This window comes from Manis javanica, chromosome 5 (assembly GCF_040802235.1).
Source record: "Manis javanica isolate MJ-LG chromosome 5, MJ_LKY, whole genome shotgun sequence".
Classification (NCBI taxonomy): domain Eukaryota; kingdom Metazoa; phylum Chordata; class Mammalia; order Pholidota; family Manidae; genus Manis; species Manis javanica.
Genome location: NC_133160.1, coordinates 93,175,601 through 93,247,689, shown reverse-complemented (window position 1 = coordinate 93,247,689; position 72,089 = coordinate 93,175,601).

The following is a 72,089-nucleotide window of genomic DNA, read 5'->3' as shown; positions in this document are numbered from 1 at the left end:
AAAAGCAATATATGTAGAAAGAAATTCAGACCATTTATTTACAATCATCAAAATATGTATATGGGTTAGTTTTCCTTAAAGTATACATGGCTTTTCCTTAGACATCTTGAAGAAGCTATAGGTAGAATTAATAGTTACAGGTGCATTAACACAGTATTAAATTCAAAACCACAAGTGAATTGACACAGCATTGAACTTCATATCCATTTCAGTAATCTATATAATTCAAATTGGTAAATGTTTTCTGAGTGTCTACAATGTATCAATTCCCTACCTTTATATCAGTTAGGTTCAGCCAATAAGACAATTGAGTTGATAAATGAGAAGTATTTAGAACAGCACCTAGCACATAGTAAATGTTCTCTTACTGTTAGCTGAAAACATTTCAGTAGCTTTGGAATGTTTTGTTTCACTTGGGAATTAACTAGTTATTTCTTATCTTTTTTAATATTATGTGTGTGTATATAATATATATACATTTTTCTTTTTTATATTTTACATTTTTTAATATTTATGAATGGTATTCATAAACATTGTTTAAAGATTCAAAACACCATACTTTTGTGTTTTCTTATTTCACCTTAAAGACTACTAACTTTTAAATTTATTCTTTCAGTGTTTTTTCCACTCTTCTAAATACCTTTGTAATTCATTGTTATTTCTATATTGTAACAGTGTAAGAATTGTCACTGAACTTTCCCAATGGAAAGTTAAGATTCAGTTCTCAGTCATACAGCTACCTCTATATCACATATTCATGATTCTGATTTCCCTCTTACCCCAATATAGACATAGCAGTTTTGGCCAATTCTATATTCAACTGTGTATGATTCAATGCTAATCACAGCTAAACCATATAGTAATCTATGGACAACTTCTTTACTGTGGAACTTCTGTTTTCCATGGGTTTAATAATTACCTCTCTTTCTGCTTGGTTTTCTGTACACTTTTCATTTCTATCTTTTCCTATTCTTAGAAGAATATACCCTATTCTTTTCCAGTTGTGTAATTCTCTTACTAATGTACGAAATACATTCAGTATTTTATGAATGTTTATATTCTTGAAAATTTCTTCCAAAGCCTCCTTTTTTCAGGGGTGGGAAAGGAACATGCTTCCTCATCCTAAGGTTTTCTTTTGCTTATTCTTTGTATTGAAACCCTGACTTCCATGTCCAGGTAAATTCCCTTGGTTTGATGACATACACTCTCCCGTGTCTTCCTAAAACAAGTGCAAAAGAGGTAAATATTTGGGGCATTGCTTGTATAAAAATATCTATATTTTGCTTTCACATTTGAATAATAGTTTAGCTTGTTTAGATTCCAATTTGAAAGTTATTTTATGTCTATCATCTTCTATATTTTTTTGCTTGTAATACTGCTTTAAAAAGTTAAATAAAAATAAAAACTTCCTTTATCTTTGACCTTTTTAAGACTTTTTTCTCTTTCTCTCTGTAAACATCTTTTTTCCTTACCTCTAATGTTCTGAAATTTCACGCAAATGTATCTTTTTAAATCTATCTTCATCTGATGCAGTAGCATTGAATTATAATTCAATAAATAAAATAAATATCTATGAAACAATACCGATATAAAAGATAAAGGCATTCTTGGGTCTTTTAATTAGGACATTTTCTCAAATTATTTTGTCAATAATTTGATGATTTCTTACCCTCCCTTTTCTCTAGGATAGTAGATCTTTTGAAGTCCTTTTTTAATTTTCTCATCCTGTCTCTACTGTTTTCTCTTTGATTAACCTCTATCATCTGTGAGATTTCCTCAACTTTATCTATGAATAGTTTTATTGAGTCTTTCACTTATATCACTTTAATTTTCAAAGGGTATTTTTTGTTCCATAAGTGCTATTTTTATATTATCATACCCATGTTTCATGGATCAATACATTTTCCTTTCTCTCTGAGGGTATCATTAGCATTTGTTTAAAGTTTTTATTTTATAGATTTACAGAAAAGTTACAAAAGTAGTAAAGTGTTCTCCTATATCTACATTTATTTTCCCCTAGTGCTAACAGCTTCCATAATCACTGCACAATGATCAAACCTAAGAAATTAACCTTGATAAAATACTATAAATTAAACTGCAGACTTCCTTAAGATTTTACATTTTTTTCTCTGATGTGTTCTATTCTCTTCCAGGATCCCACATTGCCCTTGATCATCCTGTCTCCTTAGTTTCTTCCAGTCTGTGACAGCTCCTCAGTTTTGTCTTTCATGACCTTACTTTTAGAGTATTCACCAGTTGTTGTATAACATATCACTCAGTAGGGTTTGTATGATGCTTTTCCATAATTAGGTTGAGGTTGTTGATTTTGGAGAAAACTATCTAGGTAATGTGCTCTTCTCAATATATCATATCAGGGAGGGACACCTGATGTTGATACATTTTATTACTGATGATATTTTTATCACTTGGGTAATGTGATTGTCTGCCTGTTGTATCTACTGTAAGATGACTGTTTATTTTTTAACCCTTGTGGCTGATAACTAGTTAGGTGAGATTCTTGAGACTTCAGTATCCTCTTTGGACTAAGACATTTGCACCCTGATTTTAGCTTCTATTGTCATTGGTGGATACTGCTCACAATAGTTATTATTGTCATGTCTACCTATGATTTCTGTTTTTCTCATACTTTCTATAACTATTAATGGAATTATTAAAGAAGAGTTGTGTCTTCTTTTCCACTTCTTATTTATTTAATTATTTATTTGTATAAGTGTAGACTCATGGATATTTATTTTATTCTTTGAGCTTAATCCAGTACTATAATTATTTATTTTCTTGCTCAAATTATTCTAGCATTGGTTTCTGGCAATTGTTTCAGATTGATTTTGGTCAATTTCAAACAGTCATAGTCATCTACCTATTTTTGAGTACTTCCTTACTTCAAAAATCACACAAAGTACAGAAAAAACACAGTAAGATGGGCCACTCTCATCTTTGTTTACACTCACCCAGCTCTGAAATCAACCATTTTTTCAAGGAGTCCTTGCATTTATTTAATAATAGTATTTAGAAACTAAATCTTGGCCATAAGTTTACCATTGCTTCCAGGACCTCTCAGTGGACAGACCTTGATTATATATGTATGTATATATACTAAGCCATGCAAATACATGCATACACACATCTATATTCCTATATCTTTTTAGTTGTATATTTGTGTGTGTGTGTGTGTGTGTGTGTGTGTGTGTGTGTGTGTGTGTATGGATACAATACATATGTAAATATTTATTTAAGACATTTATTTATATTGTTAGATCTAATTCTAATCCAACACCACCAAGTTTATCTAACCTTTTCCCTTTCTGTACTTAGAAACATCTATGTCCAAAACAAAGAATTCTCTCTCACTGTACATTATCTACAATATATGTATTTATTTTTTCAACATTACTACAACACATAAAGTAGTCCTGAAATTCTGACCCATACTCCTGTGGGAAACAAGTGTGTTAAGTATAGTGCAGTATTTGTATACTGTTGTTTTGTTATTAGCCTTATAGAATCCAGTCAAAATGTTGTTTTCCAAAGTAATTTATTAGTTTCCTAAGGCTGCCATAATAAAGTACCCCAAACTGGATGCATTAAAACAAAGATTTATTGTACCACAGATCTGGAGGCTAAAAATCTGAAGTCAAGGTGACTGAGGGGCCATGCTCTCTCTGATGGCTCTAGAGGGAAAATCCTCCCTAACTTTTTCTAGCTTATGGTCTTTGCTAGCAATCTTTGGTATTCTGTGTCTGGAAAATGCCTCAGTCTGGCCTTACGGCCATCCTTTCCCTGTGTATCTTCAAATTGTCTTCCCTTTGTGTGTGTCTCTCTCTGGGTCCAAATTTCCCCTTTTTATGAGAATAGCAGTCATTGCATTAGACCCACTCTAATGACTTCATTTTAACTTGATTTTCTCTGTAAAAACTCCACTTCCAAATGAAGTCACATTCACAGGTACTAGAGGTTAGTACTTTAACGTACCCTTTTTTTAGGGGACACAATTCAACTCATTCAGTATGGTAAAATTATTCATATAGTTAGGCTCATTTGTTACTGTTTATGTTCAATTTTGGGTTCCATTTACATCCTGGTGATTTTTTAACTTAAATAAAATAAATTTTATTCTTTGTGATGCACAGTCATATTTTGACAAATGCATTAAACCATGTATCCACCGTCACAGTCATAATAGAGAACAATTCAATCATCCCCTAATTTCCTTCCCTTTGTAGCTACCCTCATCCTCTGTTTGTTTCATTTTCCCTATATTTACTCTTTCCTCCAAGATCTTAATTTTTGCCTAGTGTTTGTTTTACCTTCCATCTCTGATATTAAAGGATTTCCTTAATGTGACCTTTGGCTATCTGTTCACATTTAAGAGTCAGGCAACCAAATGCTGATTAGAATCACAGAAATGCCATCTATGTGATACTAGGTGAAGCTAGTGAACTGTGGCCTTGCAAGTGGGGCCATAATGTGGGCCACTCCTTTGAGAGAACCTCTGATGTGAGCATATTTTCTCTTGAGCTAGTCTCATTTTCTAGAGGAAGCAGTTCTAAATTCATACTGGAAGGCCTCATCCTATCTGTAACCACACAATTCCTAGAGTCTGATGGAGATGAATATATAAGTGGTCAGAGACACAGTATACAGCACGCACTGTAGTCCCTAATTTTCAGAATGATAATCTCGCTCTTGGTGTGTCCCCAGGCCAGAGACTATCAGTGTAATTCTCTCAGACAATGAACATTGTTACTGGTTGAACTGTGGCCCATCAAAATGCAGATGTTGAAGTTTTAACACCTTCAGGATGTGACCTTATTTGGTGATAGGGCTTTACACAGGTAATCAAGTTAAAATGAGGTCATTAAATTGGTCCCTAATCCAATGTGACTGATCTTATAAAAAAAGGGAAATTAAGCTATAGAGACATGCATGAAGAAAGACAGTGTGAAAACACAGGGAGAGCAGCTTGTGAAGGTGAAGGCGGAGGTTGGGGTGATATATCCTCAAACCAAAGAATGACAAAGATTGCCAGCAAGCCCCCAGAAGCTAGGACAGAGAGACCATTCCTTCATAGCCCCGGAAGGAACCAACCCTGAAACATCTTGATCTTGGATCTTAACTTCTAGCATCCATAATTACAAGATAATGTATTTTTATTCTTTCAGCCACCTGGTGTGTGACATTCTGTCATGGCAGCCCTAGCAAACAAACACAGTACCTAAAAGTGACTGGCACAGAGGGAGCATTCACCTATGTTAATGCCTCTGTGATGTTCTTATGTGAACACAAGAAATAAATAAGGTATGTAGGAGCATATTCTCAAGGGAACGAAGGAATGTGTTGTGCTAAAAGTTTCATAGCAGTTCCAAGGACTAGAATTCCAAATCTCTGTTCTAGTTTTCCAGAGGACAGAAGACAGCAAGACAGGAATCCGAGGACAAGGGATCTGGAATATTGATAGGGACCCTAGCACAGCACTCATAATACAGGAACCCAGCTCTTCATCCAACTGGCAAGAAAGACCCTTGGTTACAAACAGTTTCGGTATTGGTATCAGGATCAAATCAGTCACTCATCATTTATTGCATATCCATCACATGTTCAAGTACTTTGCAAAGAGCAGAGGGCACAAGAACAAATGACTCCTGGTTTTCCCCTGTAAGAGCTAACAGTCTACCTGGAAGGAAGTCGTAAAAATGTCATAAGAATTCTGCCATGAGGATATGAAGTAGAAATGATTGGTAATAAGTAAGACAATTCCAAATACACTGAGGACCAGATGTGGCTGGACACTGTGTATGTGTACTTTTTCCAGTTGTCAGCATAATGTATTGAGCTATTAATTAGAACGCTTTCTGGGGCCCCATTCATCTTCTTCGGATAACACAACTTTGTATTTTGGGCTAAACTGGGACACTGAAATTGAGTGGAGTTAGCAAATGTCTGAATAAGTTATTGAAACATCCCTTCTCTAAAGTTTTCTATGTGCCTGTGACCTAAGGTACAAGTGTTGTTGGTGGGTGATTCATTCGTCCCTGCTAGCTACCAGCAGCATCTTCATTAGAAGTACAAACATTATTTATGCAGTCATAGTTAAAATTTGAATATTTTTGCCTCTTAGTGACCTTTCTTAAAAATTCTACAAAGATACCCACCCTTCAAGGCTGACCTTAAGGACTGTCTTCCTATGGCCCCTCCCACAGAGATGAGTTGCATTTAGTTCATAGCAGAATAACAATTTGTCATATTGTGGCCAATTATTTCTAACTCTTTATTTTCAAACATTATGTATGATAAGTGAAAACCACCTACCCTTCCACTCGTAAATGTATTATTTCTTTAAGAGCCAAATATATTGTTTTGTGTAAAGGACACACACCGTGAAGTGCATCCTTCTATTGCTGCCAAACTAATACAAACATCTAGTGTTTCCTGAGGGACAGTTGCTGTGTAGAGGAAGAGGATCAGTGAAAAGATCATTTAATTGCTTCTTAAATAGGCTTCCCCCAAACTCCCTAGCTTATAGTTTCATCTTGACCCTTGATTCTGCAAGTACAAGGCACTGTTTATCCTTTCCCTTTGGGGGATTCTGTGTGTACTTTGCTTCTCAGAATCTTGCTGCCATGGGATTCAACATTCTCAGTTCTATTTAATCAGTTATCACTTTCTAACTTCCAAATGTGTATCAGAGATTCCATTTGGCCTTTTGAGCTTATGGCCGAAAGACAAAAACAAAACTTCCTATTATATCATTTTTGCATGGTTAGGAGAAGGAATCAAAGCTAATGCATGATTTTCCACCATCTTTAACTGGAAGTCTGTCAAAGGAAACAAAACTTACAGTGGATAGAGCACAGGCTTTGGAATCACAGATAATTATGGACCTGAAATATGAGTTCATATAACTCCAGCTTTAATGTGGATGACAGATATGGTAAGAGGATGCCAAATGAAGAGAGACAATTTCAAAGGTTGTTGTATTAATTTATGTAAGATAAACTGAATCCTTGGTAGGGGTTGTAAGTATGAGATCAAGAGAAATAAAAAGTTTTGAGAAATACATGGGAAGTAATATTTTTAAAATGAGTGGTTGTATGGGAATATAGAAGTCAGGCATGGCTTCAGTGTTTCTGTTTGGGGAAATTGTGAGAATGGTGATGTGAATCTCTGAGTGAGGAAACCAAAGGAGGGAAGCTTTAAGGAAGCTTTTGAGTAGGGGAAGTTGTTTGCATCTTGTATTGATTACTAAGTACATCCATATTCGCAGGTGTCTATATACCTGAATAGAGAAAACTGGAGAGCGTTCTATTCTAATGATAAGTATTTGAGTTTTTAGCATGTACATTGGTGTTTGAAGCCATGAGTATAGCCAAAAAGGTTGATAAGAAGGGTGGGGAAAGAATCTCAAAGTCCACCATCATTCAAAGTACAGTTTCCTCTCCTCTCTGTGCCCAACTTCCATACTGAGAAAATTGGACTAGGCTTGGCTGAGTTCCCACAAGAGTCACTGAGAAGAGCACAACTTTCCCTTTCAGCAAGGATCATGCATAGAGTGACGTTTCACTTTCTTTCTTTGGATGAAAGAAAGCAAAATAGCAACATTATTATTTAACATGTTAAAGTTGCCACTAACCTCTTATCACATTTATTAAACATTTAACTGTCTCAAGAAAAATCTTTTGAAGTGTGTTCATTGCAGAAAATTTAGAGAACACAGAAAAATTATAAGAAAATAAAACTGCAATTTGTAACCCTATCAGCCAAAGTAAAAGATTTCAAAATTTTGCTCTATTTACTTTAGGCTTTTATACCTTATATATTTAATAAAAATGTAATTATATTCAGTATTCAGTTTAATATCCTTACTTCATCATTAATACTACATATTGTGAATTTTCTCGGAATTATCCTTAAATAATATTTTTTTTCAAAAGAAATTATGCAAAGGATTCAATCCCGTTCTGAATTTAATTTGAGAAAACAGCACTTTTGGAGTGAAGGTTTAGTTTTCCATAATTTGTCTCATTCTTGAAATGCAAGCCTTTTGGATAACATTTACAATATTTTCTCTTGGCAAGTGTTTATAGCACCTCATGTTTTCACTTTTTTAAATGTAAGAAGATCCTCATTTGTCTGCATTGTTTATAAAGCACCCACTGAACACCAGTAAATATATTGAGTAGAGATTATAGTAATAAATAATAGCTGTGGACTAGCAGCTGCTTTTAACCAACATTCTCACAATTCTTTACAAGCTTTAGTACTGATCTTTGCATACATTTGGAAGTACATTGTTCACCTTGTGAGAGGTACTTTAACTCTTTCCAGTCCCAAGGGCACCATTTAGCAAATGACTTCTTTAGTGCTCTAAATGTACCTTAGTGCCCTGAAAGAGACACATTAATCTTCAGAACATCCCATGAGTACATAGGTCAGGAAATGGAATTTTCTTGGTTTTCTCAGCTCAAAACATTATGAAGCCTACATTATTACTCAAGCAATTCTCATTGGATTCTATTTCCTTCAGTTCCTAAAGTACTACCCAGATTCAAAGCCTGAAAAAGAAAGAATTAGTCACACTGAAGACTGTTTCAGCTGAATTCCTAGGGTAACTGGAAAGAGAAACCCTAAGTCATCAATCTAATTGCATCATCAGAGTCTTTCTAAGTGATTTAATATAAAAGCAGCATACCTTAGTCATTCAAGGAAAATGGAGATATAAAAATGGTTAAAACTTGAAGGCAACCATTAAGTTTATACTTACAACAGAGATTTGCTGATTACAACAGAAGAAATCTCTGTAACTAAAAACCCAAAAGGAAAAAAAAATTACTTCATTTCATCAATTCAGTTTATAAAACATAAGGCAATTTTGTGTAACTTTGTAAGTTAAAGTGAAATATAATCAGTATGAGAAATTTACAGACTGCTGTGTTTAAAACTATGGAGATTTTTTTCCTTTAGTTTTCTGTTTTATCTGTTACCAGACTTCTTACAATGCAAGTATATCTTTTAGATTCAGGTCACTACTTTTTATTCCTCTTCTGTTTTTGACCATCTATATAGAAGGGAGCAATATAAGAAATTCCTGTATTTTATCTGTTAATATTATCTATTTTTAAATTTAGCCAGGTTCTATAATGAAGAAGTCTAACCTTCCCAAATATTGCAATTCTAGGAGAAATGAGAACAGGGGTCTTCAGGGAATGCCTTCTTTGGATTGAGAAAATGCATATAAAAATGCTTAGCTTAATTGATATATAGTTAAAGCTCAATAAATGTTAGCCACATTTTTAAGTAAAAAAAATAAATAATCATAATTTATTCCCATCTGTGTAAGACTCCAAAGTTTTCTGAAAACATTTGTAATCATGAGTAAGCTTAAATTTTTTTCTCAATCTAAAAGACTCATGAAGTCCACCAAGCTCTCTCAACGAGATGCCTAAGGGAAAGAAGACGCAAAGATAGCAGTGCTGGGCCCTGAAAAATCTCACCTTGCTGTGAGCATAGCTCCTGCGAAAGAAATGGGGAAGTGGTCTTCAGACTGTATTGCAGTGGTCAAATTCAAGGTGAGCCTGGGCCAGTTGCATGGACTGCAGAAATCTCCAGAGAGCTTCAGGGGACTGGGGGCAGCATGGTGGTCGCGGGCTGTCTGTCCACTTTGTAGAAGCAGCACAGCTTTGGCTAAGAATTTAGAGCAACAGATCCAGCACCTGATAACTAGGGATAGTTAAGTGTTAGTCATTATATCAAACAAAAATTTAGACTGGAGAAATCTTCATTTCTTTTGCAGTAAACTGAAATAACAGTGAGGCTGCTGATACAGATGCCCATGCATAGAAACTAGTAAAATGCAATGTGGTGGGAGACAGAAAGAAGGCTTTCATTCAGTGGGCACAGAAATCCCAGAATATGAAGATTATAAAACTAATTCCAGGGCTGATGGGTATGCAACCAACATGTCACCTGCTTATCTGCACAGATTTGCTTCTTAAGTCTGTTGAAACATCAAAAAATCAACCTAAAGAGCATTTAATTGTGTCCAAAGCTGTCTTATTTGACGTTGTATTCCTAATGGTACCTTGTGACAATAAATTTACTGTGTGGTAGTTATTCTATATGTATTACTTTAATACCTATGATAACACTGAAGTAGTATGATTATCCCATTTACACAATAAAAATTTGAGGTTCAGAGATGTTTAGGTATCAGTTTCTCATTGAGCTGGGATTATTCATCAGTGTGTCTCTCACCAAAGGGTTCCTACCACAGTGCTTTTTATAACAGGTTCTTGTAATAATTAAGATGCACTATGCAAACTTTGTAGTGGGTTTTATTTGCTTAAATGCTTGAAATGACCGAGATAGGACAGGACCGGCTCATTGTGATGAAGGATTGCATGGACTCTTCTGTTCTGCAGGTCAGCTCTGCCTATCTTCCTCCCATGCTTGCACCTTCCACCCAGCTGCAGTAGGGCTATGTGTCACATCCAGGTACCATACCACTGGGGAAGGGGAGAAATCCCCCACCCAGAGAGTAAAATCCCACATTTCATTCTGGTTGGACCAACTTAGCTCAAGCTCCTGGGACAGTCACTCAGGTAGGGATGTATAAGTTACACTGAATGGCTGAAAACATGTAGAGTTCCTTTCTTGCTGTCAGAAATGCAGTCCACTCACTAGAACTAAATAACTGCTTCCTAGTGGCAAAGGAAGGGAATAAATGCATTTCAGGGAAGGAAAGGAAACTAATAATTTCCACTATAATTGTTAGTAAATCTGGAGTGAATAAATAGGGGAAAAATAATATTTTTAAACTGTCAGTTAACTATTTTTATTCTAGTAAGTACTTTTATTTTTAAGTTGCTAAATCTATTCCTGTTATTTATTATCATGTGCTATAAATAAATAAATGAATAAATAAATAAATCAGCATAATGACAAAGGTTACATGATTGGTGTTTAATTTCATAAAAGCTGAGGAAAGCAGACATTCTAAATTAATGGAGTGCAAAAACAATGAAGGTTGAAAACATTGCAGATACAGGAAATGTTCTGGTGATGTATGCCTGGAAAAGCGGGTTGAAGGTTTGTTGATAAGCTAAAAATAAATGAATATTGTTTTCATGAGTTAGTAGAATGAGCTTTGTGGTTAGTCCCTGGATACTGATCCTGCACAGGGATGGTCACCTTAATTCAATATAGTCATTACTGATGATGCTAAATTAGGACAAAGCTGCTCACAGCAGGCAGCACTAATAAATAAGAAGCTTAACACTATCTGAAAGCAAAAGGAGAACAAAATACTACCATTATGGAGTCTTTCTCCATTCACAACAGACAGATAACATGCCCAGGAATTTGCAAACAAAGCAAGAAGCATCCATATATGAACAGCAAATGGAATAATATGACAGTGAAATGCTGTTCAATACAAGAAAAGAATGGACTAAAATAAACTATTTTCCTCGGCCTAATACTACCTGACAGAAGTACAAGCTCCTTGAAGAGCCATCTCTTCCCCTTATGCTGTAAAACCTACTAGATCTTAATATAGTTCCAGGCACATAGGCCAAGCTCAATAAATATTTGTGAGACTCATAAAGAGTGTGGAGATAAGCACCAGTGAGAGCAATATTAAAAACAGCCACCATTCTGGGAGATTCCTTAGTGACTTGGGTATTTATCTTTCAGCAGGTGTGCTTACTGCATTCAGAGTGTCTGGTATTCCTCTTCTGGTTTTCTTTCTCCTCACATTGCCTGAAGGTTTCCTAATTCTCTCACACTCGGCATGTGTCTTATTACTTCATAAATAAAATAGAAGCCACCAATGGGGAAAGTGCCTACCCCCTCCTTCTCCAGGTCTTATCTATACTTAATGGCACCCATGCTTCCAACTTCTAAAGTTCACACTTCACGGGTACACTTCAACCCCTCTTGAGTCAGCCCATCAATGTTCTCTGATCCAGGTATTATAGCTCCACCTCTCGATTCCCCTTCACCATAGAAAAATACTCATTTTCTCTTCTTCCATATTTATTTTTTTTTAATGAACAAATGTATTTTTTCTGAACTCTCATATCCTTCAAGTTGAAACTCTGTCTCCCTCCTTCTCTTAGTCACCATAGTACTTAAAAGAAATTGCCCACACTTGCTTTCCCAACTTCCCCAATTCCCCATCACCTAAGTAAGTTACCATTTGAACTTCCTTCTCCACCATTCTAATAAAATTACACTAACAGACATCATAGGAAATCGTAATTTCCAAATCCAACTGGACTATTTCCAAACTCCTTCACATGTCTGAAACATTTGTTTCTTTGTCAACGACCAAAGTATTTTCTTTAATCCTCTTTTACTCTCTTGCTTTTGTTTCAAATAAGCTGTCTTTTCTCTTAGTTTTGTGGCATACAGAAGAAAACAAAGAGTTTCTATTTACCTATGACCTTTGGTAGCAAGGCCAGTTTGCTTTCAGTATTTGCGCTAGCTAAAGCTGTACTCACTCTCAACATCCTTAAACTCTTTAGCTCTTGATTAATTGTCCTTGATAAAACTTCTTCCTGATAGTTTTATTTTTGATTATTAATTCCTTAGATATAGGTTTTGCAATAATTCTTCTCATTTAATGCTGCATGCCTTTTCTTAATCCCATTTATTTGCTAATGTGTCTCATTCTTTCTCCTGATTGCCATTCTTTTCCTCATTTTCATAGAAAATGTTAACTCCCCATTGTTCTCCCTCTCTTTTTCTCTCTTCTTAGTTGAAGCCTCCTCCTTCAGGCCTCATGGGTTATTGCAATGACTTCCTAACCTGACTTCTTGACACTCAACCCTCCAATCTGTCCTCTGTGTCTTGTTTGGTTATTTACCAAAAGGTAATTCCAATATTAAAATATTTCTGTTTGTCCTCTACTGCATGGAGAAATGGTGTCTGCATGGATATGCACATATTCTAAAGTGTACAAAAAATGTGCATATGACTGTAAGAACAGAACATCAGATGTGTGGTCTTCTATGCACTCAGCATAAAGCTGTGCTGAGAAAATGTCTGTTAAATGAAAGCATGCAAGAATTCCCTTATCAAAGTGTGTAGTCAAAATGTGCAGTACTATTAATACATTCTTATTTTTACATATTCTCCAAGCTTTTACTTCAAATACATGTTGCAAAAAGTACAGCATTTAAGTTGCAATCTGTTGTGTACTTTCTGTTATACTGCTCGGAATAAATATCTGAACTGCCTTGAATGCTGAATGCCAAAGATGATTGAAATCCCTCTGAGCCATAAATTTAAAATGTGTTCTCTGTGATGGTGAAGATTTTGAATTATGCAAAAGATATAATTGGATATTCTATCCTGAAAGAAAGACAAGATAAATATTACAGAATCCTGTACACTTAATTCTACTCCTTTTTAAAGTAGAAATAAATTATATCAGTTTACATGAGAGTAGAAAAAAATATAAAATGATACAAATAAGCATCTATTTTGTTTTTTTTCTGATTCAAGTAACCCCTAATTTAAGCATGTAGACTGGCAGCTGAACTTTCATTGTTGTTATTGTTAATTCTGTCTAGTATCTCATTGAATGAATAAGAATTTCAATCTGTTGAGTGAGGAATTTGGTCTTGAAATTTCAGAGAGTTTGCCAAACCTCGGGGACACTGACCTTCTGCTACCACATCCAAATCATAGCAATCATTTGTTAGCAGAGTTTTCCAAACAGGGTTAGCCAGGTAGATGAGTAGACATTACATTGCTGCTTAAAGCCTGTAATTTCAGGGCAATGAATAGGCTGATAATTTCTCAAACATTTTCCAAGTGGACTAGAGAAAAATAAACATTTAAAAAGTTTATGCTAGCCACATAAAGACTTAGAAGGGAAAAAAAATCATATTTTACATAAGTCATTTTTAATGTAGGAATTATATTTACTGGGTAGTTAATGGTCAAGACTTGATTTACCTGATTTAATTACTACATATAATCACTTGTAAGCAGTGTCCTAAAAACCATATGTTGTCTAAAAGGTGATAAATCAGATGCAAGCATTCACTAGTCTTGGTCACCTTTTGGTACAGGAGCAGGCAGGAATTAGTAACAGGTGCTGGAATGACTGCTCAGGGTATAAAGTGGTAATGGGGGAGCAGGCAGTGAAAGAGCAATGGGGAGAAGCTGAAGACAATCTCTAACCTCATAATTTTGCCAAGAATCAGTTCAATTGCCAGATAAATAAATAAAATGTGTGTGTGTGTGTGTGTGTGTGTGTGTGTGTGTGTGTGTGTGTGTGTGTGTGTGTTGGGATCAGAAATAATGATGAAATCATCCATTTCTAGAAAAACTGCCAATCAAATGGAAAGATGACTGACATGTTTGTTCCATTGGCAGATGGTTTGGATGCGGATTTTGTTAGTGTATAAGCTGTTTGGCTTGGGTGTCTACATACTGCTTTTTGAAGGTGACTAAAAATCTCTGCACCTGCCAAATCTCATATTTAACATTCAACAATTGGTGGTGCTGGCAGGAATGTCATTCAGAGAAAAAAACCTCTATTGCTCATGCCATTTTAGGTGGTCTACTCTCAAAAAAGCAAGCAAATGACAACATGGATCAATTCAAACTTAAATTCAAAATTCCAATTTTGCCCTTTGAGCCTCTGCTGAGACACTTAGTCTAACACTCAGCACTTACTCAGCTTCACAAAAGCATCATGGTAACATGAGGAGAGAATCTAAGAGCATCAGAAACAGACATTTACTGTCTTTAATTACCACAATGACCTGCAAATGCAGAACTATTCTCCCCCAAATCTGGAGAGTGACTTTCGTTTAATCATAAACTTTCTAATATGTTACAATAAACTTGTCTGTATTTTTTTCAATTTATATGTTGGACCATAATTGGGCTATATGTATTTTTTCAGAACATATATTTAGAGGCATCTCATATCAAAGGAACAAGCAAAAATAGCTTGTAAAAATGTCATACTAGTTATATCATGACTCCACATACTATTCCAGACTGTTGATTAAAATGTGATGGCTTTTTTTTAAATTAAAGAATCAAAAGTCAGTGATTAAAAATAAATACTATTCTAACACACATATATCAGATATATATTTTGTGCTTTTAAATCCATAATATTTACAGTGTCTTGCCAATGGGTTTCAGCCCCGGGCAAGTTCACTATGGATTCAGTGTGACCAAACAAATCGACAGAAAACTTGGGGTGAAAGGGTTATACCCAACTTATTTCTGGGTCACTAAAATCCCATTCACTCAGAGCGAGTCTGCATGCAGCAAGCCAGTCTGGGCCTCTGCGCCCCTCTTTTTGCACAGCCATCCTCTGGGCCTCTCTGCACAGTCGTCCTGCACAGCTGTCCTCTGGGCCTCTGTTCTCTTTGCTGCCACCACTCCAGCCTCTGCTCTGCTCTTCTGCAGCCTTGCAGACCTGCAGCCCTGCCACCATGAGCACTGGGTGAAGCTCTTTATATAGAATCAACAGCCATGTAATGCCCACAGGTGTGCAGTGAGCTAGTCAACCAGGGCCAGGTGAGAATCCTGGCCATAGGAACTCTCATTTTATCCACACAGAGAAACTGTAACATCTTGATGATTTTTATATTTTGTTGTCATACCAGAGAAAACCATTCAACATAATGACAGCAACTATTTCAGCTATTAATATCTAATATGTGCCAGGCACTGTGCTGAGGCCCAGGGATGAAACAGTCAAAGAGTATTCTGTTTTAGTGAAGTTTACAATCTAACCCTTAATTTAAGAAAACCTGTACATAATATTGAAGAGCAACCATTCTTTACCACATCTGATTCTGCAATGTTAACTCTATTCCCATGCTAAAGAAATAAAATGACTCAACATACTGAATTCCATTTTTTAAGAATTTTATTTAAAAATAGCAAAATGAAATTGTTGGTTGAAAATGAATTTCACTTTTATGATTCTAAAATTCCAAGTTGGCCTACTACTTAATTACTGCCAAGCAAAGTGCTAATCAACCCCTCTAAAAGCCACCTCATTACTCTTTTTATACAAAGCAACATTTATTTGACTAACAACTTGATTTTAGATAAATTTTGACTCATTTATTTACATCTACATATGACTTGAAACCAATTTATTTTGCAGGACACACCTGGAAATTACAATGCTCAAGGTTAAATGGTCTATAGAGGCTGTGCTGGGTTTCATAATCGTTCTGTATATTTAAATACACACGGTATATACTTTTTTTTTTCCAAACTGAAGTTATTGTGGCCAGATTCAAGGGGTCTTTCTTTCTGTGAGTTAAAGCAGACTCCAAACTGCCTCATGAGGAAATGGAGGAAATGTGGACCAACTTTTTCCAAAGGACATTTTTTGAGTGGAAATGGGGTAGCTACTATCCCAGCTCTTCTGAAGATCCCTCCTCCTTCCTCAGAAAAGCTGGTCTATTCCCAGGCCACATAACAGTAAAGTGTGTAGCTCTGCTTTCTATCAACAACGCAAAGTAGTTTCACCCCAAGCACTTGTTAGGGGCTCCAATGGCAAACTACTGCCGCTCAGTACCCATCAAAAGTTTAGTTAAGAGAATAATATCTGTGGAAGATTTCCTCAAGTGTAATTCAATCCACAAAGACGAACCATTAAAGCCAACCCAAGGATTAAGCCTGATGAACAGTGAAACGCACACCCAGACAGCCCAGAGCAGCCCCCACAGACAGAGCTGCAATGAATCGCGCTTTCACCTGGGCACTGTGCCCTGGGCATGCCCTGAAGGGCTCTGTAACAAACACTCCCATAAAACTCGTTGACGTAGTTACTACAACAATTTCTTGAGGACACTGTTCACTATGTCACAGTGTCCATTTTATGAGGACTCATAGGAGAGATTTTTCTCTCGATTCAGTACCAGGAATATTTGTGCTGCTTCTAAGCAACAGGGGAACTTCCTTTTTATGGGCACGGATCGACATGCTCCTCTACCATTGTCCTCTTTCCTTTGACTGCTTCAAAACCCAGGAGTCAAGCGTGTGGCCGGCTACAGGCAAATTTAGATGCCTTTATGGTATTTTTTAATTCATCTCATGCTTCCTTCTTTTGCTTGCTTCTGTCCCTCTCCCCCATTATCCATTTATTTTTTACTTCAATTTATTTAAGTATATAATAGCTGCCATAAATCATTTTCTGGAATAAGATGTGATAAAGAAGATTAATAACATGAGATAATAAAATAGCATATATGTTCCATTTTCCCTTGTGAGTCTCCCTTTTTGACTGAGAGACAATGAGCCAACCTTTGTCCCAGAGGCAGTTACCATAAATAGACCAGGAAAAAAATGCAAAACCAAGCAAAAATATATATATATACCCTCATTCTTAGCTTCTAATTATAAGAGGGTCCACTGGATGTAAAGCAAAAGAAAAACCAACAAAAGTACAATAGCAAAGTGGTGAAATGCACATAGAGGTGATGTTTTCTTCCAGTTACAAGCCCACATAAAGAATTCTCAGAGCTAAGAGGGGCAGAAGAGAAAAAAACAGAACAAAACTCAGAAGCAGTAATAGGGGCTTAGTCTTCTTCACATCCTCAGCTCATGGACTAGCAGCTTTCCGGTCCGGGCTGGGGCTCAGGGGGTCATCAGCCTCATGGAAGTGGTGAAGAGGGCCTTCCAGAGAAATAGGAGTAGAACCAGTGACACCTGATACCCGTAGTACACAAAGGTAGAGCTGAAGAGCAGTTTTTTGGTAGCCAGTCCCGGGAAGATGCGGGACTCAGGAGCAACAGACACTGAGAGTCGAGGAACAACAGAACCAGAGGTGTCAACTCTGGGAACTGTGCTGGCCCGTCCGCGGGAGAACAAGACCAGCGCAGACGAACTGCTCCTCTCCAGCTCCACTTCTGGTTCTGGTTAGGTCCCCATCCCCAAGTGTAGAAATGGAAACAGGATGAGAAACAAGAAGGCCCCAGATGAGAAGAGGGAACTGATTGAGACTGGTTTAAACTGGACATGACTGATAAATGCTTGTACTGACAAAGGAAGACCCTTGCAGACCTAGGCTGATTTGTCATCCATCAGGTTGATACCTCAGGACAAGGAAATTTTTGTAAAGGATGGTATTTGAAAGCTACATTTTTGCAGTGTGTGACCAAAATTTGTCTATTAAGTAAATAAATATTACTCGTATATGAGTGTACACACAACGCTAATCTAGATTCTCTTCCTATCTTTTAGAAACAGTTCTTTCTGAAGTCAACAATCATGTAATGAAATATGGCACATGTAAATTTTCATTCCCGTGATCTAAGAACGACTTGTTGAGCACAGAGTTGCTTCTTTGGACTTAATATGATACAGTCCTCTCAGTTCTGCTCCTAATAGTTTGAGTATTCTTTTCGCATATTTTTAATGCTGTAAATTGAATGGAATCTGACTTTCTTCTTTACTACCCTCTAAACTGGATCACAGCTAGGTTGTCAGTGAGCTGCCTACTTTAAAAAAGGCCTCTCCACTGAATTTACATTTACTACTTATCCGTTCTTGATTCTCTTCCTTTGGCTTCCATGACCCTACTCTTGCCATTTCCAGAACTGTGCCCTTATATTCTTTCTTGTGATCTCAGTCTCCTCTGCTTGATGGAAACCTGTTGACCTGTAGTATTCTGGAGTGAAATTTCATGTATTTTCATATTTTGAACAACCATTTGTATGCAAGTGACTACCAACTATGTATTTATGTTTTCAGGCTTGAATTCTTCTCTGAGCTCCAGCCCTCCACAGACAATTCTTGGTTCAATCATTCAGCCGTACCTCATTAACTCTTCCACAGGCACATCAACTTCAACATATCCAAAAGAGAACTTAGCATCTTTCCTCAAAACCTATTCTTCTCTTTTACTCCAGATTTCAGTAACTGATATGGTCATTTCAAGTCCCAGTTGCCTTTGTCAGAAATTAGTCTCCTTTCTTACCCCTACATCAAATCAATGACTGAAGCCTAAAAAAATAAATTATTAAATGAGTCTCCATTTCATAATAGTGTCTTCCCCATTAATGATATGATTCAGGCTCTTAACATTTCTCAAGTGACCTAAGGAAATTCATTCTAAATGGTAAGCATATAAGAAAAGCTAGTATAGAATAATGGCAAAGAGGGAGCACTAGGAATTACACTACTTGTGCTCAAATACAAGCACTAACAACTCACTAGCTCTGCAGTCTTAGGCAATTGATACAGCCTCTCTGTGCTTCAATTTCTTGTGCATCAGGAAGAATGCAGCATCTTTACCTGGTCAACTATTACTTATTCTTCAAGAATAAGTGTGTTACCTGTTTATGGATCCGTTCTGAGAAACGGCGAGTTAAACCAAATATTCCTTCTGTATGATATGCTAATATCCTTTGCAGCCTTTATCTTAAAATGTATTATTTTTCTATTTTGCTACAATAGTATTTATTTAATGGAAACTAGCTCATTCATTATTGCTAATTAGGGGAATGATTTCGGTATAATGCAGGAGATTATTGGTTCATTCACAACTTTTCTAAGCCTGATGATATTTTGAACAGATCAAGGGCAAACTTTCTCACAATCACAGAGAACACATTAATAATAACATGAAAACCTGAAGGATAAAAGCTGAAAATTCAAGTTCCTTACTTTAACCATGGGGTGCTGGGAACCATGCTACTCAAGCTGTGTAGCAAAGCTCAGACTGGAGGAAGACCCCCACAAAGCAGGGGCCTTCACAGCTGGCTCCCCCTATTACCCACCTTGATTTTGTTTCTCTCCATTATACTATTGGCTTTGCTTTTACTTGCATTTTTGCTAAGGGTTAACTAATCTTTGCTGAGCAGTGTAGAAAAGATGAGAAAATAAGTTTCCCAGAAGCTTTTCAGGACAGTGCTCCTAAAGAATGGAACACGTAGAGGCCACATGGTGATCTTGGCATAAAGTACCGAAACCTACTGTTAGTTAGTCAAACATTGACTGCCTCATCTCCACTAAGTGGGAATGCCCCTTTTTATTACAATGCTAGTGAAACTAGTGATGGAGAGTCTTATAGAAATAGAGTTATGAGAGATTACTGAATAGAATAACCCTGTCTGACACATAATCCATCTTCTCATGTTTTCTTCTATTTGCTACTTCTACAACTTTTCTTCTTCCTTCCTAATTACAACCATTTACTAAAATTTGTGCCTTATATGTGAAATTACCAAATACTATAATTTTCCAAGAAATAAAGATACCTCAAGACAAGTGCTGGGCCTGGAAGCCACAGGGCATATAAATCTGCAAAGAAGTAAAAAGCTAACATTTTCAAAGAACATTACTTCTCTCTCACTTACCAGCTTTACATCTCCCTGTATGGCACCAGAAGATGGCTGGTTAGCCAGAGATGGGTAAGATTCCTCAAGGGAGGAACAACCTAAGACAGGCACAGTTGCAGGGGGGCCACCAGGTGAGAAAATGGGGGTCAACAGAGGTGAGGCTTAGAACCTCACTCCCCAAGTTTTGAGAGAAATTGTCTACACCCTTGGATGTTTTGTTACCCTTGTCTGGCTTGGATTAATACCCAGTCTATAGACACAAACCTGATCATCTACACTTGCCTTCTTACAGCACTAAATCATGCTTTCTGTCTTCATCTTGCATCTACCTACTATAGAATAAATATTATGAGGAGATAAAATGTACTCATTGCATTAAAAATATAGATGATGATACCTGCCTAGATAACTGTCGCAGTGAGTGACCCATATTTCACCCTGAGCTGATAGACTCCATAGTCACTGCTACATACTCCACACTCCTGCGGTCACATGCACTACTTAGAAACTGCATTGCAGAGAAACGTAAAACATAAAAGAGTACATGTTGCTAGGAAAAGTTGTGGTCACGGAACAGAAAACGATCACCTGTCTAACACTTGACCAACCATGAATAGATTAGAAAGAAGAAAAAAGCTTGCCTATACCTATTAATCAATTGCCTATACCAATTAATCAACAGAACAATAAAAAATAATCATATCCTTGTGCAAAATGGTATAAATAAAGTTCTCATCGTCACTTTGTTGAGAGACCACGCCCATCTATCTCTGTGTCCTGTCTCCGTGCACCGACTCTGTCTCATCCTTTTGGGCTACACACCTCCCCGCTGGAGCTGGACTCCGGCAGTGGGGTTAGTTGCTTCAAAAATTTCTACACTTACTGCAATATTCTTTCATCTATGGAATTTGAAAGTGTAGATGAAGAAACTATGAAATTTCTCAGCTGCTAAATATCCTGGAAAATACATTTAAAATTCGATATATCTGCTCTATTATAGGTGAATGTTTAAAAAACTTTTAAAAGAAGTATAAGTGCAAGGGTTAAGAATCTGCAAAGCATGGACTGACTCTGTTAATGGACACAAATGTCAGTGGAGTTATAGATGTGCTTCTGTTTTTATGAAGATTGTTATTGCTTTTGTTGCTGCTCTGGTTTAAAAATTACATAAGCTTTGAGTAGTCTGTCCAATCCTATTTTTCTCCTAAGCCTTGTTACTTTTAATGAATAATTTTTCAACCACAAATATTTTTAAGGAACATGTAAATATGGCATCATAACAGAAATGCCTGTTCATTAAAATGATGCATCTGTTGTCCCATTAACCATGATTTCCTAGAGAGAAAAGACTATCAGGCAATGATGTTTGTACTGTTTTTCCCTAAGTCTACATTTGATAAATTAATGAAAACTACAGAAAATGTTGAATAAATGCCACTTGTTCTTCCTCATTTGTCTTCCCCTCTTCAGTCTCTCCTCCCTTAAATTTAACCAAAATCAAGTCTCTGTGTACATAACTTCCCTAACAAAAATAGTGCATTTGCTTATGTAGTAAAGTCCAGGTTTCCTTACTTCAGTATGCAAGGCTTTGCTGCCATTCAGTCACTCTGAATTTCCTGTGCCAGCCAGTCAAGTTAGCTCACTGTGTTCCTGCTTCATGACATGTATTTACTTGCTTCCTTATTTCACACATGCCCTTTGCTCACCATCTTCCCCAGAATTGACTCCCAATTCCATTCTAATTACCAACGTCTCTAGGTTTTTTGTAATACCACCTCATCTCACTCTCCTGTCATTGAAATAACTGTAATAATATCTAATATGCATTTCTCATCATCTAGTTGTTCTAATGTACTATTTACTGATTGTCTTTTTGAATACGATCTAACTCTAAATAGTGTAAAGTAGGCATGAAAATTATATGTCTTATAGCCCCACAGTCCAAAGTAGAGACTTATATTAATGTAAAGCTGTTGGTGACTTAAAAAAAAGTCAAAGAAAGCCAAAATATGTCATATTGGACTGAAATGAAAACCAAGCAAATCAGTGGAGCAGGCTGAGAGGCCACTGCAATAATCTATCTACATGTGAGGTTTTGTGGAACTGAATACTCCTTGTTTCAGCGGGAATGAGAAGAGAAAGAAAAATAGGGAAAGAAACAGAACTTCATTAGGTAAATAAAGGATGGAGACAAGTAAGTAAAAATGTGACAAATTACCAAGAAATAATGATTACACTACTGAATCAGATGGAAGATGCTAAAACTTACTATAGGAAAAATATGAAAAATTTAGTTCCTTTTTTTCTATATTAAGGGTAAAGTATAAGGATGCAATAGAAAAACTGTACCTTGGTTGAAATTGACCTGTACCCTTTATTCCTTAATCCCTTATCTATCTTGTCTCATTAACTAGGAACTCTTATTACCCTGGTAACTGATGTTCACCATCCCAAACCAACAGTTGGTAAAAACAAAAATACCCTGAAATATTCCATACACATATATATCTATGTAAATATTCCTAGTGAAAGAATCAATTGAATCCAAAATATGCTAAGAATGCCCATGGGTAACAGAATACATTAAAAAATTCCTAGTATATTAATAGTCAGCCTAAGCAACAAGTTAGAAAGTTTTTAAAAACTTAACTCATGTATAGGCACTTGACTCTAAATTATACAGTTTAAGGTAAGAAATTATTTTATTTCACAGCCACCTGGGTATTTGGTTTAAGGGTTTTCCCTTTTGTTCTGAAAACTGAAAGTGAAAGAATGATTACATGTTATATTTACAAAGAATAATGTGAGATTTATCATCTTCATTTCCTTTGGACTACAATGGACACATCAAACTAAGAGCATAACTATTTTACAGAAGTCACTGAAATGTGCTTATTTTATTTTACATGTGTTTCTTCCCCTAAAATCTGTTCATTATACAATATATATAATTGAAAATCAAGATACTAAAATGATTCCAAATTATTACATAAATTTGGAATAAATGAAACCATCCACTCTGACTACTCCCAAAACCGTAAGTCAATATGAAGTCAATCTGCACATTTTATTTATTTTTTAGAGTAGAAACTAGAAGATCAATATTTGCAGAAATGCATAGAGTTTGAAAAGCTTTTTGATATTTTTTTCTTAAGTGGAACGATTGTGTGCTTCTTAGTGTAGAATTATCTTAACAAAAATCACTTTTGTGGTTATATTTTTTAGAACTTTTAATTTGTTTCTTAGGCTATCTATTAAGACTTTCTTATGGAAGTCTTTCTAAGGAAAATTGTATTTTCTATAATAAACCTTCTAAATCCACCCTTTGAGTCTAAAGCAATTGAAATTCTCCTGTCAATCAGATCTTGGAAGAAGTCAAAGCAGTAGTTGTATTTTGCTTTGTTTTTATTCTAGGCATATCTTAGAATTTCATGCTGATAATAATAAAAAACAATATTTATTGAATGGTTAGAGTTGTCAGCCACTGTGCCTCATGTTTTATTTAATTCCCCCAAACTCTGAAGTGGGTTACAATATCCCTATTTCATAAAGGAACAAATTGAGTCATTAAAAGGTTATATCACTCACCCAAAAACATATTATTAGAAAGCTTTCAAAGTGGTATTTAAAAACCTATGTCTTAAACTATAAACCTTATCTTATATTGTGTGAAAGAAAAGAATTCTAATCATCAGTTTTTTCAAATGAAATTTAACTTTTATAGTGCACTTTTCAATGTATCTTCTGAAATCATAAACAACACTTTTTTGTGATGATGTCTGAAACTACAATCTATATTTAATTTAAAATGTTAAGAAAATACTATTAATTTCAAGTATCACTAGTATTAGGTAATAATATATATCTTACTGCTTATCTCAGATCCACAATTTTAATGTCATCAGTCAGAAATATACATCCTCTAAAGTCTTGGGCCTGTGTGCTTGTAAGGAACTGATGAAGTAAAGGGAGACTTGCCTTTGCTGAGAGGGCTGAGCAAGTGTTAAGCTGCTCATTTTTCAGCTTACAGGCTGATTAGTCACAACAGTTCAACTAGAAAGTCATTGCCCAGGGCAGCATTCTAAGTGGTGGATTCTATGATATAAACTGGCAGAGGTACATTAAAGAAAGAGGGAGAAGAAGGTCCTTTTGGGGAGGAATGTAGTAGAAAACATGAAAAACAAAATGTACTTTGAGACTCTCTTGGACTAAATGGAAAGGCCACCCACACGAGTCACCTCCTATTGTAACTGCACAGAGGAGAGCGCCCTCCTTGTACATTTGCATCTATTTCATGTTCCCGTTTTTAGAGCAGTGTGATTTAGCACTGGTGTCTGCTGGATAAAAAGAGTCTGATTAATGTGTGGCACTTCATGTTACAACATATACACCCATGTAAGTGATGGAAGACCCTCACATAATTGGATCTGAAATGGAATAAAATGATGAAAAATTTAGCACAGCCTTTGGCTTTATATTGCTACAATGGGGACAGTCGAGAGGTCAGGATACTTGGAAATGATGAGGGGCATTTTATAGTCTCTACTGGTAAAAATTTGTTTAACACAGTCCTATGATTAAAAGGAATGTGTATCCTGCTGTGGCACCGAGGCATAAGAGAGGGAATAATAAATCGGTGCCATTGACAAGATGTCATCTGTTATCTGCTTTAAAATGTCAGGCCATGTCATTGTGGTGAAATATGTTCTCTCTTGATGTATGTCTTACAAAACAGGTTCAATGTTTGGCACCATTCTATTTCAATAAAAGAAAACAGCTTTTAATCTGGAAAGCACTGTCACCGGGAGGAAAATAAGGTCATTGGAGACTCTCATTTGGCCATTTCTCCACAGCCCTCCATTAGCGCTACTTTCCAGTAGCCCAGTTGGTCCAAATTCTTTCTTTAATTTATCTTTTGAGGAGTGTAATTATCCATCTGCTCTCTTGGCCAAAGGCAGGGAGAAAAGGGGATTTTAGATACTGCAAGGTTACAGAAAGGCCAAAACCTGATAACTGCACATTCTTAAGTACTATGACTATAAGATAGATTCTTCATACTCCTTCTCTCTAAAAAGTCTCAGAATTCACAGAAAACAAAGCTCTCCTAGATTATATCAATTAAAAATGAGTGAAGAGAATTTTTAAAGAAAAAAATGGAGAAAAATAAAGTTATGGATTTGTTGGCTGTAATATTGTTACACTGATATATAATTTCAATTACTGTGGAACATGAATGAAGGATAATACAGGACATTAAAACTCAGTAAGCTTTTTTTCCCATTTTTCATGTGTCCACATTTTCAATATAAATTCATTCTAGTGACCTTGGACAGAATATGTCTTGCATGCACCGTACCAAGCTGGTATCTTGAATTACGGGACCATGTTCTCATTGAACTGGAAGATTAAAATCTCTTTTCAGTGGTAGGAAACAAATGACCAAGCAAGGGAGTAAATAAGAAAGTATCTTATTTCTTGTTAGATGTGTCTTAGCTCAATATTTCATGCAAAAGTCAAAGTTGCAAGTGTCAAATTACAAAATTAGATAGTATGAAAGAACAAAAAAGCTTTGTTAAAATAAATTTTCATTATAGATGTACTAAGGCCTATAGAAGGTAATAAGAAAAGTATTTTGCATACAACTCAAGGTGAAAATTCTCATTAAAGACTCTCAGATATTTTTCCATATGACTTTGAGACACAAACTTGTGATTTTATTTTTATCTGCATATCTACCACCACAAAGGTTTTCAAATCGGACTTTTGATGCACAAGGATACTCTAAGGGATATCTCAGAGGTTTAGGTTTAGTCACAATTGTTATAGAGAGGAAAAGGTGAGCTTACAGTCACCCAAACTCTACATCAGACCAAGTGACAATTTTTTTTTTTTGTTTTCAGTTTTCTAAAAAAAGCACTGGTCTGCTGTTAAAGCTAGTTTGGAAGTAAAAATCTCTCTTTACTAGAAATCAATTAGATAGATCAGTGTTGAAAGTTCAAAGGCCTACAACAGCCAGTCCAATCATTTTCTGAACCAGATGGTAGAAGTGCTCCATCGGAGTGGAGCTACTGTAGGGCAGCTCACTCTTCTCATACCCAGGCCCACATTTACCAAAATGCTGTGCCAAATCTCATTTTTCTATAATAGTTTAAAATTTCAGCTTTTATTCATATGAAATCATCTGCATGTTTAATACTGACAAATGGTTAAAATTATATGTATATATCCATACAAATAAACAGATGTGCATATTTCATACACATATAATATACATGTTTATATATATATAAACCATGTAGGCCAAACTACACATCTGTGAGTAGTGTGTGACCATTCCCAGTTGCTGTAAATTAATTATTTTTCAAATTACTGGGTTATGTTTGTTCAGACTTTTTTGTAATAAATTAATTATATAGAATAGATTTGCATTCTTACTATCTTATTATAAACCAGAAGAAATTGAAGAGGACATTACCTGTGGACAGAAATCCCAATGAATTTAGACAACCTCTAGTCATATTCAGGAATCCAAAGAGAGAAAGGCAAATTATACACCTCAGAATATTATCTTCCACAAGCTTAGCAAATGGTGGGAAGGATGGCATAAGCAAAAAAATGAAGGATAGAAATGCTCATGAAAGATGATTGATCTTTAAAGACTTCAGTACACATACAAAAAATCTTCCATATGATAATGAGTATATCTAACTCCCTCAGAGATTGCATTTAAATGAATTTCCTATGGTGGCAGCAGCTGTTCCTTCCGTTGTAGTTAAAAATATCGAGTCTCTATGTTCCTTTTATTCAAAATGTCTACATAGTTAACTAGTTTAGGTAAAGATAAAACTGATGAATCCATGCATTAATTCTTCAGATTTGTTAGTGCTTTTAGTACATGAGAACTATCCACATCTATTTTAAAAGAAAAAAAAATTAGATTTCACACAAAACATAAGTTACTAAACAAATATAAACCTTAAAAGGACTGAACTCTGAATATATCAGGTTGAAAGGTCAAATTTTCTTTAATATACCCCCAATGTAGTTTAATAAACATAACTAATTACCTCTAAATTTTGCAGAAAAACAAGAGGGCAACAGTGTAAACTACAGAGAGGGGATAAAATTTGCACAAAAGAGGCCTAAAGTGGCAGAGTGATTTATCAAAACATTAGCTTGGATTTTGCTGAGATTGCTATAAATATTTTCCCTTTCTGATTTATGAAGATAGTGTTATGTTTTCTTCACCTGGGAGTTGCCAAGTAGTCAGATCCAAAGCAGATATTCCTAAGCACAAGAAGGTACATGCTCTCCTACGTTTTTTTTTTGACGAGTTATGGAATTCTATGGAATTGTCTCAGCAGGGCAAGAATGTAGAAGTAGAAGTTACTAAAAGAGGAAAAGTTAGGAGAAACTCCCTTCCAAAACTGTAAGGAGAATAAGGGTTTCATGAGTCAGTCCCATAGCATTCTGGGAAGGCACGATCTCTGTGGAGAATGGCTGTGATACCCTCTGGGAGACTGGACCATCGAAACCAATCATCACCACTCTGCTAGCCTGCAGTGCTTGAGCGTAGCATCTGCATGAAAACTAAGCTGGCTTAGAGACTGAGCATATCAGCTATGGCCAGTGTAGACTAAAAACATTCTACAACCCTTAGAAACTAGGGGACTTTGTTCACTTATCTTAACTTTTTATCTTCATATTCTTCCCTCTCAAACAATACTAAGTAATTAACTCCTGACTTCAGCCTCTTAGTAACACTGCTTTAGCTAAGATGACCAACAAGCTCTGTTGCTAAAACCTAGGGACATTTGTCATTAGGGATTCTTTGAATTGCTATTTTGACAAGGTATATAATTCCTTTCCTCTTGAAATGCTCTCTTCCCTGGCATCTGTGATAGTGAATGTGTGTGTGTGTGTGTGTGTGTGTGTGTGTGTGTGTGTGTGTGTGTGTGTGTGTGTGTGTGTGCATGTCTTTTTTTTCTCATATATGGGCAATCCTTCATAGGCTCCTTTTCAGGTTTTCAGTCCTCTACCATTTCATAAAAGCCGTCCTTCCTTCCTTCTGCAAACTTTCCTCAGCAGTCTTTACTTTTCACTCCACATATTCTCTTGGTTATCCTGTAGTTTCAATAGTCATCTATTTTTTATTCATTAATAATTTCAGTTTAAACATTGCTTTCTCCAGAAAATTCTTCTTGACTCTCTGAGTAGATTGTTTGCCCTTCTGTGTGATCTTTTAGAACTCAGCCCTGTAATGCCATGTGTCAGTGTCCACTAGAACTATTGTTTCCCGTATAAGACTATGAGCAACTCAGTATAACAACTAATTTTGTTCACTACTGCATCCTCAAGAATTCAATGCCAGATATGCAATAACAACTCAATAAACATTTATTGATTTTTAAAACGATTAGAATAGTGGGGCACCTTCAATATTTCTCTGTCCTCCTTCCATGCTTTATAGTGAGAGAATGTTTTTTCTCTCATTCTTCTTATATCTCAGAAGATCCAAAATCCTTGCATTCCTCCTCTTCCTATAACTGAACTCATTTAATCCAGTCATTCCTCCAGGGTCCACAATCAGTTCTCAGTTTAAACTCATTAGAGGAGTTGTAGGATGATTGTAGAAGTGCACAGGTGCAAGGAGAAAAGAATCTAAACTGTACTAACTTTGCTCTCTGATTTGGCATCTAGCTTTTCTTTCAGCTGTACTAACTTTGCCCTTCTGCTTCAGTTTTTAAAAACTTGGCTTCTGCCTATCCCATTCCTGAATCTGTGCATCAGCAATAACCTCGTAGCCCAGTTGCTGTGGAATTGTCCCTGTCTTACTCTTGACAGTCTCTTTCCTACAGATTGGAGAATGTTTAAATATCACTTCCTCAGGGAAACCTTCCACAATTCTGTTGACTAGATTATATTTTCTTGCCATATGGTCTCATAGCATAGAAGGACATTTATTCAAAAAATACTTCCACCAATTATACCTATATAATTATCTATGTATAATTAATATTTGTTTATCTCCCTCCCAAAACTGTTGGCTCTGTGAAGGCGAATATCATGTCTACCTTGTTTACAACTCTTATTTTTGAGTCACTAGCATCACGCCTGTCACACAGCAGATACTTAATAGTATACAAGTAACAAATCAATGATCCCAGCCCATTGACTGCATGCATATTTCCCTCTGACCCATTTCCTAAAGGCCAGCAGCCTGCTCCTCCTCCAGATGTTCACCTCTGGGTGCCCCAGCCCCTGCTGCTGCTTCGCACTGAGCCCGCACACTGCGTTCACTGCTTGTCCAGAGCATGTCTCTTGGTGCCCTACCTCTGGGTGTGGCTTTTCTCTCAGCACCTGAAGATTAATCTTTTTCTCCACAATAATCACCTAACCCAAGATCTCATATCCCCTCAAACTGTCTTATTCAGCCACCGTTACCTAAGTTCCATCTAGTTTTGCCATAAATTGAGACAAATTGATTTTGTAGCTCAAGAAATTTGGCAAAAAGTGAGTGTCCTGGGGTCTCGGTCTTGATATTCTTGCATATCAAGAAATGCCATTATGAAGTAAACTAGATGACTCTATTTTAAGTAAGATTTCCAAGTAGAAAACCAGCTCAAGATGCCCCCCACCATCCGTACAAAGTAATAATAAACAAGCTAATGCCTGCAGAGCATATAAACTGACAGAGAAAATACAGAAACAGAGATTCCAGAAAGACAGAGGGCCTGTCTTTGTGTATACAAGTAAATTTTGCCTTAAAAAAATCAGTTTTTAAGAGGCTTATATTTAAGGGAGTAAGCTTTGAAAAAGTAAGCAAAGACTATGTATGAGTGGAGATAAATCAGTAATTTTTTGTAAACAGTGAATAGTTTAGTCAGTTCATTCTAAGTTTACAATCTTTTTTAGCAATTAAGATTGACATTAACTAGAACCTGTTTCTTTGTATTAAGATACTATAAACTACAACCTTTTCCATCATTTGTATCTGCGTCAAGGCTATATTCTCTTATCTCTGGTAGAAATTTGCCTGTACAGGATAAAAAGCCAATGATCAATTGCAAGTTTATATTTCTTTGAACTATGGATTATATAAAATGTACATTTGATTTCATAAACTTAGATTTAATAAAATTACTAGGTTTCATAGAACTTGAATCATTTTTCTGGGCACTTAGTGGTATAAAGACATATTACCGAGTCTTCTCTCTACTAAAGGGATCTTCATTTTTAAAGAAAAGATTGCTTCTGTATCCTTTTCAAGTAATACATTTTAAGAGATTTTCGACATTTAAAAATAGCTTGAATGAAAACAAATAATCACCTAGATTTTATCATTATCTAAGAAAGATTTGCCAAGTCTGCTCCTTCTTAAGTACCTAAACAGTTCATTATTTATCTTATGTCCTCAGAGGTAGGTTGACATTTGCATTCTGTTTCCAAAGGTTTCCGCACACACAGGCATTTCTAGATAAAAGTATCTTTTCATAAATATATCATTATGTCGTTGAGACTTGCCTCACACACCTCATTTTCTCTGTATACCTGCAAGTTGATGTACAAGAGTTTCTGTTCATATCAAAAGTGAGGTACAAAAGATTTTTATGATCACAACATACATATATATATACATACATATATATATATGTATAAATCATGATGAGCTTACTGCTTAAAGGGATTTTATAGTAAATGCACTTACTAGGAAAAAGACAGCTAAACGAGTACAACTTTGGAAATAAACCTAAGCCATTTTTTCATCTTTCTCTGTCATATGAAACAATTTGCAATAGATAGCTAAAAATAAATAATTATATACCTACATACTGAATTCTTATTCACCAAGTTAAACTACTTGTTTATTTGCTAAATGTCCCCAGTACATATTTGGTGATGGTGTTAATGGAGATTCTAATAATAATGTGCTTCACAGTCACCATTAAGCAGGTTAAGTTATGTGGGGCAAGTAACTATTCACACAATATTATATTCTGTAATTTAATGTGGCCATTTAAAATAAAATCTTAGTCTGAGTGGAAGTTTCAAGTAATCAAATAATATTTGCTGTATCATAAGCTTTAGAGTCTTTGAGTCAGAGAGATCTCAAACAGAGCCCAAACCATGCCATTTTCGGGCTATGTAACTCAAGACAAAGTTCTTAATTGTCAATTCCTTTTTGTATAAGTGAAAATAGTAAGCACATTCAAAATTCCTTGTAGGGTTACATTAAATTGAGTGCGTAGTGATATGTGAAAATGCCTATACCAGCACTTAAACATATAGCTGATTTACAAAATCATCAGTTTTCTTAGAAAAATAGCTAACATTGCTATGATTTGGACAGATGTCAGTCACATTCAAATCCATCTCATTGTATATAAAGGGATCCTGCTAAATATCTAAACTTTAGTTCATAAAGATGTGCAGAAATTTGTAAAATCATTTGCTTTTTACCAAAAGACATTGTGCCTTTCTCTATTTTTCTTCCCTAGAATATAATTTACCTATACAAAGTAAACAATATATTAAAGATAATAGAGGCACAAAGTTCATTCAACTGTCGAAAAAAATATAAAGGCAACAACATATATTTTCTGCCTGTAAGACTGAGTAAACACAATCCACTCTCTCTAACCCATTGAACATAGATGTGGAATTGAGAAAGAATACAAGGGACAACTAGTTGAAGACCCTGAAAAGTGAATAATGATAGGGAGATTGAATAAGACCAGTATTCAAAGTACTGTTGACCATCAGTGAGTGAGTCCACAATTATTTTCCCTTCTGGTATAGAAGTGAATTCCCTTCTGAATTAAATGCAGCTTGAAATCTGAAAGAGAGAAACAGTGCAAGAGATAGCTCCAGTCAAAATTCACTGATCCAGATTGAAGAGCAAGAAAGAGATGTCCTAATGTTCAGAGAGAGTAAGGGAAGTCACCGTTTTTTTTCTCTTTCTCTTCCTTGTCTATTTTTTTTGTTCCATAGAACCCAAGTAGTCCCATGGAAGCAGTGAAAACATGGGCTGCAATGGTAAACAAGAGCATAAATCTCTGGAAAGAGAGGGTCATGCTCACTCTCTGTGGAGATGCAATCCTTAAAGTATGGGAATACGTCTACTTACTTGTTTTTTCCTCCTTCCATCTTGCCACTTCTTAGGTGCAAACATAGGTCATGTTATAGGAAGTATGAAGCAAATTGGGGTAAACTGAGACCCAACTTTTGGCTTAAAAATAAGAAAAGTGGAGACCCAGAGAACTGGAATATGCCTGGGCAATGGTGCAGAGGATTGAACTCAGATAACTGACCCCTTAAAATTGTTTATAAACTCACCTTGAGGTTAACATAGGTGGATCTGCCTCGAAGCAGCATACATATCATTTGAAAACTGACTACAAGATAGTATATCACTCAAGTCCCAGACTTGGTGGTGAATGTGAGAGAGGGAGAGGTTTGAATAGTACTACAATAGTTTGGAAACTGAACTATTAGAATCACATCTCACAGGATGCTGGTTGGAACTTGTAACCTGAACCTAACAAGGCCAAATTGTGTAAAGCAAAAATCCTTTTTTTTAATTTATCATTTTTTATTGATTGCTTACAAAACAAAAATATTAACATTTCCTATAGATATTCAGCAAGACCCAGAGCCTTATAACATCAAAATGTATAGAACACAATCAAGAATTGCTCAGCATAATAACTGAGAAAATCTCAACTTGAACAGGAAAAGACAATTGCTAACACTAAAATGACATAGTTGTTGAAATTATTAGACAAAGACTTTGGACTTCATTAAAATTATAGGCTTATGCTTTGCAAAAAAACCAGTTAACAGTGAAATGGCAAGCCTGAACTGGGAGCAAATGTTTGCAAAACATATATCTGATAAGGAACTAGTATTCAAAATATACAAAGAATTCTTAAAATTCAGCAAAAAGAAACCAATGCAATTAAAATGTGGATAGAAGATCTGAACAGACACTTCACCAAAAAGGATATACAGATGGTAAATAAACATATGAAAGGATATTCAACATTACATGCCATTAGGGAATTGTAAATTAAAACAACATTGAGATAACCATTATATACATATTAGAATAGTGATAATCCAAAATGCTGACAACACTAAATGCTAGCAAGGTTGTGAAGCAGCAGGAACTTTGATTCATTGCTAGTGGGAATGTAAAATAGTATAGCCACATTGGCTGTCTTACAAAACTTACATTCACACAAAAACCCTCATATGAATGTAGGTAGCAGCTTTGTTCATAATTGCTAAAAGTTGGAAGCCACCAAGACTTCCTTCAGTGGGTGGATAGATAAACTGTAGTGCCTCCATACACAGGAGTATTATTCAGTGATGAAAGTAAATGAGTTATCAAGACACAAAAAGACACAGGGAAACACTGAACGTACATTACTAAGTGAAAGAAACCAATCTTAAAAGGCTATTTACTGTATGATTCCAATTGTATGACATTTCTGGAAAAGATAAGAAGACTATGGAGACCATAAAAAGTTCATTGATTGCCAGAGGGGAGGGAAAGAAGGATGAAAACATAAAGCAAAGGGGATTTTAGAGCAGTGAAACTACTCTGTATGATACTGCAATCAGGAACACATGTCATTATACATTTGTCAAAACCCACAGAATGCACATCTCCCAAAAAAAAGACCTCATGTAAACTATGGACTTCAGTTATTATTATATTTAATGATTTAAATATTGGCTCTTCACTTTTAACAGATTCACTGAACTAATGCAAGCTATTAATGATAGGGGAGATTGGGGAGAGGAGATGGTTTGTAAAAACTCTCTGAACTTTTCACTCAATTTTATCTGTCAATATAAAACTGCTGTGAAAAAAAGTATATTAAATATTTTTAAATGACTTAAAAATCCATGAATCAAAAGGGGAGTCTTGGGGAAATTAAAAATTATTTTTAAATGAACAAAATAGAAAATACAGCATATCAAAATTTGCTCTTTTCAGACAAAGCAGTGTTTGGAGTAAATATTTCTAAATACTAGTAATTCACATACATTTGGAGCTATTATGATATTATTATGGTGAATCAAAAATGGTTAGCACAATTCTTCAGCTTTATTCTTTTCCAAAATTATTTTTAACCTACTTCTTTTTCATTGAATTTTAGAATTAGCTTTTGTATACCCAAAAAAGGAAAAGAAAAGAACCTTGCCTGGATTTTCACTGGAATTAGGCTTTAACTCAATTTGAAGATAATTGACATCTTTACTGTACTGAATTAGCCAATCCATATATGTGGCATGTCTTTCTGTTTATTTATTTCTTTTTTTCTCCATCAGTGTTTTGTAGTTTTCTCCATAAAGATTCCATACACATTTTCTTGGATTTATATTTAAATTAAATTAAATTTTTAGAGTGCTTGAGAAGAACATGTGCGTGCACACACACACACACACACACACACACACAAATGAGGAAATACATACACACATATATAGTATTTGTATGGTACTTATAGCATGCTATTTACAAATCACAATTATAGATGGTATATATACAAGTTAAGTTTGATATAGGCAAGCTAACTCTAAACTTGAATTAGAAAGCAAAAAAAAATGAAAGTTCTGAAAAAGAATACAACTAAAGGATTCTCACTGTCCAATTTTTAAACTTACTATACTCTCACTATTACTGGAAATGTGTTATTGGCAGAGAGATAGACATACAGATCCAAGGAACAGAGCCGAGAGTCTAGTAATAGGTCCACACAAATATGGTCAATTGGTTTTTGATATCCATGTACAGGTAATTATGTGGAGAAAGGATAGTCTTTCAACAAATGGGGTAATTGGATGTCTAAATGTAAAATATGGACCCCAACCTCACACCTTGTATAAAAAGTAATTCAAATTGAATCAAAGGCCCATAAAACATTTAGGAAAAAAAAGGAGAAAAATCTTTGTGAGCTAAAATGACAAAGGATTTTTTAAATGCCTGGTAGACCTGCCAAATGACACCAGTGCCATTTCCAAGCAGGACTTTTCCAGATCAGTAGTTTTCAAATTGGGTGTTTTTGCCCCCAGAGGAGACATTTGGCAATGGTCTGAAGACATTTCGTTTGCCACAGGGAGTCTGGATGTTGGGAGGTGGGCATAGTGGAGGCTGTGATGCCACTGGCATCTCATGGGAAAAGGCTGAGGATACTGGTAAACATCCTGTGATGCACCAGACAGTCTGCCCAGCAACAATGATCTGGTCCAAAATGTCAGTAGTGCTGAGGTCAAGAAGCCCTGTGCAGATGGGTTTTTTTCTCCTCCTTATGTCAGACACCTTAAAAAATCATCTCCATTTGTCTAATTAGAAGGAAAAGTATGTATTAATATTGTTTGATATGGACAACTAATCTAACAAAGAAAGTTTTTATGCTAACAGGCGTTTCCAGCCAGCATTCTAACAGCAAAAGCATAGGTTACAAAATTAAAAACAAAAAAATTCTTGCTTCACTGCCAGATATTTTCAAACAAAGCATTCATTTCAATGGTTGCAGGGAAGCATATGATGGCTTTCAGGCCAGTTATCACTGTAACACTTAAACAGTTCACATTTTTTACAGTCTTCTGTTACTGGAAAAAGCAACAGCCCTAGCAAGTAATAACAGAAACTCAAGGAGGTCAGGCATCCTGAATGGCTGTTCCAACTCAGCCCAGGTCTCCAGTGATTTCTCCTCAAGGACTTCAGAGCCCAGGCTGTTGATCTTGAGGGGAAAATCCAAGCATCGGTGGGAAGCCTCTATTTGCCCAGCCTAGTGCAGGTAACATTCCCCATGTAGCCAGAAATCTCCCAGCAGGAAGGGTTATTTCACACAGAATGGCTCTAAACCCACTTGTCCAGGGTGGATTTCATTTGTTTTCTTTTCAAGGTCTCATGAGGGCTTAAGACAATTATGATTTGCCTGTAGGGTGTTTAAGTTAGTTTTTTCACAGAAGAGTCATTGTTAACCACATTTTCTCTTTCAGTTTCTAGATCTTTCCTCTAGTCAAGGCTGGGACAAAGCTGAAAAGCTGCAAACTCTGAGAGCAGCATGCTCTTACTTGATTAGGCAAGGGCTGGTTAGGAGTGCAGGTATGGTGGCACTGGGAACACCAAAAGAACCATCTATGGCGGTGATCCTCAAGCAGGGGTGATTCTGCCTGCTAGGGGACATGTGCCAGTATCTGGAGACGCTTTCAGTTGTTGTAATTGGGGGGAAGCGTGGTAGTAGCATTTAGTGGGGAGAGACATGCTATTATTAAATATCCAACAATTTGTTTAATTGATATTTAACAAAATTATTTTAAGAATGGTGTTTTTAGGTATAAAGTAGTCATTTTTAAACTATATATAAGTACCCGGTAAGATTAAAAATGAGTACAATCTGTAACCAATATGGAAACACCTATAATGCACCAAGGTTCTGCTTCAGCCTGCAAACAAGGAATCAATACCAAAGTCTACTCAAGCTCAGAAAAATGCAGACTTGAATAATTGTCCAGTTAACTTCATAAGCATAGACAGCTGACCTAGATAAATCGATTGTATTGTAAAGAACTCTTTTACCTCATTAGCATTTTGGCCTGAATTATCCAGACAGTTATTCCAATTTTCCACATCACTTTGCTCATATTGACAGTGTCTTTCAATTTTTCATAAAATGCATTTCTTCTGTCCTTCTCAAAGCCCAGCAAGGTGTGTGTCCTTTATGATGCAAATCTAGCATTTCCCTATTTTGTTGATACTTTTCAAAATGCTATCATTTCTGTTTGTATAACCTTTAACTCACTATTGATAATTTGACATGACGGTGCCAAGAGACGTATTTATGCATTATACAGTTCTGAATAGAAAACATCACTTGGCTATTCTGCTCTGTTTTTTTTTCTTCATTTATATGTGGTCATTCAAATTTCTGCAGAACATGCCTTTCCTTTTCCTTTACTCCAGTAAATTTCTATCCAGTAGGTAAAACTGCTTTATTTCCTCCCTTGGTTTATACATAGTTATGTAACAGTGTTGTGTTCAGGATGTTTCAAGCTTCTATTTCACAGTGCAAAAACCAGTATGATTCAGTTTACCTATGTCTAATGAGAAAATTCTTACCTTGAATTAATTTGAGATGAAAGACTGTATTATGGAAAATATACATTACCATAAGTGCAATCATCATTAATATTGCTGTTTCTTCAAGACTAGTGGGGAGTTGGGTGGGGGTGGGGATATTAGAAGTGTGGAGGGTAAAACAAAAGCACTGGCTAATTATTTTTCATAGATTCATTCATCCAGTGTGTGTATTATATATAAATGACAACTCATTATTCTGTTGCAAATTTTGAAATTGTTTTGCATAAAGGAAATAATAGAACTGAGAAACTATAGAATTCTGAGTCATATTTGCTAGGTATAACTTTCTACTTGACTAGTAAATCCAAATCTTGTTTATTATTCTCTACAGTATTTTACTTCTGTTTTCCAAGGTAGTGTGCATCTACATAACTTTTTCCTTTATTCTAAATTTTCAGATTCTCCACTGTTGTGATTTTTTTAAATTGCAATCACCCTTAAACCAGTATATTAGTTATCTCTTATTGTGTCTACAGGTCAACTGGGCTGTTCTACTCATCTGAGTTACTTGCCTACTTATACACTAAGGTCTACTGGCTGGCTTTTGTTTTCCTCACTCACCAATCTGAAAATTAGCCATCAGTGTGGAAATAGGTTAAACAAGGCTAAATGACTGTCATCATCTAGCATATTAACTAATCTTGTTCACATGGCAGTCTTGGGGTTCCACAAGAGGAAGAACAGAATCAAGCAAGGCTTAGAATTCACACAACATGATTTCTGTAGCACAATATGACTTCTGTCAACACAAATTACAAGGACAGTCCAGATTCAATAGGTAAGAAATAAATACTACTGCTTGATGTGTGATTTGCAATATTATGTTGCAAATAAGGTATAGTTATAGCAAAAAGATTAATTGTAACTATTTTTGTAAATGATAATCCACAGTCCACTTTTCTGACCACAGTTGCTTACAGCCATCCCATTTTAAGAGCCTCAAAATTCTGATCCAGCTATGGCATTATGCTCCTAGTACCAGATCTCATGATCTTCATCAGGTTTTGATGGGGCTCTTAAAATTTGTATAATACTTAGAACTGAAGAAACAAATAATCTAATCTCATAAACGTGATTTACAAAGAAGGAACAGAGACAGATTAACTGTAAAGGCCAGTGTCACCAAAGAGGGAAAGAATGGGCGGTGCATTGCAGTCATTGTTCTGTAGCAGTTCTGGGACTCTGCTGCATAAATGTTGTAACCACAGGCAACCCTGTACATGCCTCCAAGCCTTTTAAAAGTGCATTCAATTTTCAATAAAAATAAGAAATATCAAAGTATAACACAGTATTTATGGAAAATATAGCATATAAATAGACAATCATATAATTTTATACAAAAATAATTTACTGTTTTAATATAGTACTTTGCTCCCATAAATGATATTTTTTTGTTGGGAATGATAATATTGGTCTAAAGAGAATGGATATACTGCATCATTTACATATAGTCATTGATCTCTGTCTACTAAACCTTTAATTTTACATTGAATTGGTAGCTTTTACATTATTTTCTGTAACCTATTTAAAGCTCACATGCTTTGTTTTTGTTTGTTAAGATTGATTCTAAATTTGTAAAGTAAATTTTACATTTTCAAAAACAAGTAGATCAGTCTGGTGGGAGTGGAGTAAAGGACTGGAAAAATGTTTTGGGGGATAATATAAAGAAGTAGCCATGTTAAAATATACAGGACCTTACACACCATGGCATGGAGTTTAGATTTTATTCTAATAAATGAGTGAGACGTGGAGAGCTTTTGGGGAAATGCATGATCACAGTAACTTTCAAGGAGAAAAGATATATAATGGAGAAGGTGCAAGGGCAGTGGGGCAAGGACAGCAAGCTAGAGGCTTTTTAAATTGTCCAGTGGAGAGATGAGGCTGTCTGGGCTACAGTGGTCAGTCTGGAGCTTATGAGAAGTAAGTGGGCTCTGAATATATTTTCAAGGGAGACTTGATAAGATTTACTGATGACATAGATGGTAACAAATAAAAATCAGTTATGAGATGAGATGAGATGAGAGAAAAATCAGGTAAAGGTGACTGTAAAGCTGTGCCCTAAATTAGTGCATGAATAAAAGCACTGTTTTTAAGAAGTGGCCTTAATAATTAGAGGGGTTGATTGTAGTAGTTTTTATTGTTGATATTGGTAATACTGTTTTAAATTATCTTGTGTTTTCTTCATACATGTCTCTTTCCTCCTATGGAACCAGTTCTAATGTTTATCTATCACCGGTCTTTATATTTCAAGCTTTTGATTGTTTTATTTTTCTCAGGTAGCTGTTACGGTGTTCCTTTGCTTCCAAAATATGTTAATTTCCCTCACTCCTAATTATTTAAGTCTGTTTTCAGCCAGGTTGATGGGTAATCTGTGTCAGCTGACATGGTTTGACTATCAATAGACTAGTTAAGAACCATAAATGGACATGACTTTGCTCTGAAATGACAGAACCTGAAATCTCCTCCAGGTAGTTCTATTTCCTATTTATTACTGCTGTCTTTTTACGAAGCAGGTGGTTGGTTGGGTTTTACCCAGATTTAGAAGCCAAGTGCATGAGAAGGGGGTAAAGGAGGAAAGAATGGGTTAGCAGGTGCCAATTTGTATAGATATTCATCTGACTGACTTTCATTTAATTCCTTTATTTTAGACTTATTTCTCATTACTGTCCTCTGAATCTTCTGATCTCAAGCCAGAACGTATCTTTGTTTCTGAATAACTAATTGGTTACTGCTTGGATCGAATCCTATTTTCCAAAATAGTTTTTCTATACCTTTATTTAATCTAACTTTAAAATTTATTATCAGTAAATTTCTCATGATATATATTATCTTTTTAATATCTTCAGTGTTTATGTGCTATTTTTCACTTTTAAAGTTATTTAATATTTTTATTTGTACCTTTATTTTCCTCTTGATCACCCTTGCAAATTTATCAATTTTGTTCATTAAAAATCCCCACAACTAGCACTTTCTTTAATTCATGCTATTGTAAGTCTGTTTTCTGTTTTAGTGAGTTTTGCTCTGTATTGCCTTCTATCCACTTTCTTTAGATTTTTTATGGTGCTCTATTCTCACATGTAAATTATCTGCTTATTTAAATAATTTTCAGGGTTTTTTTTTCCCTAACATAATCACTTAAAACATTACAAAATCTCCTCTTATTAGAGCCCTAACTGCATTCCACAAGTTTTGGGTCTATTCTTAACATTTCCTAAACTTTATTATAATTTGTTCTTTAGATGTAAATTATTTATACATTTTCTTCCCTTTCAAAATTTATTGGTTAAAATGTAACATCTATTTGAAAGTACACATAAGCATAGAGCCCAGTGAACATTCATAAATTGAATACAGCAATGTAACTGGCATTCAGGTCAAGAAATAGAGCCCTGCCAGCAGCTTAGATGATCCTATCTTTTCAGACACTACTACAACCAGTGGTCAACAGTGTACCTACCTCTAGCATTACAGATTTGTTTCAGTGAAACCTATGGTATAAGGATTCCCTCTTTGTCTTGCTGGCTTTTTTCCCTAGACTTTGTGTTTGTGAAATTCATTCATGTTATTGTGCACAGTTGTAGACGATTCATTTTTATTATTCTATATATTCCATTGTATGATATATCATAACCCCATTACAGCATTCATAAACATTTCCATGTTTCACTGTTTAGTTATTACACATAATCTTTCTCTGAGCATTCAGGCACATGCTTTTTGGTGAGCATATGTAAACATTTATTATGAGTATATATGTAAGAATAGAATTGCTGCATTGTAAAGTGCATGTGTATGTTCACTGAACAGATATTTCTAAACTGCTTTCCAAAGTGGTTGTACCAATTTACAATGTAACTAACTGTGTATTAGAGTTATAGACAGAGTCCACAAATAGATCCGTAATAGTGTCCTTAATAAGACAGATGTGAATCCGAAATACAAAGTGGAGAGGGTGATCTTTTCAATAAATGATGCTGGGTCAATTGGATATTCACAAAAAAGATATATTTAGTGAACCCCTCAATCTCACACCTTCCTAAAAACCTCATGCATTCCCTAAAAATCAACTCCATACAGATTGCTAATCTAAATGTCAGTGATGAAAAAAGGATCTGAGGAAGAAAAGCCATAGGAAAACATACTCATGGCATTACAGTAAGCAAAGCTTTCTTATAAGGAGCACAGAAGCATTACCTTTTAAGAATGATACATTAGATGATAATGAGATTAAGGATTTATTCATCAAGGGTATACTAAAGTGTAAAGAACAAACTAAAGAAATGAAGGAGGTATTTGCCATATATAGATCAGGAAAAAAATAAAAACACCAGAAATATAAGAAGACATCCTACAATTTAACAAAAAAAGAGAGAGAGAAGCCAATTGTCTCTCTTAACAAGCAATTTAAAGAAGTATTTCACATAAAGAAATACAAAATGGAAAATCATACCCTCAAGGTCTATCCATGTTGCCACAAATAGCAAGATTTCATTCTTATAGCTGAATAATATTCCATTGTGTGTATATACCACCTCTTCTGTATCCATTCATTAATTGGCAGACACTTAGGTTGTTTCCATATCTTGGCTATTGTAAATAATGTTGCAATAAACCATATAGTTCTCTTATATCTGGAATCTAAACAAAATAAATAAACAAATAATTAAAATTAAAATAGACTCATAAACATGGAAAACAGACTGGCAGTTGCCATAGGGGAGAGGTGTATGGGGGACAAGCAAAACAGGTGAAGGGAATAAAGAGGGAAAAACTTCCAATTATCAAGTAAATTAATCATGGGAATTAAAGTACAGTATAGGGAATATAGTCAATAATATTGTAATATCTTTGTATGTGGACAGATGGTAACTGCACTTATCATGGTATTTAGTAATGTATAGACTTGTTGAATCATTATGTTATATATCTGAAACCAATATAATATTGTATATCAATTATACTGCAAAAAAAGAAAATTATATGAAAAGCTACTCAACATCTCTAGTCATTGGAAATATGTTTATTAAAAGTATAGTATGCTACTACTATATGTAAAAAGGCCAAAACAGAAAGCACAGAAAATATCAAGTGCTGCATTATGTGAAAACACTTGTTGTATGTTTCTTAATTCTAAGAAAAAAACCTACCTGCTTTGTCTCTATTGTTCCCAGTTCAGTAATGGTTGGTTTTTTACCACAATCTGGTAACCTGACTTCAGTTGCAGCTGATGTATTTACCTGCCTGTTTAGTGTGTCATTCTTGGAATAGATGTTACATTAACTGTAACAATTTGGAGTTAACAGAAGAGCCTGAAATCCCTTTAGTGACAGTAAATTTTATTTGCTCCCTAACCAAAAAATCCTTCTTCTAGTGTCAAAGTTTAAATAAACTTATGTGCTCTGGGTATTTCTTGAAGTTTGAAGGTCTGTCATCATTCATTAACGTTTTTTTCACCCACTCATTTACATATTCTTTTTGTTTCCCAGTCAGCTAGAATATATTAATTACCTTCTAGGTATATATGCACTGTGCAATGCTGTAAGTGTACAGAGAAACACATAGTGTACTACGGTCAGTCAGTACAGATATATTTAGAAGTAAAAGGGCTTTTGAGATGTCCTTTCCAAACTCAAAAATCATACTTTGTTAGTTGTACATTTAACATTTTCATAAATTTTTATGAAGGATTCGGGCATTCTACATTATTTTTACATGTCTTTGACTCAGAATTATACAATGTTGAAAAGTACATTGTTCACTTAATGAGTGAATTAGGTCTTAAATGTCACTTAGGATTTATTTATAAATAGTCTCAGTAATCCAACAAAATTGATAATGTTCTGCCCAACAGTGACCACTTTGATTACTTCTTCAAGATTGATTCACTTCATTGCTTTTGATATCTTTTTCCATTTAAATCAGTTATCTATTCTTTTATTAACATATTCATTCAACAGATAGGTTTTCAAAGATAAGGCTAGATATTCTTATTAAAAATAAAGAAGCAGGCCCTGTCTTCAAACACTGTAAGATCATTTAAGGATATAAAAATGTGTACACACAGCCACAAGGCGAAGTAGAAAACAATATGTGGGAAGCAATCCATGAGTGGTTTAAATAAGTGCTATATGATTATAGGGGCATGAAGGAAGGAAGGAGGAATACACTTTGGTTAGTAGGACCTGGGAAAAAAAATCAGAAAATCTGTGTTTTGTTCTTGTTATTTAAAAAAGGAAAAGTCTTAAATAAGGAAGGACAACATAAATAACTACAGGAACAGAAATGCATGAAAGAGATTTGAGAAGCAGATTGGCTGTGAAGTTGGGTAAATTCAGCAGAGTAATAAGAGGTGACTGTAGAAAAGGTCCCTTCTACCTGATGACAAGAGCCGTGACTGCCACACTGGGGAAGAAAATGGCGAGTTGGTAAAGAACGTAAATTCCAGAGACAGACCACAAGTTTGAGACTCAGGCCATTAACTCTCTCTATGACCTGGGGCAAAAGCCTTCAATTCTTTGTGTCTCAATTTCTCCCTAATAGTATCTTAGTATCTGTCAGCTGCTTAGAACAGTGCCTGAAATGTGGTATGTGCTTGATCTCAGTAAATGTTATTTATTATTTTATTATGATTATGCAGGTAATACAGATTTTGAAATTTGTGAGAAATAAATCATACAGATTTTTGTGGAGAAGTGGAATTTAAAATATTAGATAGACTATTTCTCTTAACATAAATAATTTTACTCTTTCCCAGCCCTATATTTAACATAAACAGATTCAAATGCACTTACATCTTATGTGAAAATTAGATGTAATTTATATCATTAATAAAATTTCATGAAATGTGTATTAGTTTCAATTGCAAATTGTCAAAGGAATAGTAATGGAATTTTCCTAGATTTGGTATAGAAATAATACATGTATTTTTTTCTATTTCTATTTTACAGTCTCTTATCTTGAAAAAAGGCAGAACTTACAGCATGCACAAAATGTAAATTTTAAGTGCATTATTTCCAGAAGCCAATAAAAAATTCTAAAAATACAATACAGTATTTCCTTTTATCAGAAAAAGAACCAAAATTAGTTTTTATTTATGTTTTATTGCTGTTAAATTTTATGTTATACTAAAATAGTATTTTCTGTTAGCTTTTTATACTATAGTTTAATATTTAAGTAGATAATTTGAAATTAGATAGATAATATTAAGCATGTAAGCACCTGACACATATTTCCAATGAGGTTATGATATCATCTGTTTTCAATTTAAACTTAAAAATATGAAGTCATAATTTAATTAAATGGTCTTAGTATTATGAATGCAAGATCATATACAGGTCAAAAGAAATATCAATGTTCAGTTTAATTTTATTTCTTTTGCCATTTCTCCTCCAAGTTTTTCTCATATTTCAGAGATTTTATCTCTAAGAAAAATTGCCCATTACCCCTTACTATTGACAATTTCAATTTCCCAAGAGTTTAATTATTTTCTTCACGCACACACATATACACAAATCATGTAATTTCCTTATGTTTTCTTACTGTTAACAATGAGTTATAGAACCACTGACTTTTAGCTATGGCAAGAATTTCATATATGCAGTGATTAACACAAGGGCCAGGTAGCCAAGTATACTTCTTGGTTCAGCTTTCTGCATTCCAGAATTTGGTGAATCCTATTTCCAAAATAATCTGTCCAAAAGAATCAATTCCTTTTTTTTTTTTATTCCTTTGACATATCTTCTTGTAGAGTAACATAAGCATGTATAGGTTTTAAACTACTAATTAAATTACGTACACACATTAACATAATAGGAATACAGCTACATAACAAAAGCAGACCTACAATTACCAGCCATATCCAGTGAAACCAAGAAAACCAGTTAAGCACCCTAGGCATTTGTGAAAACTTATCAGTGATATGATGGATATTGTCTAACTGAATTTGAATATTTTGAGAAAAATCAGACAAATTAAAACAACACATTCCTGGGAACTGTTCACATCCCATATGTTCTTTTAACAGTAGACAGTCTATAGTCGCACGATTTTGGAGCACTGCAACTTGCACTTCTCCTAATTCTTGGTTAAGTTCCAACATTATAGATCCAGTCAAATTTGTTGTTTTACTGTATGCACAGGCCAGCTTAGATATCTCCTCCTTCATTCCAATGTCAAGTCCAGGAGCCGGTGGGATGAATGCAGCTACAACTGCAGCAGCGCCAGGATCTTTGTTGAAGTTTTTTGATGTTCATCTTCTGGAATGACTCTTCCAGAGTATGTTGATGTTGGAAGTTCTTCTTCATATCGTATCTTAATTCGTTTTCTGGGTAGCCAAATTAGGCTTTGATCCTCTATTAGTCCATTCTTGGGGTCTGTGATTCTGCTGCTGTTTTGTTCCTTCAGTTTTTCCTTTGTTTTTTATTGAAACATATTTAATTTACAATATTATATTTGTTTTAGATGTACAACAAGTCCAGTTCCTCTTTATTCTTGTTCTCCTGAATAAGGGAAGCTCTTCTTGATCTTACCTGTATTCTCCAAGCCTTCCACAGCCTAGCTCTCAACTTGCCACATTCCATAACTAAATTTGGATACTTTTTCCTATGAGTGACTAGGCAAGCTTGCCAAAACAATGCATGTCCTGCATATTTTTGGAAGGCAGGAGCACCTAGAAGTTGAGGATTGAGTAAATCACAATCTTCATTCATGGTATAACATCATCCTTTGTTTTTAGAAGGTTTCCTTCCTGCTCAGTTAATTTATTTCTATTCTCTTTGGGCTCATTAACAACTCCTTTTCTCTGCCACAGATAAACATTCTAATAAATTTGATATATATACTTTTGTTATGTGTTCTTGTAAATTCCTGTTGCTTTATATGCATTTTTTTTCATGATAGCTTGTGATATAAGTTGTACTTTTTCTTATGTTTTTCATTTGGTATTATCTTTAAAACTCTATCCTCATTGTTAAATGTGTAAATGGCGCATTGCTTCTAATTGCTGTTGTTGTGTGTTCTCCATGCCCCATGATGTGTATACACTCACACACACACATACACACACACACACACACACACACACACACACACACACACACACATGGATAGACACATAGATGTGTGTGCATATGAGTATCCATGTGTGTGTGCATATATATATGCACAGTATATATTTGGTATTTCACACATGCATGCACATAAAAATTTAATTATATAAAATAACTATTATGTATAATATTTTACCTATCAATTTCCCTACTTTTCCTTCTAATGCCATATTTAAATGGCATCTCTATAAAATTTCTCCTATGTCATTGAGATAGAATTAATGATTCCCTACTTTGTGCTATATCAAAATTGGTTCATTTTAGCTTACAGTCATTATATGTCTAATTCTGTGAAGTTTATACATGTGATTGGGAGGAAAAAAACATTATTTCCCCATATCATCGTAAGATAAAAATTCAGGATGCTGGCATTCTGCTAGGTTCTAAATAAGTCTTGTAAGCAAGGAGTATTTTCAAAGTATAGGCTGGGTTTTTATAATAGAAACAACCATTTCAAATTAAAATATTCAATTATCAGTTTGGGGAATAGAAGAAAAAGGAAGATATTGCTCAAAGGGTATAAACTACCAATTATAAGACAACTGAGATGGGGGATCTAACGTACAGCATGGTGATTGTGCTAATAATACTGTATTATATTCTTAAATGTTGCTAAAAGAGCAGATCTGATATGTTCTCATCACAACAGAGAAATGGTAGTTATGTGATGGGATAGAAATGATAGCTAATCTATGGTAGTAAGCATTTTATAATTCATAAAGGTATCAAGTCAACACATTGTACACCTTAAACTTATACAATGTTATATGTCAGTTATATCTCAGTGAAGCTGGAAAAAGATAAAATGTTCAATTACATCATTCTCAAGGCACCTAAGTAGATATAAATTGAGAGTTTGTGAAGGGTAGGGCTAAAAGGGGATGCAATCCATGAAAAAAATAGTAACAGGATTGCCCTAAATAAAATTCAATCCTTTCTTATTTGGAGATGAAATGAGCATTGAAAATTAAAGGACAGTTTCATTGTGTACTTCTAAATTAAGATTCAATTCTGTCTGAGGATTACTTAGTATCCTCGGCAGATATTTTGTTCAGAATGGACTAGTTTGGCTAGTAACAAACAACCCCAAAATGATCAGTGACTCATCTACACACAAAAATATTATTTCTGGGTCAGATGAGTGCTCTTTGCATTTGAGTAAACCTTCGGGTCAACTCTTCTTCATGTGTTGGCTCAGCATTCCAAGCTGATTTGATTTAAGAGCCTTTCCACATCAATTGGTGCTATGATCATTGATGCTAGAAAAAAAAACTGCAGGAGATCTGAGTTCTGGCAATTAAATGCTTCCACCTGGGAAGGACACACTATATCTGCTCTGCTTAACTGCCTAAAACAAGTCACTTAGTCATGTCTAATTTCAAGAAGGACCAGGAAGCATAACTTTTCCAGGTGCCCTAAAATAAAGGGGTAGAAATTGTTCCGTGATGAGAAGTGCCATGTGTATGTATTTAGAGAGACAGAAAGAAAAAGGAGAAACAAAGAGAGACCCAACATGATAAACATACAGAGACATAGGAGCTATAGCCACAATACACCCAAAAGATTTTAAAGAGAATCTGCTTGATACGACAAAGTCCTCTTTGTGTATTGCTGCCTATTTAACTATATGTGTATCTCCCTTGCAATCTTGGAAATTCTTCAGTACAGATGGTGCCCGACTTATAATGGTGCAACTTACAATTTTTTGACTTTATGATGATGTGAAAGCGATACTCAGCAGAAACCATAATGGGAATTTTGAATTTTGATCTTTTCTGGACCTAGCAATATGCAGTCTGATTCTCCTGTGATCCTGGGCCGGGGCAGCTAGAGAAGCTCCCAGTCAGCCATGTGATCATGAGGTAAGCAACCTATATACTTAAACCCATTCTGTACCCATACAGCTGTTCTGATTTTCATAAATCCAGTAATTCATATTTCAGTAAATTATGAAACACATTTCATAATTCAATAAATTACATAAGATAGTCAACACTCAATAGTAAAACAGGCTTTGTGTTATATGATTTGGCCCAAGTGTAGGCTAATGTAAGTGTTCCAAGCATATTTAAGGTAGGCTAAGCTAAGCTAGGATGTTCTGTAGGTCAGGCATATTAAATACATTTTCAATTTACTATATTTTCATCTTATGATGGGTTTATTGGGACATAACCCCATTGTAAGTCAAGGAAGATCTGTACTGCAGAACTTTTTTTCTTTATTTCCTTGGTTTTTAACACAAGCCTGCCACATCTCTCTTTTACTTCTAAAAGTCACGGAGGCTTATACTGCTTAAAACTTGAAACCAAAATTAAAGAATGAATATGAGAAGAGGATTTAGAAAAACAGGTTCTTGGCCTGGATTCTTCACTCTTTTGAGGTGAGTTTAGTCTTTTATAAGGTAAGAAAAAAGGACTCTTTTACAGATTACTACAATATAACATTATAGTTTTAGTACCTAAATTCCTTATTGTTAAACTTACACTTGGTTCTATTAGATCACAGAAAGTAGCATGAGCTTATCTACTTAGTTAATGCAAAGGTGTTTCTGGTGATGTTTCTGGGAAACCTGTCTGTCACATTACAGAATCAGGAGATAAGCAAAATTAAAGCAGAATTTATTTCTTATAAATTAAAAAATATTTCTAGTAAAAGTTTTTTGGTGTTTGTACCCTTTAAATCATATAAACCCTAATGCAGAACTCTCCAACTCTGTTTATAGTCACTGCATATATAGGAAGTAATAATAGGCACAATGAGGTAAGTGGGCAATGTTAGACATATGCCTAGTAGTAACCAACTTAGGTGCTCTGGCCGCCTAGACCAGCAGGCATCAGTGATGGGGATGGGGCACGGCTTATGTAGATAAACCTGTAACTCATGTTAAAAAGTTGTGTCTTAAACGATCAAGCCTTGAAAAAGCCTAAAGGCCTGTAGGTTTGCCTACTATATGCTTTAATCAGTCATTAGAAATATTCACTGAGCACCCTGTGTGTATCTAGCACTGTGCTAGCCACTTGGTACATACAGTGGAAATTAATTATAAAACACTTAATAAAACACTATAGTTGTAGTTCTTGTCTATCAAACACCTTAAATTGAGCTTTAGGAGAAAGAGACTTTGCAAATTTGAATCTGTACTTGAAATTTATATAACCATCTCTGAAAAGTGAGGAGACTTCTCAAGTCACTTAGTAATAACCAATTTTCAGTGCAGGTCTGGTTATTTAGAGTTTGCAAATATTTCAGACAGATTTGTTTATATGAACTCCCATAATTCTTAGCTGCTATTGTTTTCCCTATACATGGTAATGTAATTTATAATAGGTACTTTGAGACCTTTCAAAAGAGAGAATTACTAATGTTTAATATATGAAAAGTTCTTAAGCTGTCAAGATTTGCTCACAGATTCTCAGTCTATGAAGTATGTCTCATATCCCATGTTTTGTTTTTTTCCATTTTATTTTAAGCCATAAATAAATGCATATTGTATTTATTTTTGCATGATAATACAACTGAAAATATACAAAGTTGAGAAGACACAATTTGCTCCCTACTGTCAGTTGATAATTTTGTTGTATTGCAGTAAAAATCTTTGAATAATCAGCCTCTAGAAACAAAATCTTTTCTTAAGGGATAAAAGGATGTTCCTATGTAAATCCATTCTAAGTAATTGAAATAAACAACTCCAACTTATACAAGCTATCATGAAACATTCCTAATGTTTATGCATATAAGCATCACTTCAGGAGTTTGTGAAAAATGCAAATCCACAGCCTTTATACCAGAGATTCTGTTTCATTAGACAGCTATAAAACCCAAAAAACAATTACCTCCATGTGATCATTTTAAGGGATCCTGGGATACAAATTTTCAAAACACTGGTGTTATAAAAGAGAATTGGTTTAAGGGTGAAACAGAGCTGGATTTAAATTCTGCCTGTATATCAAATATTATGTGTGTTAGTTATACATGTTCTACAAGCATGTAACTACAGTTTGCCAACTTAAAAAAATACATATCTGTTACTTTACAGATTCTGTGAGTCAGGAGTCAGGAACTTCCTTTCTGGACCCTCCACTTATGGCTTCACAAGGCTAGAATCAAACTGTTGACTAAAGTTGGGTTCTCGTCTCTCTCAACCAAGGAATGATCCACTTCCAAGCTCCTTCAGCAGTTGGCAGAAATTATATCCTTGTGGTTGCAGAACCAAGAGCTTCAGTTTTTTGCTGACTATTGGCAGGAGGCAACTCTTGGAGAATGTCCATAGTTTCTTGACATACAGGCCTCTCCAACATGGCTGCTTAGTTTGGGAAGACAGCAAGGTGAGTCTCTAGTAGAAATCCACTAACATAAACACAGACGCCACATTCTACCACCTTTGCCAATTCAATTGTTTAGAAAAAGTCACAGTTTCTACTGACTTTCAAGGTGAAGGGATTATACAAGGGTGTGAACTCCAGGAAGCCCTAATCATAGGAAGCCACTTTAGAATCTGTCAGCCACAGTATGACCTGAGGCAAATTGTTCACTATGGATTCTTAACTTCCATGTATAAAAATGGAGTCAGTAACACATGTCTTGAAGAAGTAACATTTGTGAAGGTTACTATTTCATTAGTACCGTTAATGAACAATAACCCCAAAAGGAAAAGAACTCCAAGGCTTTAATGGCATATCTATAAAGTCCCTTCCAATTCTGGGGTTTAATGTCCAAAAATTTTGTTCACCCTTTTATTGAACATGACGTATCCCAGAGCTTGACATAAGGTCTGCCTCGTGGTAGACATCCAATAAATGTTTGTAAAATACTAATAGTACTTTAGTAAATATCCTTTTATTTTTATTTCTTTAAACATGACTTTATTTTAAGATGTTCTTTCCAAAGATGGATGTGAGAATGGCATGTATTAGCATGTTTTACAGAGAATAATTTCAATTTTGGGGGGTAAACTATGAATGCATCCAGTGGAAATAAAAACAAAGATTCCCAGAAGACCACACAGGAAGTATTTCCACAGGGAGAAAAGAACACGGAATGTTCTGTGCACAAGAGCAGCAGTTGCTTCAGTTTGGGGCTCATAATATGACTGTCTTGACAGCCTCCCTCTGCAGAGCGCAAGCAATTAGTAGTGTTATGAGAATTTCCCTTTCTGCTCATATTCAGAGACAGCATTTCTCCCCACTGACTGTTTTTCTCAGTGCTATTACTCCACTTTTCTAGCATATCAAAAAAAAGCATGTAGAGATCTGAATATAATTATGTGAATGCTGATCTCAGAAAACTTAAGTACAGAAACAAGAAAAACTATTACAACAATCCCCCTACTTCCATTGCAGATGCATCCTGTTCCTTCATTATTCTCTCAATATCTTTTTTTCTGTTGGAGTCATCTTTTTTAGAGAATTAGATAGGTAGAGATATGAGAATTAGAATATTTAATGTAGTAGTAAATACTGCAGATGAAAAAATACTCTTCTCTTCCTATCCTACCAGTGTATACAAGTCACAGCACAATATGTCTTCAAAAAACACAAGAGAAAGGATAATAAGAGATTTACTTTTCAAGCAGATAAACCCATAAGCTCTAAAACAAAAGTGATTTTTTTTCCTAATGGGCAATTCTTAAGTAAATTTATTCAGTCTTTGACCCCTCTATATGTACTGTGTAAATCCTTCCTCTTTGCTCCATAATAAACACACTACACTTACAAGCAGTTGTTCTACCAGATAAGTATCAACTTGTTATGTTTAAACAGCTATGTCAATCTGGCACATTTTTTCCATCATATGGTGCATTTTAATTTCAGAAATATTTTTGCCAGAATCCAAGAATCCTTTTTTAACCACACATTTCCAAATTACCCAACATATTGGTAGATTATGGAAATTGGTACTACTAAGTAAAAAAGTAAATTATATTTAATAAATATTTCCTGGAAAATGGGATACAGGATAGGTAGGTAGATTGGTTAATGATATATTCTGAAAAAACCCTGCAAAATGGAATAATAAAAGCTAAATGTGAACCAGAATGTGAAAGATCATTAGCTCAAACTGTAAGGTGTTAAGTGCTTATCTGAGAGGCTAAAGCAGGTTTGCATAAGAGCTGAGAGTAGAATATCCTGGCCTCATGGTCCTTCTGCAGAGCCACACTGACTCCATGTATGTTTGAAAAATGGAGCTCAGAGAAGTGGGTAATAAAAATTCATAGTCATTTCCCATATTATGTGTACTTTCCTTTTTATGCTTAGCAATCAAGAATTTTTCATGCCTTTCTAAATATTCTTGTAAAGTCCTCAGAATAGGCCAAGCAGCTGCCAAACGTGTGGGTTGTAGGGAGAGAAATATTTGTGCATTCATCAGGGGAATAACAAGTGAAACGATTTAAAAGTAAACACAAGGCTCTTGGGGATTACTCAGATAATTTGTCTAAATTTATTAAAGAAGTAATGGTATTACTGGTGCCTAACTTCTCATTTCTTTTAGTTACCCCTAGGAACGGCTTCGAAATAGTATAGGTTTCTGAAGGTAAAAAATTAATGTAGTTCTTCAGAGTTCTAATACCTTGATTTGTAGGAAAGGATATTTATATTAAGTATGTTTTCCCAACATATATTCTAGCGTGTGTGTGCTACATGAATTTTCTGCAGTGTCTACTTGAGCATTCTGCCCGGAGCTCTCTGATTTTCCCTAATGACAATGAACCACATTACATTCACTGCAGAGCATAAAAGGGAGACATTTCAAGAATCAGGGCAAGTAATTTATCAGTTTCACCCTCAAAATAAACCGTGAAAACCTATGGGTCAGATTGGAGCCAGTCATGGTACATCAGCACATTCAGTTCAAAAGACTTGTGGCTTCCAGGGGTCATTAGGAGTTTCTTCAAGGTTTCTGGTACAGAAAGTCTCAAATTTTAATTACAGGCATGAATAAAGCAGTAATCGTTTCAAACTGCATAGTATTTATTTAGCTACCAATCCTGTGGCCATGTATTTTCATTCATTCATTTCAGGATGAGATGAGCACAGTCAGCTATGCAACTGATATATGGCTTCTTATATAATACTGGTTGGGTAAGGCTTTATCAGTTAGGCCATCAGTTGAGTCTGTTCTATATTGAAATAGATACATAATGGGCTTGGCTTTGGGAAGTTTTAAAGTCTGGCACTTTCGGGAAATGTTACCCATAAAAAGCCAACTGCACCAGGATTTGCTGAGTGCTGGTGTCTTTTGGCGGAGATGAAGTGCTCTGCGTCCTATTGTCTGCTGTTCTGCATTGCTGTGGGCTAGAGTGTAATTGGTAGATAGCATCCTCTGGGGAGCCTTCAAAGGCTGGCAGTCCATCTCCTGTTGCCCCCTCTATGGGTTGTAAATGAAAAGATAATTTGCAAGGTGATGACTTTTTTCAAAGCAAATGTACAGTAATGCAACCTACAGGATTAACATCAGTCAAAGATACCGCAGACGAGGGATTTTTACATCCTTTAATCTGATATTCTGTGCACTGGTTAGAAATATTTTCTATACACAGAAAGCCTTTGAAATGGTGCTGTGCATTTTATATTAAACAGACAGTTTTTAATGAAAAGTTGAAAAAATAAAAAATAGTAAAGGAGAAAATAATCCTAACATTAAGGAATATAATTTCCCATCTTGCTTTTATTAGAATGAAGCCAATCAAGGATTTCTAATCTTAGCTATTGCTAATCAAATTTACACACAAAAAATACATAATTTTCACGCAATAAAGTATATGATATTACATACTTTTATGGAGGCATTTTTCTGCTCACTGTAAACTTGAAAGATAAAAGTAAGATTGTAAGTTTTTAAGCACCTCAATTTATACAAGAAAGTATATATTTCAAGTAACAGCAACTGATTTTCCCATGTCCTTCTTAGTAATATATTATTTTTGTATTTAGGCAGAGATAAAATAATTTGATTTACAATATTACACAAATTGCTCCACAGAATTGCTTATCCTCTGCAGAGGATGTAATCTATAGTATAGCATAGGTAGTTTAGCAATTAAATGTGATAAATTTGCAAAGAAGTCAGTAGAGTATAGCATTTAGCAAAAGCTTTTAATCAGACAGAGCTGAATGTAAATCCTGGATCTGTGTGACCTTGGGCAAAACACCTAACTACCTTGAGCCTCCATATGTACATCAGTAAAAGGGATAATAATTATAGTTACCTCAGAGGTGATAGGGGGATTCAAAAAAAGCAATATATGCACTGGAGTTAAGTAAATTGTCCAATGAGAGCTGATTCTTATTTATAATAGAATTAGTAGTACTAACAGTAGGAGTTATTAAGTTAGGAGTTAAGAGGGGAGTCTACTAACTTGTAGAAAAATTGAGGGAGGTTTCCCAGGAAGAATATGATTTATATTGTTGAGAAGAAGTAGAAGTTTGCTAGTTTAGGACATACTGTAAGAATATTGCAGGCATAAAAGAAAAGTTGGGCAAGTATGTACAATAGTATAGAGTTGCATACCTAAATAATAGTGAAAAGTGCAGTACAGGTAAACCATGAGATGAAGATGCAAAATGGTAAGTTGTGTGAGAGATTTGGAGCCCTTCTCCTTGCTAAGCTAAGAAGCTAGAAGTTACTGTGTATAGAACTGGGGACCAACAAATATTTTTAAATAGCACTTTAACACGGTCAAATCTATATGCCTTCTAGCGTTTCTCAGGAGAGTATATGTACATCAGTCACCATCCCCACAATGTTCTCTGCAACCCCCTATGCTAAAATTCACTTCTGCTCAACAATTATTTTTTGAACAAAAAAGTGTGCTCTTTGTAGGATCTTGTGGGTAGGGAGCAAGACACAGGTATTTTCTGCTGATGGGCTCAGTTTTTTTATGGAAATAGGATGTTATATCATCTACTGAGAAATGATGAGGCTTAAGAATGTTTGAGGTGAAAGGTGAAAACTTTTCTTCTTGTTTTTGTTTTGTTTTGTTTTACTAGACACTGAAACCGGAAAGGGAAGAGTAAAGTGAAAGTTGCTTCGCAGCCTGAGTTGGGTTGGGACCACTGCGCAGTCTTTACTCTGCAGCAGCAGTGTGTGGGAGAAGAGGGGTCAGTGACCGAGCCAGGTTGGTGTTCGGCTGGGACATGGTATGACACTGAAATAAGGGAATTGAAGGATCAGGGGAGAAAATAGTTCAGATGATCAAATTACAGTAAATACGAAATAATGACAACAGCTAGGCCAGGAAGAGATGAAAAGATCCAACAATAGGTATTGCTTATGGTTCAATGATCAGGTTTAATAGAAGTGAGAAAAAATGAAAGATAAAAGACTGGGTTTAGAGAGCAGGATACTGGAGTATAAGAGATCTGTTAAGTAGGGTGAAATAGAAGGAGTGCCCCAAGTTGTGCACATTGTGATCCCCAGAACCTGTGACTGTATTACATGGCAAAGGGACTTTGTGAATATAATTAGGTAAAGGATCTGAAGATGGGAAGATTTCCTGTGTTATCCTAGTGGACCAATGTAATCACAGGAGTCCTTATAAGAGGAAGGTAACGGTCCAAGGCAGTAGCAGGAGGTCAGCCAAAGGAGGCAAGTAGTTGCACTTATACGGGGAAGAGCTGATGAGCAAGGCATCCTGACAGCCTCTAGAAATGGGAAGAGAAAAAGGACAAATTCTCAAGAGCCTTCAGAAGGTACAGTCTCTGCCAACACCTCACTCTTAGTCCTGTAAGACTCATTTTGAACTTCTGAGTCTCCAAACTCTGGAAAATAAATGTGTGGTGTTTTAAGCCATTAGGTGTGTGGTAATTTATTATAACACCATAGGAAAACATTACAGAGGACTCTGGGTACCAAGGTTTATGGTATGGGTGGCCAAAATTGGCACTGATTTATAAGACTTGAAGTTGAGAGGTTTATCCATTGAAACAGAGAAGAATATAATCTTGTTGTGAAAGCTTTTGCAAATTTTAATTTCCTAAGCAGAGATGCTACCTCTACTATAAAGCTCCAGCAGAGCTGGTTTTTTTCTTCTCTGTGCTCCTAGGACACTTTTGTTATTACTATGCATTAGTTATTTAGGGATGCTGTAACGAAGCACCTAATACAAACTAGGTGGCTTAAATAACAGAAATGTATTACTTCATGGTTCTGGAAGCTAGAAGTCTAAAGTCAAGGAGTCAGCAGGTGCATCTCTTCTGGGAGCTTCTTCCCTTGGCCTGTGAGGACCATCATCCTGTGCCTTCACAAGTTTTTCCTTTTGTGAGTCTCTGTGTCCTATTCTCCTCTTCTTATGAGGACACCTGCCATATTGGATTAGGACCTACCCACATGACCTTATTTTACCTTATTTACCTCTTTAAAGACTCAATCTCCACAACGGAATCACATTCTAAGGTACCAGGGGATAAGATCTCAATGTATGAATGGAGGGGTTGCAATTCAGCCCACAGCACAGTACGTAGCTTCATTACAGCAGTCTGACTACTTTGAGTTTATTTTCTCTCTTGTGGAATCCTACCCTTGATGATAGAGACATCCTCTTATTGAAATTGATAGCCTCACAATGCTTATCACTGTTTCTTGCTTATGGCAGACGTTTAATACGTAAGTACTTAAATAATCACTTTGACAATCCAGTTTTCAAATGTGTATGACTCCTTAAAAAGCTAATTACCCACTGGTATTAAATGCTAATAATTTTTCTACATTTCCACATATCATCAGTACAGTCTACCTGGGATCATTCTTCCTCTCTCCATGACGGTGTACAGAGATTAGCTGATAATGTAATATGTCCTTTCTAAGTGAGATGCACTAGTTCGACCTCAATCAGAGAATAGCAAGCAAATTAAAATCAAATATATAGCACTCTACATGTCCCCACAAATTGTATTATTCAATCTATTTTAACAAAAATTCATTTTGATTCAATTATACATCCAACACTGAACAAAAATGAAATTTTATATAAATGAGACATACAGTATGGTAATATTACTAGTTGGGGAAAATCTTATAACTATTTTGCAGGTCTTTATCTATGAAATTTTAAGAAATGATAGTGATTAAAATTGTTATGCAAAGTGTGGTTGTATCCACTCATTCATTCATTCATTCCTCAAATATATTTGGAGGATTTACTATATGCTATTATTCAATAAAGTAGAATGATAGAGTTTAAGTAGAGAAGTAATAAAGAGAAACCTTAATGAAGTTTTTGCACAAATAATATGTAGGCAATTATATTAAATGCCATAAAGGTGATATATATATATATATATATGCTTGCTATGGGGACTTATAATGGGAGTTTTACCTAACTGCAGAAAGAAGGAAAAGTTTTATCCAGGAAATTTCCTCTTTAATGGAAAATCTCAGGCAAAAAGAATTACTCCATGAAGATAGAAGGGAAGACCATTTCAGCAAATGAACAGTATATGCATAGGCCCTACAGCAACACAGCGCGCTTTACTGAAGGCTGAAGGAAGATGAGAACAATAGAACAGGTAGAGCTAGGAGGAGTGTGGGGGATCAGCTTGGAGGGCCCAAGAAGCATATCAAAGACTTTTGTATTTTTCCCAAGAAAAGTGGGAAGTCATAGGTGGGATTTAAGGGAAAAGGTGCATGATTGGATTATGGTTTCCAAAACACTATTTTACTTGAAGTTTGGAGTATAATTTTAAAAGAGACCAAGATGGATACAATAGATCAGTTGCAAGGCAGTTGTAGTGATTCACAAAAGTGAAGATGGCAATTTGAATAAAATAGAAAGTTACAGAAATGTGAAAGGATTTTCAAGACACCACACATAATTTTAGAAAGACCAGAGGTGATACTAATATGTTATATTTGAATGCCATTTATACATATGTAAGCACATTTATATGCTTATTCCTCAAGTTAAGTCCCCTTAATGGTATAGAATAATAAACACAAGCTTGGTAAGTGGTTCCGGCAAAAAGGGAAGTTCAGTGCTGGGAAAGACCTTCCTCTCTATGAATTTTGAATATTTTATCTTAAACATTGATGTATGTTTTAAATTCCATGCTATAATACATTTGCATTGCTTTTAACATAAAATTGTTTGTTTTCTCCCCAAAATCTTTCAGTGAAGTCCTTTCTCTTAGGTGATGCACTATCTTTTTTCCAATAATTCTTTATCTCCTGATTGCCACTTCTTCTTTCTAAGAAATCCTTGTTCTCCATTTTGAGAAGACATATCATATGTCATTCAACCCTCACAGCTATCCAGTCAAAGAGCCATGCCAGGAGGAGCCATTACAGTTTTAGGGATGATAAATCTGGGGCTTAGAGTGACCAGGAGACTCCCAGGGTTGACTGCTAGAGATGAGCAGAGCTAGACGTGTGTAAACACAATAAACTTTTTGTTTGTCACATCTAAATGGCAAGGTTATAACATATCAAATGTTAGTTAATTTATGCCATCACAGTATTGGAAAATTAAAATGTAATGAAACTCAGTTGGCTTCAAGTACTAAGTCCATACGGATTCTAAAATGTAAATAGGCATTGCCAAGAGAAAACTGAGAAGGTCTATTTCAAAATGTAGCTATTATACAGAATCAACTGTAATTTTAATAGAAATTATACTTTGTCACAGGCAACATAAGAATCACATGCTGTTGCATCAAGGCGAAATGGAAATAGTAGCTTTATAATAAAAAAAAGCGAATCAGCACATCCTTAGAAATGTTCTGGGACGTTGATAATTCTTGACACAAATTTTTAATTTTATCCACTCCATGTAACTCCAAATAGTGTGAATGGTGAGCAAGGTATGAAAGCTCTCTTTATAAACTGGAACTAAAAAATCATTTTTCAAAATACCCAGATGAAAGATCACTGTGGAAAAATGAGTAGTAGATAGCAGCAAACTCCAAAATCTGTAGATAAAACTTGTTAACACTATCTTTGGAGCCAAAGAAAAGTCCAGTTTCTTGAGTCACAATTGCACAATACGTATTTGCATAAAAATAACCAGCATTTTCAGGTTTGTGGATTTGCTGACTTCTCAAAGCATAGAATCTGATTATGAATAATTGCCAGTGGTGTGTAGACATTTAGCAGTTGATGATGGAAATGAAAAGGAAGGACAAGTTCTCTTTCTTTTCCAGGGCACTCTTCAAACCCCATTGTTGTATATGATACCTTGGCAGGCTCTCTTCCCAGGCAGAAGAAAGTAAAGCAAAATTTTAAGCCTTAGAGACTCTGAGATACATGTCATTGAAAAGTAAAATCCGTATTACAGTTAGTGAATATATTTCCTTTAATTATGTCCTGAAACAAAGGACTAAATAGAAACCGTGTCAAGCTTGGATAAAAATAAAACAAAATATGAAAACGAAACAAGAAAAGAGATCATTGCTACAGGAAAGCAAAACCTCTATATTTCATTGTCCAAAAAGAACCGAAAAGAGTTTCTAAAATCTTGTGTCCAAGTTTCAAGTGCCAAATTAGCAATATTTAGTTTATAGTATATCCCTGAGGAAGAGAAAACACAAGTAGAGAAAATGACCAGCCTTAGGAAAGCTAAGGCATTTCATGTACTTGATGGGCTTCCGGGAGTTTCTCCTATTTTTGCCATATCAATAGCGAATAATTACTCCATGGTCTTACTTGGAATTATCTACATTTTTTAAAGCAATTCAGGAGCAAGTCATTGCCAGAGATAGAAACTCAGACTTCAGAGAAGATTGTAGTTTTTGTGTAAGTTTTGTAACAGCTCTTGAAATAGATAATAGAGGCAGAGAATAGCAAGGCAAGTCATGATAACAGGGTAGTTAAGAGCCTGATATTTGGAGCTGGACTGACTAGTCTCAAATCCCATCCTTGCTTTACTAGTTGCAGGACCTTGAGCAATTACTTAGTGATTCAGTGTCTCAATTTCTTCATCTGTTACAATAATAGCAATTACCTCCTTCAATTATTGTGAGGAATAACTGAGTAAAAGGGGTAGTGTCTAGTTCATTCCAAGTACAAAAGGTTTGCTGTTTGTGGAGTATTAAAAAAGAAGTCATGAACAAATATGGGCACACATTTTAATTCCTTTATGCCAAGCCTTGTGCTTGTGATTTACTTACAACTTAAAATATCTCCACAAAGTGCAAACTAAATTACTTAAATATTAGAGATGGCAAAAAACATAGATGTCATGTTTTTTGTGGGGTCTTCTGTTTGTTGCCTCTCCTGTGAGTTTCTGTAACACCTCCAGCCACGCCCCAGCTTTATGACTGGTGCAGCACTGCAGTTGCCTATGTAATTGTCTGTCTTCCACACCATACTCTAAGTTACATGAAGGCAGAGTCTTTGTTTTCTTCACTCACGTATCTTAAATACTTGGCATAGTGTCTGCCATTAGTAATGGGTCAATATGTTTACTAAGTATTTTATGAAATTCTCTAGAACATCTAGAATGAGTGGCCTCCCAAACTCATTTTTAATCATCCTTTTCCCTGTCTCCTTTGCTAGAGATAGTGAAAAATCCTGCCACTTGTCCAGGCTCTGCTGCAGCCAGGAGTGACCATGTGACACAGCTCTGGCCAGTGATCTACAAATGAATCACCTACAGGAGGAGGGGATGGTGGCATAAGAAACTTTTGTTTTCCTTCTAAAAAGAGGATAAAGATTGCAAGTCCCATTCCTTTTCCCTTTCTTTCTGTTTTTATAGTAAATATGAGTTGGAGAGCCGTGGCAAGGGGCAATCACAGCGGCATAGGCTGACTTATGTCCCCCACCGGAATCCATACGCTGAGGCCCTAATGTCCGGTACCTCAGAATGTGGTTGTAATGAAGACAGATTCTTTACAGAGGTAATTGAATAACAAGATGAAGTCATTGGGGTGGACCCAAATATAATGTCTGCTGTTCTTATAAGAGGAGGATCTTGGGATACAACCACATGCACAGATAAAAGTCCATATGTAGACATAGGGAGCCCACCTGTAAGCCAAGGAGAGAGGCCTCAGAATGATACCAACTCTTCACGACTCCTGGACCCAGACTTCCAGCCTCCAGAACTGTGAGAAAGTAAATTTGTGCTGTTTGAGCCACCTAGTTAGGGGTGCTCTGTCACTGCAGCCCTATCACATCAATAAGTATGTGCATCCTGTATAAGAGTGATACCACAGGGAGACAGAAAGGGCCCGGGTGGGTAAACCAGCACCCATACCTGCCTGCCTCCAGGCTTGTTTGAGTCAGAGGGGCTGTTCACTTCAATGGCCACCCAGAACACTTTTCTTTTTCTTTAACTCCCCCGTGAGTTTGACATGATGCCAAGTTTGGCATGAGAAGTGTTCTCTAGCCAAAACCCGGACTGATATGCTTACCTGTCTGTCCAGATGAAGTAAACCATCCAAGGCTGGGTCAGGAAAGTCAAAGGGCAGCTGTAAAACCAGCATAAGGATAATGACTAATTGAAGATAAAATTCAATAGATTTTTCCTTTTTGAATGAATCTGTTAACAACTGACATTCTCTGTGCTAATTTGATTAAATGGGGCCTTATGTGTAAATATTTCAACATTTCGACATTTATTAGAGCTTTTAATAAAAAGTATTGTCATTAAAAAAACAAGCTGAAAAAAACATGCTGAGCAAAGATTTTCAGAGATGTACATGAAAATAAAAAAAAAAGCTCTAATAGGGCAAAAGTGTAATAAAGACTAAGAGAAAATTGAAATGAGAATGATAAGCAAAAAACCGTATATACCTAAATTCTCTTAATTACTGCTAGAATTTTTAGTAATGATTCTGCCTATTGCTACCCAGAGATTTTTGTCCCCCTATTTACCATGCCAAATGGTTCTTTATTGCTTTCAAATAGGTGGGAAATACAACACCAAATTTCCTCCTGAAGGTCGTCTCTCTGTGACCATCTTGGTCCTTGTTTTCTAAGCCTAGGTTCCTTAGCAAATCTTTCCTAAGGCAAAGCTTCTATGTAAAGGGCATTTCCAGAGGCAATATAATCACAGGAAAAAGAGGTTAAAGGGAAGTGAGGTGGTACAGAAGGGCAAGAAAGTTGAAAGTTGTATATCATGGAACTGTCCCAGCTTCACAGGAAATACAGTGGGCTACCTAGTCTTGTGGAATCTATACAAAGAGGCTATATGACACCACAATCTCAAAACTGTCACAGAGAAGGGAAAACAATCTTTCAGTGCGCTTTCTCCTGTCTCCTGTATTTTTTGGTCAAAGACCATTTCATGGGGTATTTTCTCTTCCACTTTTCTGCATTTTGTTAATTGGCCCTTTGGGGTAGCTACTGGGGAACATGGTGCTTTCATGAGTCCATTTGGGTCACACTGAAGAGCTGGAGATGCTTCATTTCATGCTTTGAGGGTACAGATAGAATTCTTGCTAAATCCCTTCTCTCATTCATGGGGTAGGAAGATAATTTGAAATGTTAGAAGATAAGGAAAATGCAGTGATACTAGAGCTTGGCTTTAAGCCCATGGGGAGAAGAAAATCATCACTGGGGCTACTATAGAAACAGGACAAATGACCAACTGTCTGGCCCAGAGTTGGAGTGGAGCTGAGCAGATCTAGAAGGCTCATAAACTGTCCTGAATACAATTCAATTTCCAGTTGTTTGTTTGTGAGCTTACACTTTCCTTTTTGGCTAATCATATATCATCATAACACTAACAGATATTTTTGCTTAAACACAACTGGAATTATATTCTACAAGTGCTCTGTTATATGAAGCTAATGTAAGTTTTAATGTTTGCTTTATTTCATCACAACTTTTTGCTTCAAAAACCACTTTTGAACCATTTATAATCATTAAATTCTTCCAGTTTCCCCCCTTTTGGTGTCATGTTAGGGTGCTTTTACTCCCTTGAGGTTAGCAATGTAGGTAAAAGTGACAGGGTTACATCCAGGCAGAAGTAGAAGGGCCCTTACATGAGGAGCTCTATACTCTGCCGACTGCCCTGCTGGTCACAGAAGCATGAGCTAAGCTGAAGCCTGCAATGCTGCATAACTGAAGTGAGCAGAGCTCCTTTCCCACACATGTGTGATAGGTAACCTAGGAATGAGATCATCTTTTAATATGTTAAGCTACAAAGATTCAGGCATTGTGTACTAGTGAAACAAAACCTACTCAATCAGAGTTCTAAAAGGAGGCCCTGTAAACTAAATGATTGAGGAGACTTAAATGAAAGGTCTTCAAACAATAGGGAAACTGACCAGGAAAGATGTGGTATCCTCAGGCTTATAACACTGCAGAGATGTTATAACTGCTAGTCCTGAAAGGGCAAGGTGAAAGAGAATTATTTACTATAACCTAGGTAGTAGAGTTGTGTGGAGAGGGTCTGACAATAGCTGTAGCTGTCAGTACAGAAATCCAGCCAATCCATAGTGACCAGAAGGGGAAGAATCCAGGAGAATAAGCATCCTGCTTTCCTTTTATCCTCCAATCTTCTTTCAGTGAATTCCACTGATGAGCACTCTTGGAAGCTGGAGACAAAGAAATACAACGATGCAGATAACATCAAACACCCCACTCCCCACCCCAGGGCACAAAGTAGTGAAGAGATGAATGAAGCACAGATCTAGGGGGGCAAATGGAAATACCCGGCTGTGTAGCCTATCCTGACTGATACAGAAATTGGTACGGGATGCTGCTGTGACAGCAAAGCCAAAGCGTGTGGAACTGGTGTAAGAGCTAGGTGACAAGTAGGGAGACAACGGTCCATGCTGTGCAGCGGCAACAAAACCTTTGGTGACATTTTCACCTTTGATTTGAAGGTAATTCACATACCTCATGAATCTGTAGTCCTAGGAGGTGTGGTTGGAAAATAGAATGTTAACGGTATGTATTGGTTGTTACTGACTGTATTTGGTAAAATATCAGAAGGACAGGATGAGTTTAAGAAAACAGATTTTAAAAGAAATAAGAATTCACAAATTCAGGGACTTGTTGGCTTGGAAGCAGAACTGCTTCTTAGATCCAAACAGTAAAAAATAAAATAGAGAAATGCTTTGCATTAAAAGGGCCAATTAAAACTCAGAGTTCTAGCATGCATTAAATCAAGGGCATGGCAATTAAACTCATTATTAAAACCCTTGAATGGTTTATTTTCCCCAACACATGGGGAAAAAAATCATTTCAATTAGTCAACATCTTCCTAGAAAATAGATTAAATGTTTGGATTTCCTACCAAAACCTGATAGGATCATGGTACCTGCAGTTAAGTCATGAAAGAGATCATGGGGCCTTTGTGAGCTGATGAAACACATTCATTCTGGGCAGAGATTTTAGAGCCAGTGCGTGAGCTGCCAGGTTCTGTTACCTCTGCCATGGCCATCTAAGTGTCAAGATGGAACTTCTGAAGGTCTTTGGTCCTGGTGACTGTAGTGAGGAGAGCCCCCTGCTGGTCTTTTAGACGTGAAACAAGAGTAAGAGAGAATATTTGGTTCTAGTAAGCCACTGAGTTTTATGGTCATTTATTATTACCTAATGTATCTTGAATAATACCGGCCAGTCATCAACTTTTAGAACTGAAGACATTATGCAATATATTAGTATCTATGTAAAAGCAAATTGAACAAGCGAAACCATAACAGGCAAATAATATACAAATAAGAAAGCCATTAACAACTGCAGCAAAAATGGTAAACACCATTAAGCTCATTTACAGCATTTCAGAGCATAATGGTTAGATAGAAAAAAAGAGAACTTCAGGAGAGATCATGAAGAATTTTACATTTCTGTTTTGTAGAACAGATATGAAAAATCTGCGTTTTTTCATCCAAAATTACCAAAAGGCCCATGCAATTTTAAACAATTTTTAGAGACATGATTTTGATCTATCCAGAAAATAATAGAGAATGAAGCATAGAGAATGAAGGCCTGTGAGGCTGACGTGGAAGTTCTGATTGGTCCACATGTCATCTGCAGAATTTCAGAGAAAAATCATATGGTATGATAAAAAAAACATACATTATCTTTGCTCCAGGCTGCTGGCATAAAGTTTCTAAAACTCTTGGAATCTCCTAAGTGATGAGTGTCTTTTGCTGTTCATAAGGAGCCCCTGGACACTGCCTGAGTTCATGCAGTGAGTTGACCCCTGCTAAGCCTCTAGATAGCCTAAGGATGAGGGCTGGTCATCAGACGAACCAACCTTGTGGTTAGAGGATTGGAACTTTCAGCTCAGCCTCAAACCTGCTGGGAGAGGGGCTGGAGATTGAGCTCAATCACCAAGGGCCTATGATTTAATTCAAATGCCAGTGTAGTGAAACCTTGACTTAAAACTAGGGACAAGGTTTCTGGGAGCTTCTGCATTTGTGAACACATTAAGATCCTGATGAGGTGATGCTCCTAGAGATGGTGTGGAATCTCTGTGTCACCCCATTTCCACCCCAGCCCCGGCATAATTGCCCTATGCATCTTTTATCTGACTGTTCCTCAGTTGTATCCTTTATAATCAAACTGTGTAAACGTAAGTATAGTGTTTTCCTGATGTCTGAGTGTTTCTAGTGAATTATTGAACTTGAAGGGGAGGTTAAGGGATCACCTGAATTTGTAGTTGGCTGGGCACAAGTGCACATAACCTGAGAACCCCATTGTTCTGATTATCCCAGTCTGGCTGGGATCAGTCTTATGGGGCAGAGTCCTTAACCTATGGGATCTGTGCTAACTCAAATTAGTTAGTACCAGAATTGAATTGAAATGGTGGACAATCAGTTGGGTATTGGAGAATTGTTGGGAAAAGACAGCTCTAGACTGAGAAAATAGCAAGAAAAGTTTACTCACAATCTTCACTGAAGCCAAAGTACAGCAGGCAGTACATGGAGCAGGAATTCCAAATAGGAACAAAGCAAGTGTGAGGAAATGCACTGTCTGGTGGAAAAATCATATGCAGGTTAGAATATAGAAAAACATCCTTCTTCAGAGGCTGGGAAGTCTATGTGAAACAGATCAAATTCCCACACATGGAAGAAGCTGGAAAAAGATTATCAGAAGTAGCAGCATAGTAGTATAGTTGTTTTAGTTCCTATAATTTTTCCTAATATGTATGTCTAAATTTGCTTGGGTCCTTTTATTCCTATAGATGTTCCATTACCTTTGACCAGTCTTGTTTTGTGGCTTTTCCTACTAGACTTCCCTGATTAACCCTTTGTTTCTTTTCAGTCAAGTCTCAGGTACAATTTTCAGCCAAGTTTTGTCCCCCTGCTCTCAGGTCTCTGCCTTTTTCAGTTAACACCTGCTTGCTCCTGCATTCACACTCTGCAGTCATACAAGGCCATGCCCAGAGATTTCCTCAGTCCAGTCTGTTAGTTTTGGGAAATAATCAGCATATGCTCCAAAGAACAATAGCCTCAGAATGATGGAAGCTCAGAAAAGTCTGAGGCAATTAGAGAGACCACAAAGTTCCATTTGCCAAGCAGAGCACGGCACTAAGCAATCCTATAAAGATTATTGATTTGGAAAGAAAATATCGGCCTACGTCCAACAAACCTCCACTTTCAACTCCCCAGGGACTGGGGATTACAGAAAGCAAGATGTAGCACCAGAGAAGGATCAAGGGATGGAGTAAGCTGAGAGAGGGTGCATATTTGCATCCTAAATGAGAATGGTGGTATTACTCAGAACGTTATTCAGTATTATTGGGAAAAATCCATAAACCCATCAGGCACCCTTTAAGCTGCAGCTACCAGCTAACTCTTTTGGCTTCCACATTCCATAAGAAAGGACATGCATCCCATTTTCATTTCAAAGTCATACCAACTCTATTAAAATTATTTAAAGGAAAAAAGGTAATTTCTTTTCTTAGAAGAATGAAAAAGTTTATATAAAGATCTGGTCAGTTGCAGCCCGATATAAAGGCCTAATGGCTGTGAGGCCCGGTGAGCAGCCACCTGTTGACTCCTCTCTCTTCCATTCTGGCTTAATTACAAATTCCTTTTAATAGCCAGATGGCTACCATAAGTGCCATGGCTTTATTCTTCCAGGGTCAAGTCCAGCATAAAAGATTAGGCCTTCTCTTCTTTTAAAAGTCTGGCTAACATCTCAGCATCCCCATAGGTTGCATCCTCAACTCTGAATTAATCAATGTAGCCAAGGCAAAAATGGTGTATTTAGAGATGCTAGGATATCTAATAGACAAAAGATTAGAGTTACTAGCCCCATTTTATGGCCATCACAATAGATTTCTATATTCTTGACCACCACTAGGAAGGTCAAGAAGACTAATAATGAGAACAGTTTTCCTTTCAGCACTGAGTACAATACATAGTGAAGTTCATCACCATTCTACAATGGCACACAAAGGCTTAAATATCTTAAATATTTTAACCTACACAAAAGGTACTGAACAGTAGACCAGCATTTGTGTATTATAAGGCTGAAAAAATTAAAGGTCAGAATTTGGAAGCTCAGCCATCCCTCTTCAGGCCTAATAGAGTTAAAGAGTTGAGAATGCAGTCTCTTCTAGATCCACGTGGGAAAGCCCCATACCTGGGCCAGGTGCGTCTCCTCTACAGTGCAACGCACAGTGTGATTGTTAAGGGGTAGTGCACAGAACAGATAAAGCCAAACAAACTTCTCATCCTTTACTCTCAATCTCTCCAAACCTATACAGTTTGGGCCAACATCTTCCTGAATCCACTGTGAGAGAGCCAAAATGAGGTTCAGTCACGGAGGGTCTCTGTGAGTCCGGTCAACAAGTTCTTGAACCAGTTTCAGAGGCCGTCCTTCCCTCTCCGTCTGACAGAGAGACATGCCTTGAGCGATCAGGTATTACCTTCTTAGAGATAATGCTGTGGAGAAGAGAAATAACTAGTATAATTCAGTCCTTAGCATGTGTAAGGCTTTTATTTTTACTATCCACCCAACATAAATGATCTCTTCTGACTCTTCCAACACACTGGAGAAAAATTATTACATATTGTTTTTCAAATGAGGAAAACTAAGGCGCAGAAATTCAGACACTTCAACTAAATTGATATACACACCGCAGTGTTTCAGCTCAGGGCATTTGGTCTCCACATAGTATTCCCTCCCTCCCTCCATCCCTGCCTACTATTTCCCTTATACCTTTATTTTTGCATATATTTATTTTAGGATCTAAAACATAGAAAAACCTAAAATATTTCAGATATATCTGAAGTTATCTTTGGAATCTTCTTCAGTCCCATTTTCTGCTCTATCTTCACAGTAGCAACCACCATAATAGATTTGATGGGTAACCTTCCAGTAAACTTTTACTTAATCTAAGCATACATATACAGTATATAGTGTTTCCAGTTGAACAAATGAATCTCTTATGACATGTGTTTGTTATGGCATAAGTTGTTTTGATCACTCAACATAATATTTTGAGCATTTAAATACATGGATGCATAGTGTGTTTGGTTTATTCTGTTTTAACTGGTATATAGCATTTCAAATATAAATATACTAGTATAAATTTATCTATTCCCTTATAATGGGCATTTAGGTTGCTGTTGAAATAATGTTAATTATCACAAATATGTATGATAATTGAATTATATCTGTCTATCTACCTTTCTATCTCTTTTGGTGTATTTTATTTAGTTTTCTATTCCTGCCATAATAAATCACCACAAATGTAGTGACTTAAAACAACACAGATTTATTACCTTATAATTTGTGTGTGTGTTTAGCATAACAATATATCTTGAACAGTTTTCCTTCATTTATTGTATTCTTCCAAGAATGGATTTTACTTTTCTATTTCATGGATGTATCTTATCTTTTAACTAACCTTTACTGATGGGCACTTAGATTCTTACCACTATTTTGCTAATTTTGACTGACATGCTTTAAGTTGTCTGCCCAGAATAAAATGATTTTTTCATTTCTGGGGACACTTCTCCCTCACTCCTATTTTGGATGTAGTGTACAGTCTCTGTCAAATAGTATATGCTCACTTATTTTTGTAAATAAATTCATAGGCAGTTGGGGTGGGACAATGTGACCATGTTTTATTTCATGGCCCTGTCTGCTGACCATAGATTATTAGACAGAGGGTAGGCAATACTCCAATCTGAGCCCCTCCCTAGGAATTTGGAATTGAGGCCACACAAAGTAGTCCCAGACTTGGCTAGTTTCTTGAACAGAGATGTAAAGATCCAAAATTTGTGATATGACCGTCTTCTACCTGGGTAAACTATCTATAGCAGAAAAAGACAATCTATAGAGAACCATTAAGTAGAAATGCTAAACTGGAAAGGTAACAAGAGAGGGAGAAAATGTTAAAGATGAGTGCTGTGACACTTTTTAAAACAGTTTTTATTATATTTTTTAAAAAAATTAAAAATGTGCTCTTTTCATTAACAATGATTCTCAATTTTTAATGTACCTCAGAATCACCAAAAATGTTTGGTAAAAGTTCAGATGTTTCTGTCCAATCCTGAAGGATTTTAACCAAGTACACTTTGAGTGGGCCCAGAGATGTACATACTTATTAAACATCCCAGTCATTGCAGCTCAGGTGGCATTAGAACACTGTTTGGAAAGTGTTACCCTGTGTCATGTTCCCTCTTTCAAATCTCGTCTGGAGTCCCTCTTCCCCAATATCATCATCGAACTGTTTCTCAGGAACCAAATCTCTTTTTTAGCACTATTGCATTTACTATGTATGATATTATGTGAAGCAAGTACAAAATTATCTCTCTGCTTCTCCTCTATCTAGTCGTCTATCAACTATATATCTAAATCCCCAAAAGAGAAAGTAGTATTGGAATATATTTTATTGAGATTGGAGCTATTCATTCAAGTGAAGGGCTGTGCATTTCAAAACTGTTGTTCTCAAAAAAATTTTTATCATCTTTATCAGGTATTTCTCCTGAGAACAAAATGAAAGTTACTGCAAAATTACTTTTAAAGAATCACATATTTAAACTCCTCATTTTAAAAGGCAAATTCACAAAACAAGTACACACAAAATTCTTGGGACTCCAATTCACAAAGCTTCATGACTTTGTAATTATTCTCAGAAGATAACTTTGATGCTATTAGCAAGTATTAATTGTCTGGTACCATCAGGATACGATGGCAAGACAGTGAATTAACCCAAATTTCAATCTTAAAAACAGGATATTTCTATTTTATTAGCAGGTAAATCCTGGTAATGGAATACATTCAGTCTTCTAAGCATGCCAGGATATTTAGTTTCATTTACAAGACTGCAATGAGAGTTAATGAGAAAGCATAATTATCTGATCTATGTTTATATTCTCTTCCTTCCATTTCATTTTTAACTTCTTCATGTATTCTTCTTCAGGATAGATGCTAGTCTGCCTAACTGCTATTTTATTAAAACCCAACTATGCCATAAATAAACATGTTATACAAAAAGGAGAATTATTTATTCTTCTTCCTGAAACATTCAACTTCCTTGTGTGACAGGAGGCAGAGTGAAGCCAAATTAATGTTTAGAGGCACTGTGAATTCATCAGACAAAACATACATTAAGGCCGGATATTATAAACTAGAACTGTATTAACATTTTAGTCATTAAACCTGCTTAATTAAATTTAATTGTATTTGCCCACATTATAGCAATTGTGCACTAACCACATTGCCTTTCCTGTCCTAGGAAAGAAAGCCTCATTCCAGCTCAAGTCAACACTTTAGACTTTAAAGAGTATCTTTGAGATGAATTAGATCATCTCTTATTACCAAGGAAAGAAAGAAGGAAGATCAGTATCTTTATTTGATAATGCCAGACTAAAGGTTGCTACATGATATTAAGGAACTGTCTATAGACCACTATTAGTTAAGTTAATTACCGTGTAAATGCTGCTATTGATAAGTTTTGCAGTTTTCTATAAAGTGAATGCTACACCTAAGAAGAGTCAGGTCAAACAAGAAATATAGATTCCATGACTGGGCAATAAAAATTTAAATTTGAAATTTAGGTAAGTGCTTTGCATTTCATTAGGGTCTAGATCAGGTGATTAAATGTATATTTAATATAGTAGACATCGTGCGCTGGAGAAATGCAAAGCTAATTCAGACACATAGTTCAATACAAAATGGGAATTTAAACCTAAAAATAAACCACAATTTGTGATTTTAGAGGAGGGAAAAGAACTGTCATCTTACTGGGGGTTTAAGAAGGCATCACTGAAGAGATAAAATATTAAATGGACTTTTGAGGATGGCTACAATTTGTGCAAGTAAAGAAAAGGTTATTTCAGATGGAGGGAATCCAAGTGGCACAGACATTAGAAGGAGAAAAGAGTCTGATTGAATTTGACTGAAGGACTGAATTAAAGAATTCACAATAGGAAGTACTAAGAAACTTTTTTTCAAAAAAGCATTAGAGGGAAGTCATAAAATGCCAGGCACAGACTAAAATTTTGTAGACAATAAGGAGCCAGTGAAGTTTTTGAGTAGTGAACAAAAGAGACGATATTGAGCCCGTATCTTTAACTTTGCCTATTGTGAACTTCAACCTCTTTCTAAGTTTATGCCTATCAATCA